This window comes from Pantherophis guttatus, chromosome 5 (genome assembly GCF_059756535.1).
Source record: "Pantherophis guttatus breed Tessera chromosome 5, ASM5975653v1, whole genome shotgun sequence".
Taxonomy (NCBI): Eukaryota; Metazoa; Chordata; class Lepidosauria; order Squamata; family Colubridae; genus Pantherophis; species Pantherophis guttatus.
In genome coordinates this window covers 6,972,991-7,045,079 of record NC_142067.1, presented here as the reverse complement: position 1 = coordinate 7,045,079, position 72,089 = coordinate 6,972,991, and the positions used below count along the sequence as shown (strand labels likewise).

General features: G+C 43.9%; 1 protein-coding gene across 1 annotated transcript; it reads left to right on the top strand.

Annotated features, from left to right (window-relative positions):
• The first annotated feature begins 56,001 nt into the window (after window positions 1–56,001).
• On the top strand, window positions 56,002–63,199 carry LOC117679841 (taste receptor type 2 member 40-like). Its single transcript, XM_034442099.3, has 2 exons — window positions 56,002–56,421; window positions 62,264–63,199. The coding sequence occupies exons 1-2, from the start codon at window positions 56,002–56,004 to the stop codon at window positions 63,197–63,199; spliced, it is 1,356 nt and encodes a 451-aa protein (XP_034297990.3).
• The last annotated feature ends 8,890 nt before the right edge of the window (window positions 63,200–72,089 follow it).

The window sequence follows — 72,089 nt, the reverse complement described above, 5'->3', positions numbered from 1 at the left end:
GGAACAACTTCGTTCACATACCTTCGTGTCTTATCTTGCTTATCTTATCAGCTTCCTGCAAATTGCTTCTGGGCATTCTGCCAACCACAGTAAGTTTTCAGTTATTATTCTTTGAATTCTTGGTGGCTGTTAATGCAGTTAATTAACAGCCGTTGTTGTAAAAGACTTATTTATTTATTAAACCAAGGTTTGAACGGACTTTGTGTGTGCTGCGTTCTTTGGGGTCCATAGCTGGGGCAGAACATTGGGTCTCTAGTGGCTGCACAATGATTCCAAATTGATGACATGTTTAACTCCACCTTCCAATTCAGCCTGCTCACCTCCTACAGATAGGAACTCATATGTTATATTAACTTGGACCTTTAAGTTTCTTCAACCTGGTGCCGTCTTCTACAGTTGCAGGTAGATGTCTTCTCCAGCCCTAGTTCTTAAATCTTAAAAATTGAACCTTAGAGGTGATCCTTGAGATATGACAATAATGGATCCTGCCCATTTGGCTGGTAAATTGTAACCGTTGTAAAGTGGGCTGATCGAGCGACGGATTCAATTTTACAAGGTTTTTTTCCCCCTAAATGCAAACCCCTTGTGTGCTATTGGCATGTTTTTTGCCAAAAAAGTAGAAGTTAATCCCTGTTTTTTGGCAAAACCATCGTAAAACACGGTCACGTAACTATGGGATGCTGCAAATGGCCATAAATATGGCAATATAATTACAATAAGTGGTAACTTTGAATGGTTGCTAAGTCCAGAACTACCTGAACTATGAAAACATACATTGTTTGCCTTACTATCTACACTCACAGGTAGGAGATATATTATATTTGAATTCCCCGGTTCAAAATCTCTTCTGTTCTGGTCCCATCAGGGCTCTTGAGTCCATTATACATATCTTATTTCAGTGCCCATTTGAGCTGCCAAGGGACAGCAAAACCTAGGATCAGAGTCGAAGGGAAATTACAATCAAGACACCCTGTTGGTATATTTCTCCCTTTAATCAAGGAAGGGTGGAGAGAATGACGAGCAATTGTGAGGGATTTCCTATTTGTTCTTCTCCTTCCCGAGAATCAGGAAAGTGACACCATTAGAGTCAAAATGCAATTCCACCAGGTATTAAATCATTGAATCAAAGTCCTTTGGAATTGGTGGTGGTGGGGGGGGTTTCCCCATAAATTTAAATAAATAAATGTTGTTAGGCTGAGTCACATTTAGTCCTCCTCCTCTTCTTCTTCTTCCTCTTTCTCCTCTCCTTCTCCTTCTCCTTCTTCCTCATCTTCCTCTTCCTCTTCCTCCTCCTCCCCTCCTCCTCCTCTTCTCCTTCTCCTTCTCCTCCATCTCCTCCTTTTTCTTTTTCTCCTCCTCCTCCTCTTTCTCGTCCCCCTACTTCTTCTTCCTCATCTTCCTCTTCTTCCACCTTCTCTTCCTCCTCCTCCTCCTCCTCCTCTCTTTCACTGCAAAGCTATGCAAAACTGACCTTGCTGATCTTAATGAGAAAAATCCATCTTTGCGTAAAGATTAAAATGCACGAAAACGAATTTCACTTGGTTGTGAACTTTTTTTTTCCTTTTTTTTTTTTTTTTAGTCATTCTTTAGTCATTCTCCTAATCCATTCTTAGGGAGAGTTGAGAGTTGAAATTAGCAATGGCTAATGGGTGAATCTGGTGAAGAAACAATTTCGTCTGACTCTAAAAACTGGAGAACTGTATCAAAAAACCCCAAAAACCCATCATTGAAAGCACTTTGGAGGTCTCGCTTGGCTGGGACTTTTAACTGTTCTATCTTTGCGCACTGAATCTTAAGCTAATCGCTGCTTGAATTTTATGGAGTTGATCTGTCTAAATCTTCCATTTAGAGAAGCAGGACTTTAAAGATAGAAGATAAATCACTGAAGAGATTGATCCTCTGGCAAACTATCAGATACTCCAAGGGAGACTGGTGATTGTACCTAGGACTTCAGAGGATGGTTCATTTCTCTTTAATTCTCCCACGCACAGTTTCATTACTGGAATTCATATTAGAGGCAGATAACACTTTTGATGTGCTGCACCGTTCTTTTGAAGCTATTCTGGATTCAGTATGTTGCCTAAAAGGGGATCACTGGCTGATAGGGGGAAAAAAAGATGATCCACAGTGATCGTAACAGAATAACAGAGTTGGAAGGGACCTTGGAGGTCTTCTAGTCCAACCCCCTTCTCAAGCAGGAGATTCTATGCCATTCCAGACAAGTGGCTGTATGGTTTCTTCTTAAAAGCCTCCGGCGATGAAGCACCCACAACTTTCTGGAGGCAACTTCTGTTCCACTGGTTTATTATTCTCCCTGTTAGGAAATTGCATCTTAGTTCTAGGTTGCTTCTCTCCTTGATTACAGGTAGTCCTCGATTTAACAACCATTCATTTAGTGACCATTTGAAGTTATAACGGCACTGGAAAAAAAAGGACTCGGGACCGTTTTTATGATGAGCAGCATCTCCAGGATCACATGCTCAGAATTCAACTGACTCATATTTACGACATTTGCAGTATCCCGGGGTCTATGATTATTCATACTCTGATACGATCACCGTTTGTGACCTTTGAACTCACTTCTGACAAGCAAAGTCAAACGGAGGAAGACAGATTCACTAAACCACCACAAAGCTCACTTTAAAAAAATGCAGTGATTCACTTAACAACGGTGGCAAGAACAGTCGTAAAATTGGGACTAAACTCACTTCACAATGGAAATTTTAGGCTTAATCATCCCAAAGGTGCGTTTTTTCAAGAGGCAACTGGATTTTCTGGATTTTCTTTGAAGGCGTTTCGCTTCTCCTCCAAGAATCTTCTTCAGCTCTCCTGAATCTGCATCAGAGGTCTTATTCAGCTGGTTCAGACTGGTTCATCCGAACCGGTAACGGAAGTCATGGGTGGGCCTGCCCACCTGCCCTGGCTCCATGTCATGCTATTTAGGCATGTTTTTGAGGCTGGGCGCATGCACGGAAGGTGTACATGACAGAAAAGTGCGTGCACGGAAGGCACACACAAAGCGAGCACGTGCACACATGGTGAACCGGTAGCAACAAAATGTGAAACCCACTGCTGATCTGCATAGGCTTAATTGAGGACTAGCCGTATGTTTTTCAGCCTGTGAGAATAATAGTAGATTGCTCTTCTGGAAAAAGAAAAGAAAAGAAATCCCTAGAAATAGCTTGTCGGTATGAAAATGGTCTGCTTCTACACCGATCCTATAGGTCGAATTTCAGACAACTTGAATTCCATTTCAATTCACTTAAAATTGTCCAAGGGAACATTTCCCACCCCGCCTTGGACAATTTGAAGTGAGCCTTGATAGTACAGTGGTTTAATGCACCCTGTTATTAACACAGCTGCCTGCAATTTCTGCTGGTTCGAATCTCTCCAAGGCTCAAGGTTGACTCAGCCTTCCATCCTTTCTAAGGTAGGTGAAATGAGGACCCAGTTTGTGGGGGCAATAAACTGACTTTGTATAAAATATACAAAAGAATGAAGGCTATTGCTTAACGTATTGTAAGCCGCCCTGAGTCTCCGGAGAAGGGCGGCATATAAATCAAATTAAAAAAAAAAAAATTCAAATGGAATTCTTTGTCAGAGTTTCATGCACTGGTGGGATGCTGCCAGTTTAACAACCGAATAACAACAGAATTTTTACTACTGGTTCTCCGAACTACTCAAAATTTCCACTACTGGTTCTCCAGAACTGGTCAGAACCTGCTGAAACCCACCTCTGCCACACACACTTTGAAAATGGAGCATTTAGAAGCTCAGCTGCTTACCTTCCAAATCAGTAACGGTAAGTAGAACAGAAAGGGGGAGGGGAAAATCAGCTGTGCCGCACGATTGAGATGAGCTACAAAGCAGGAAATAAAGGACAGGATAGAGCAGTGGCGGGTGGGCGGGGCCAACTGATCATTGGTGCTACCGGTTCACCCCGAACCGGTCTGAACCAGTTGAATACCATCTCTAGTTTCATGGGTCAAAATCCTGAGTTTTAAAGAAATTCTACAAACAGTGACATTTTGAGAAGAAGAAGAAAAAAACCCCATTTCTTGAGAGTCTTTTGGAAAATTTAGTTCCCTGTTTTTAGCAGCTGATTCTTTAACATTTCGTTCTGCAGGTACTTTTCTCATTGCCATTTGCCTCTATTGAACCAGTCCTCCAAAGTTTGTCCAGGCTCATTTTATGCTAATTAGGATAATGATTTCAGCAAGAGGAATCCCTAATCCTTTAAAACTTGATCCATATTAACTGAGCTTAGAGACAGCTGGTTATTATTTGTCATTTTGATGCAAAGAACCCTTTTCCATTTTGGTTCTTTACTTACTGCCCTCTGGATAATTCAGATGCTTTTGGGGTGAAAAACCCTCATTCTTATAGGTCAGAAGAGAAGTAAACAGATGATGCTACTCTTATTTTTCTCTTTTTCCTACTCCTTGGTAATTGATTTTTTTTTTTAAATATTCAAGCTTCTTTTTCTAAGTTAAGAGGCACATTTCAATGACAAAGGATGCAAAAGCATTAGATTGAAAACATTGATAGGGAATTCAGAAGAGAGATTGGAACTAATAGGAAGGATGCAATAGCAGGATTTTTCAATGATTGTTATTAGAAAAGTGGATTATAGCCATACCATCTAGAAACCATCCAACTATATTAAAATGTAAATTTAGCTTAGCAAAAATAAAAAAAAAATAAAAAAAAAATTGAACAGACGTGCTGTAGGATCGTCCCTCCTTATATTTATTTACAAATTGTCAATCCTGCTTTGGCTTCATTAAAAGCCTTCCCAAAGTAGGATTACAAAGAAACAGCGAATTGAATTTGGCTCAGTTGAAGCATCTTGATATTAAAAGTCACTGTTGGTGGACCTTTGCAATACCCACGTGATCAAAATTCAGATGCTTGGCAACTGGCATGTACTTATGACAGTTGCAGTGTCCCGGGATCATGTGATCTCATTTTGCAACCTTCTGACAAGCAAAGTCAATGGGGAAGCCAGATTTCACTTAACAACCAGATTACTAATTTATCAACTGCAGTGACTCACTGAACAACTGTGGCAAGAAATTGTTCTGTCCCCCATCTCACACACGCACACAAACAGACAGCTGGGGGTTAAATAAACTGGCAGACAACCAATTCTTCCTATAAGAAGCTTGGCAGCAACCCAGTAGCTGCTTGCCAAGAACTTTTACTCAATAAACAAAATACACACAGTCAAGAATTGTCCAGTTCGTAAAATAAATCCAAGGCCGATAATGTTGTTTCCAAAGATGCAATGTGACTCGATAGTAGTTAGTTTTGTCCGTCACAGAGTCTGAATGGCCACCTTACCCCCTTTTATACCCTGTGGGGTGTGGTCCAGTGACTCAGCCTAATCTCTGGCATGCCTTTTCTTCTGTTGTGCGCGCTTATCTCTGCGATGCTGCCGGGGATCCAGCCAAGACTCATTACCCTCATCACTGTCCACCTGTGGCTGCGTGGACGTGCTTGGCCCCGGCCCTATCTCTTGCCCTTCAGTGGGCACCGAAGGCATTGCCAGAGAGGAGGGTCCTGGAGAGGGAGGCCTTGCCAACTCCTCTCCTTCACTCTCGGAGTCCTCTCCTGCCGATGACACAGGCTCAGGTAACGGAGCCACAACAGAAATGTTGCAAAATAGGGCAAAACTCACTTAAGAAATTTTCATTCAACAACATACATTTTGGGCTCAATTTTGGTCGTAGGTCGAGGACTACCTGTATAACGTACAGAAGACAGGTCAACAATCTGCAAATAGGTTTAGTAGTTTACAAATTTTGGGAGGGCCTGTTTTGCAAGGGATGGGAACTAATGTTGTAGTAATATATTCATCAGTATTCAACTCGAGGGGATAATATGGTTTTTTTTCCCCGATGCACCTTTTTAAATGTTTTGATTTGTTTTTTGAGGTTTTTTTTAAATATTGGAGGGATTTTTTGTTGAGTTTTGTATTTTGTATTTTAACCTTGTCTTGAAACACAATAAAAATGTATAGGAAAAAAAAAGAAGAAGGTGTCTAATATGCTAATATGGGAAAGAATCAGTGGTGGGATTCAAATAATTTAACAACCGGTTCTCTGCCCTAATGATTTCTTCCAACAATCAGTTTTCCAGACTGCTCAAAAAGTTAACAACTGGTTCTCCCGAAGTGGTGCGAACTGGCTGAATCCCAGCACTGGAAAGAGTGGAAGGCAATTACAAGTAGCTCCAGAAAGCGTGACGTGGCTACAGTAGGTCAAAGCCGAAAGGCCACTCAGCTGCGGATATACCGTATTTTTCAGTCTATAATATGCCCCCATGTATAGGATGCCCCCCACTTTTCTTACCCAAAATTCAGAAATCTGGAATGCTGCTGCGTTTAAGTGCCATAGAGGCCAGCCTTTCCTCCAGTGGGCCTGGGCAAGTGCTGGAGAGTGATGGGCCCATTTCAGAGCCTGGCGCCCAGATGCCCTCGCTTCAGTGATGGGTTACTCCCGGTTCCGTCCGGTTCTTGAGAACTGGTAGTAAAAGCAGTGGGAGGCTCTGCTCACCCACCCGGACATCATAAGGTATGATCTGCACACATACGCTCCCATTGCAAACTGGTAATAAAGGTAAGTAGAACCCACCCCTGCCTCGCTTCCCCCTACTCAAGCAGAAGACTCTATACCAGTGATGGCTAACCTTTTTGCCATCGCGTGCCAAGAGAGGGGGGGGCGGGGGAGGGGCGCATGTGCACGTGCCCATGCGCATGTGTGCGCAACCCCCTCCCCCCCCCAGCTCCTGGCACATGATGGCCTGGTAGGCCCGTTTTTCTTTCTTACTTGGTTCCAGATCCTCTCTGTGTATCTGGGAACGGCGAAAACAGCCTTTCCCACTCCCTTGGAGGCCCTACGGAGGCTGAAAAGCCCCATTTCCCAACTCCCGGTGGGACAGGAAGTGACATTTTTTGCTGTCCCCAGCCTCCAGAACCTCTCTAGGAGTCTCTAGGAGCCTCTCTAGGAGTCTCTGGAGGCTAGGGACAGGAAAAAATGTCACTTCCTGTCCCACCAGGAGTGGGGAAATGGGCCCTTTGAGCCTCCGTAGGGCCTCCAAGGGAGTGGGAAAGGCTATTTTCGCTGTTCCCAGATACACAGAGAGGATCTGGAGCCAGGTAAGAAAGAAAAACGGGCTTCCCCACCCCCCCAGGCCCTCCAGAGGCAGGAAACAGCCTGTTTCCCTACTTCTGGTGGGCCCAGAAGGCCCGAAAATCAGCTGGCCGGTGCGCGCATGCGCCCCAGAGCTGAGCTGGCGTGCCCACTAATATGGCTCCGCGTGCCACCTGTGACACGCGTGCCATAGGTTCGCCATCACGGCTCTATACCATTCCAGACAGATGGCTGTCCAGTCTCGTCTTAAAATCCTCCGGTGATGAAGCACCCACAACGTCTGAAGGGATGTTGTTCCACTGGTTAATTGTCCGTATTGTTAGGAAGTTTCACATTAGTTCCAGGTTGCTTCTCTCCTTGATTAGTTCCCATCAGTTGTTTCTTGTCCTGCCTTCTGGTGCTTTGGAAAATAAGTTGACCCCCTCCTCTTTGTGGCAACCTTCAAATACTGGAAGACTGCTATCATGTCCCTTCTAGTCCTTCTTTTCTCTAGACTAGCCATACCCAAATCCTGCAACCGTTCTTTGTATGTTTTAGTCTCTGGGCTTTTAATCACCTTACTTGCTCTTCTTTGCATTTGTTCCAAAGTCTCAACATCTTTTTTTCTAATGTGGTGACCAAAACTAGATGCATTATTCCAGGTGATTTTGATTTTATGCTTCTGTTTATACAACCAAGGATTATATTAGCTTTTTTTGCTGCCGCTGCACACTACTGGGTTATATTTAAGTGACCATCCACTGGGACTCCAAGGTCCCTCTGACAGTTATGTCTTTTTGAGCTAGGTTAGTTATTGTTGTGACCTAGGTTTCCCAAGAGCATGAAGCAGACTCCTGGTTCTGACGAAAAACCCTTTTTATTAAGTTACTGTGTATTCTTCTCATTCACATCCAGCAAAGTCTTTCAGGGGAGAATTTACAGTCACAGACCTTATCTGTCTTGGAGAGCTGCCAGGCTGATATCTTCAAAACTTGGCAAGGAGTCTCTGAGACTCCTTATTAAGCGAACTAATTAAGCGAACTAATTGTCTCCTGCAAACTCCACTCCACTTTCACTCCTCTTTTATTCCCTTTGGGAGGGGCCATTCATCCTCCTTCTGTGGCCTTACTCCCAAGTCGACCCTTGTTCTTTAGCTGTTCCCTTCACCCGGCAACTCTGCGCATGCCCACTCTGGGAACAGGCTCCAGCTGTTTGTCTGCCTCACTGATGTCTAACTCTGAAGGCAGCTGATAACTGGCATCCGGCCCTGGCCCCCTCTCTGTCTCCGATGCTGAGCCCTCATCTGAGCCTTCCCCAGACTCAAGGACTGGGCCATGCTCCTCCCCAACTTCCTCACTACTGCCAGCTCCGCTAGCTGCTGGCGGGCCACAACAGTTACTTAGTGACTGAACAATAAGAAGTTCAAAGGATTAGCGATCACTATTTCATAAAAGGCAGCCAAATTTCTCATGATGCACTCAGCATTCAGAACTTGGGCTCCGCATTTCAGAAGCTTGTCATTCTTATCTCGTTCTCGACATATAAATCTACAGACGGTATATTTCCATGATCATAAAAGCATCCTACAGCGTATGTCCAGCGTGTATCCCATTGTCTCCTGAAAAACAGATGCAAATATATAATAAATGGATGGGATTTTGCTTCTTCCTGTGCTCTCCTACCAGGGAGATAGTGGTCTCATAAACTTCAAGTTTCTCAATTTATAGCCAGCCATCTTCCCTTGGATATTTTTTTACTATCGCCACTAAAAATTGCTACACAGCTTTCCACCACTGGAGCTAGGATGTAAATCATCTGATTTTCCCCTCCACGTTTTGCTTCGGCTGAAAACTTCTAGAGTTTCACAGGCACCGGGTTGAAGATTCATCCTTTTGGAATTTGAAAAGAAGAGGTGGAATGGTGGAATTCCCAGGGATTTAATTAAATTCTTATGGTTTTTTTTTTTCCCAACTGGATATTTGATACCTCTAAGCTAAGGTTTTTTTCTCAGGCTATAAGTTTATTGTCCCTAGAAGAAGTCCAATATTTCCTCAATGTATTGTAGATAGCTGAGAGGCAGTCAGGCCTAGTGGTTAATACAGATAACCCGGGTAAAAAGCAGGAGACTGTGAGTTCTAGTCCTGCCTTAGGCATGAAAGTCAGCTGAGTGACTTTCAGCCAATCACCAAGAGACTATGAGTTTTAGTCCCACCTTAGGCACAAAAGTCAGCTGTTGACTTTCGGCGAACCACCAAGAGATTGTGAGTTTTAGTTCCGCCTTAGGCATGAAAGGCAACTGTTGACTTTTGGCCAATCACCAAGAGACTGTGAGTTCTAGTCCTGCCTTAGGCATGAAAGTCAGCGGAGTGACTTTCGGCCAATCACCAAGAGACTGTGAGTTTTAGAGCCACTTATGCATGAAAGGCAGCTGTTGACTTTCGGCCAATCACCAAGAGACTGAGTTTTAGTCCCGCTTTAGGCATGAAAGTCAGCTGAGTGACTTTTGGCCAATCACCAAGAGACTGTGAATTTTAGTCCCACCTTAGGCACAAAAGTCAGCTGAATGACTTTCAGCCAATCACCAAGAGATTGTGAGTTTTAGTCTTGCCTTAGGCATGAAAGGCAGCTGTTGACTTTCGGCCAATCACCAAGAGACTGAGTTTTAGTCCCGCCTTAGGCATGAAAGTCAGCTGAGTGACTTTTGGCCAATCACCAAGAGACGGTGAGTTTTAGTCCCACCTTAGGCACAAAAGTCAGCTGTTGACTTTCGGCGAACCACCAAGAGATTGTGAGTTTTAGTTCCACCTTAGGCATGAAAGGCAGCTGTTGACTTTCGGCCAATCACCAAGAGACTGAGTTTTAGTCCCGCCTTAGGCATGAAAGTCAGCTGAGTGACTTTCAGCCAATCACCAAGAGTCTGTGAGTTTTAGTCCTGCCTTAGGCATGAAAGCTGGCTGGGTGACCAATCACAGGAGATATTATTGGCATGAAAGCTGACTGGGTGACTTTAGGCCAGTCGCTCTTTCTCAGTTCAGCCCACTCACAGGGTTGTTGTTGTGCGGAAACTAAGAGGAGGAAAGTGTGTTGGAAATGTTTGCCACCTGGAGTTATTTCTAAAAATAATAAACCTGGCATACAAATAAATTAATAAAAATGGTCCTTTCCATACAATTTTGTATTTAAATGCAACCAAGCTAGAAATAATGCCTCCTACATTATTGAGGGCACTTGGAATTTTGTCTGTGTGAAGTGGCCTCAACGACTCTCTAAAAAGGATGCAAATGACCAGCTGTCTGCAAGGAATATCAGTCTTTCCATTCCCCACCATCCAAGTCAGAGCTGAAGAAGCTTCTTGGATGAGAAGCAAAACATCTTCAAAACAACAACAACAACAAGCAAAAAGTCCAGTTGCCTCCTGAAAAAAAGCACTTTTGGGGACAACCACAACCTGGATGACTGAGAATCTCCACAAACTTTGCTGTCCTAGGGAAAACTCAGGAGCCTTCTTTAGCATCACAGCTGAAACGAGTATCATTTTCTTCCTGTTTTGCTTTTTTAAAGATCCCAGTTTCACAACGATAGGTACGCTAGCCAGTGAAATTATAACAGGATGATTCTCTTGGGACTATTTTTTTTTTTTGGTAAAACAATACAATTCTTGATTTTATGCCCGTTGGTCAATATTACAAGCTCAGCTCCAAAGGGTCTTTTAAAGCATGCATTATCGCATCTTAAAAGGGATATTTCAGGCAGACCAATGGACCATCCACAACTTATATAAATGAATGTCAGGCTGGCTGGCTGGTCCCTAAGGGAAAGCTATAATTATTCGAAGTGAAGGAAGGCAAATAGGAAGATATTGATGGAGCAAGACTTATTGAGTTTCGCGCCGCAAACCCGACTTGGCGAATGGAATTGATTCTCAATGAAGGTTTTATTCAAGACACAATTTAATCGGGGACTTGAACAGTGGAGGAAAGTGCTAAGGGTGAAGTACATGATTCAACTGTTGGACAAGGAGGGCAGAATGACTGAATGACAGAATTGGAAGGGACCTTGGAGGTCTTCTAGTCTAACCCCCTGCTCAGGCAGGAAACTCTATAGCATTTCAGACAAATGGATGTCCAATCCCTTCTTAAAATCCTCCAATGTTGGAGCATCCACAACTTCTGGAGGCCAGTTGTTCCACTGATTAATTGTTCTAACTGTTAGGAAATTTCTCCTTAGTTCTGAGTTGCTTCTCTCCTTGATTAGTTTCCATCCATTGCTTCTTGTCCTGCCTTTACCTCAAAGTGCAACTCTGAGGTAAAAAAAGAGAGGGAAAAATTACCTCAGTCTGGGGTCCCAGGCATGGAATAAACCCCATTTCTTGACTATGTGAATGTTTGGCTAGAATAGTGCCCTCCTGCTATATTTTATTATTATTTGTGTACAGTAGTCCTTGACTTACAACTGTTAATTTAGTGTCCATTCGAAGTTACAGTGGCATAGAAAACACTGACTTGTGGTTGTTTTTCACACTTACAACCGTTACAGCATCCCCATGGGATGCTCTACCACCACAAGATCATGGCCACATGGTCAAAATTCAGACCCTTGGCAATTGACTCCTATTTATGATGGTCGCAGTGTCCCAGGGTCACGTGATCCCCTTTTTGCGACCTTCTGACAAGCAAAGTCAATGGGAAAGCCAGATTCACTTAACAACCGTGTGACTAACTTTAACAACTGCAGTGATTCATTTCACAACGGTGGCAAGGAAGGTCGTAAAAGGAGGTGATATTCACTTAACAACTGTCTTACTTAGCAAGAGAAATTTTGGGCTCAGTTGTGGTCATAACTCAAGGGCTACTTGTATTTTATGTCTTTTATTTTATTGTAAGCTATTCGAGTTGTGGGTTCCATCACAGGAGGCTTTCAAGAAGTGATTGGACAACCATTTGACTGAGATGTTATAAGATCTCCTGTCTTGAGCAAGGGGTTGGACTAGATGATCTCCAGGGTCCCTTCGAGCCTGGTGATTCTATGTTTTATGCACCTAGAATTGTGTAAAAGTGAGATGGGTGGCTATATAAATGGAATGAATAAATAAAAAAACTACTTATTCAGTATGTGTTGCAACCATATATATATCAAAGCAGATGATAAATCATTGGTAAATTGTATTCAAATCACAGACTTTCAAAGTCTTTAAAACAGCCATTACAAATTACTTAACTTAACAACTGCAGTGATTCACTTAACAATTGTGGCAAGAAAGGTCATAAAATGGGGCAAAACTCACTTGACAATTGTCTCACTTAGCAACAGAAACGTTGGGCTGTGGAAAGCAGAGAATATACCTTTGGAGGGAGAAGTAATTAAAAAAATCTTAGATTGTGCAGAAATGAATAGATTAACTATGATGATAAAGGAAAGAGAAGATACAGAATACTTTAAGATATGGAATAATTTTTACTGTTGGTTAGAAAAGAGATACAAATAAGTTTTAAAAAGAGATTTTAAAAAATTGGTTGTAATTAGAATAATATATTAGTGGAAAATCTTTGTAATGGATTTGGTGAGAATCAAGACAGAAGAGGAGAGAAGAAACTTTTGAAGATAACACCGAAATGTCACATGGAAGAAATGAATGATGTACTAAATGTTTGTTTGTCTTAAAAAAAAAAAAAAAAAAAAGAAAGAAACTTTGGGCTCAATTGTGATAATAAATTGAGAACTACCATGAAAAACTTTAATTTTATCAACTTTAATTTTAATCCTCAGACAGATCATATACCTGTTTTTCTTCCAAGGTTCAGGTATTTTGTCTGGTAACTGATCTCATTTATTATCACCAAGGATAAGTTTTGAATTGTGGGGGTTTTTTTAACCTTGAAATCTTACTAGCTTTTCTCTCTCTTAACCTAGCCTGTATTATTGTGAAGAGTTTTGTATGAACACAAAAAATGAATAATCCGTGTGCCAGTATGTCAAACTGAGCTAATTAGAAGAAAGGTAGGCGATAAATATGATTAATGATGATCTATTCCCATTGTCTGCTTTTTGAAAATGATGTTCTTAATTAAACAGAAAAAAAGAAGCATCTAAAGAGTAAGCTAGAATCCATTCCTGAATAAGTCTGAAACTTGGCAGTTTACAAACATTTTTTTCTTGTTTTATACCGTCTATGTGATGTGCAAATTAAAAGCTTGTTATATGGATCTGTAGGAAGAAAAATTCAGGTCCAGTTCCAAACCGGGAATAAAATGGAGGCTGTTTAAGAAAGGAAGTTTATGGATGAAGCAGAACCAACAACAGCATGCGGTTCTGGGGCAGCTGAGAAAATGGTTGAAAGAGTGGATGGATCTTTATAGTTTCTGTGACTTTGAAGTTTGAACTGTTCTGGGGATTGTGCAATGAAGGGGCTTTTGTGTCTTTTGCTAAATGATGGTGGGTTAATCCTGTTAGTTCCTAAAAGGTCATGTCCTGTTTTTAGAATTTGGGTGGAGGAGAACGTAAATTTTAATCCCATCGCTGGAAGTGAAGTTTTTTTGTTTGTGAATAGGCTGGCCTGGATTTCTTAATGGGCACAAAATATCCATCTCTAAAGACTTCAGGCATCTGCTGGAGGCTATTAAGAAAGACTGGGGGCTGCTTTCTGCCTCTAAGAACATGTTTCTCCATTTCTCCTTTGGGGAAATATAATATTCTACCTCTTTTAATATTCAATATTCCACAAAATATTTCATTCTTCTGGGGAGTGGGGTTTTCCACAGGTCAAAATATTGACGGAAGAGAAAATTTGTAGCTCAGGGTTAGACAGTGAAGTCCTTGCTGCTCTCTGGCCTTGGTTGTTTTCTTGCAGATGTTTCATTACCAAACTAGGTAACATCATCGGTGCTAGAAGGAGTGGGGTTTGCGCTCTGTTAATATACTTGTGGATTGCCCTGTCAGTGTTGGTAAGAGTTGTCTTGGTGGTTTCTTGATTAGGCCGTTGTTTACTGTTAGCTTTTTTGTCTGATTGGGGTTCCTTGATTGGGGTATTGGTTACCACTTGATTGTTGGTCTAATGTTAAATTCTGCTCCCTTGAATGTTGATTTCTGATGAGGAGGTATTTTGAGCTTTTTGTTTTCTCGTTTGGCCTTTTCATTGTCTCTCTCTCTTTTTTTTTTTTAATTTGATTTATATGCCGCCCTTCTCCGGAGACTCAGGGCGGCTTACAATGCGTTAAGCAATAGCCTTCATACTTTTGTATATTTATACAAAGTCAGCTTATTGCCCCCACAAACTGGGTCCTCAATTTACCCACCTTAGAAAGGATGGAAGGCTGAGTCGACCTTGAGCCTGGGGAGAATTGAACTCGCAGTAATTGCAGGCAGATGGATGTTAAATGCTGCCTTAGGAGGCATTAGCCTCCTACGCCACTCAGGCTCCTTTTGAATGGTGTGTAGATGCTGTTTATCTCTATGTGCCTATGGATGGCAGATTTGTCTGGGTGCCAGGTTTCCAGGATTTCACTACTGGTTTTGGTTTGGTTTCAACAATTTCCCAGTTGAAACGAGGGTTAAATCTGTCCACCTGTTGTGAAATTAAGGTGTTTTCATCATGTTTTCTCACAGCTAGTTGGTGTTTATGAATCCAATCTGCTAGTCTTATACCTGTTTGTCCTATATAGAGCAGTGGTGAAATGTAAAATTTGTTATTACCGGTTCTATGGGCGTGGCTTGGTGAGGTTAATGTGACTAGGTAGGCGTGGCCAACTTTTTTTTTTATTTACTTTTAAAAGCATTTTTTCTACAACCTCTTCGGCGGAAGAGGTTGTAAAAAAATGATTTTAAAAGCCTCTGATGATTAGGCAACTCAGCTGGGATTGTCAGAGGCTTTTAAAAGCATTTTTTTTTCTACAACCTCCTCGGCTGAAAAAGTTGCAGAAAAAAATGCTTTTAAAAGCCTCTGATGATCAGGCAACTCAGTTGGGAAAAACAGCCTCTGATGATCGCATGGCTCAGCTGGGTATGTGGGGGGGGCAGGGATTTTTGCTACCGGTTCTCCGAACCACCGGCTGCCATCATTACCAGATCGGGCAATCCGGTCCGAACCGGGAGCATTTCACCCCTGGTAGTGGTACTCATCTATGATGAATATATATTTTTGAACTTGCTGTGGTTTCAACCTTTTTCTCCCTCTCTTCGGTCCCAGAGCAGTGCTTGCTTAAAATGTAATCATTACTATTGAGCGGGAGGTCAATAAATCTTTCTTTCCCTCTTGGACCACAATTTGGTTCGGCCCTTAAGGGGGTCAGTTCTTCATTCAGAATAAACTATTTTGCAAGGTGCCTTACAAGTTGCAATGGAGATGCAATAGGAAATTATTTATTTAAAAAAAAAAAAAAACAGACCGCGCGCTATCAAATAATGATGAAAATGAACAATAGGACAATGAATAAAAAATAAAGACCCCAGTGGATGATCGATGGCAGCCTACTCACAGGTGTTTTTTTTTCATGCTTTACAACAAGTACCGCAAGAACATTTTTAAACAATTCCTTCCCCTTCTTCAAACGGTTTCAAACACATGCCATGAGTAAAAATGGGAAAGGAAAACAGAGGTATGAAAGGTTCATGATGCTGAGTTAAAAAATAAAAAGGGCATTTTAAAAACACCCCATTTCTCGAGGCAATCCTTGTTGTCCAAGCCTTATAAATATACTTTTTGTTGATGTTCTACTAAATCTCCCACGTCCATTCTCCTTTATTATGTACAATATTTTTCAGAGTATAAGACACACCTTTTTACCCCCCAAAAGAGGGTGAAAATCAGGGTGCATCTTATAGTCCGAATATAGCCTCGCCCACCTGCCGGCCCCCGCCCTTCCGACATTTTCGGGCAGTTCCAGGCGGCGGGAATCATGGGGCCTGCCTTGTTCACCAAAGTCACCAGGCAGATTTCCCCCCCCCCCAAGACCATCCCAAAGAGTTTGTTCCTCAGGCTGTGCTCTGACCCTCCCCCCCGAGGGTCTCTTTGCGGGAAAGTGAGTAGTCCCTGCAAATCGCAGGAGCACCATGATAAGTTTCTGGAAAAGAACTTCTCAGTAATCGACACCCTCTTTCCCAGCTGAGTCTCTGAGGCACCTCTCGCTTACAGGAGGAGGAGGAGGGCAGCGTAAAGCAGCGCCCCCTTAAATGCTGGTAGGCAGAGGTACAACTCTTTTTTTCTTGTTTTCCTCCCCCAAAATTAAGGTGCGTCTTATACTTTGGTGCATCTTATACTCCGGTGCGTCTTATAGTCTGAAAAATACAGTAGGCTGTTTGAAGAACAATGCCACTAAATCAAGCTACAGTGGTCTATCCAATGTTACTCAATATATTTTCATTTGAGTTTAATTGGTAAAAACACACCATTGATTGCTTTATTTATTTTTTTAAAACCAAATTTGTACACCAACCAACCGTCTCTCTATCCAAATGAAACAAACAAAACGTTAAAAAGTTATGCTGTTATTGTAGTTACTTAGCAAGCGCATCTAAATTATATGAAAGCTACCAAAATATCTTTACAATCCCTAAGGCATGTCACAACTTTGGAGTGCCCCTAATGCTTGGAAATTGAAAGTTGAAAAATATGACACACCCTAAAAACTGACTCTCGTACATTCATTCATTCATTCATTCATTCATTCATTCATTCATTTATTTATTTATTTATTTATTTATTTATTTATTCATTCATTTGTTTATTTATTTATTTATTAATTAATTAATTAATTAAATTTTTATACCACCCTTCTCCCGAAGGACTCAGGGCGGTGAACAGCCAGGGTTAAAATACATGCAGTATAAAAATTAAAATAATTTAAAAATAATTAAATCCAATTTGGCTTTCCAATTTTAAAACCCCTTACCCATAAAATTAATCAATTAAAATTTTAAGCCAGCCCGGCTCGCTGAAACAAGAAAGTCTTCAGAGCCCGGCGGAAAGTACGGAGGTCCGGGATCATTCGTATCCCTGGGGGTAGCTCATTCAAGAGGGCGGGTGCCCCCACAGAGAAGACTCTCCCCCTGGGGGTCACCAGTTGACATTGCTTGACCGACAGCACCCTGAGGAGACCCTCTCTGTGGGAGTGTATTGGCCGGTGGGAGGTTATCGGTGGCAGAAGGTGGTCTCGTAGATATCCAGGCCCTAAGCCATGGAGCGCTTTAAAAGTGAGAACCAAAACCTTGAAGTGCACCCGGAAGACCACCGGAAGCCAGTGCAGCTCGCGCAGGAGAGGTGGTACATGGGAGCGCCGTGTCGCCCCCATAATCACCCGCGCGGCTGCATTCTGGACCAGTTGGAGCCCATGTAGAGAGTACATGTTTTCCCAGTGGTGAAATCCAAATGTTTTTTACTACCAGTTCTGTGGGTGTGGTGTGGCTTGGTGCGCATGGCTTGATGGGCATGGCAGGGGAAGGATACTGCAAAATCTCCATTCCCACCTACTCCAGGGGAAGGATACTGCAAAATCCCCATTCCCACCTCACTCCAGGGAAAGGATACTGCAAAATCCCCATTCCCTCCCCACTTCAGGGGAAGATTACTGCAAAATCCGCATTTCCTCCTGATCAGCTGGGACAACAAAATAAAGTTTTTGGCCTCCACGCACCCCATTTTTAGACTTTTCCAGCCTTTTTTTGGCCTGTTTTCTGTCCATTTTCGAGACTTTTTTGGCCAATTTTTGAGGCTTTTTTTGGTTTTTCTGAAAAAAGCCTCAAAAACAGGCTGAGTAAAGCCTCAAAAATGGGCCAAAAAGAGCCTTGAAAATGGGCTGAAAAAAAGGTCTGAAAAAGGCCCCAAAAAAGGCCCAAAAATGGGGCATGCAAAGCCCAAAAAATGGCCAGTGGGTGGGGGGGGGGCCTTTGGCAATATTCGGTCTATAAAACGTACAGACATTTTCACCCCCATTTGGGAGACAAAAAAAAAAAGTCTTTTAATCCAAAAAATACAGTAAAGAACAATGTTTATATCATTTTAATATGGCATTATGGTGGTGCTAAAAGGAGCCTGGTGTTTTATCATCAAGAAACAAAGCTCATTGTATTCTTGACTTGAGACGCTACCCTGATTTCAACTGAGCATGCTGGCTATAATAATTAAAAGCTTACCAGAAGAGATTTTTTGGGGGGGAACTTTTCAAGATTTCCTACCAGGAAATCCTGGTGCTGAAAAAACCGGTGGGAACATTGCCATCAAGTGAAAGCGAAAGACAAGATTCCAGATTCCACATATTTTTTCTTTTCTTTTTCTTTTTTGGCTTCTGTCTCTATATCTCATTTCCTCGGGCTCCCGTCCATCATCCGAGTTGAGTTCAAGTGCAGTTACCATGGTTGCCAGGAAGCGACAAACCAGAATCCAGCTAGAGTAAGCCAAATCTTAGAAGGACCAACGACACGTGGCTTACACCTGGTGATACGGCGCCGTCATGGTTCTTCGTTAATTACCCCTATCTTCCCAAAGGTTTCAACGGGCTTGTCAATCTCACGATAATTATAGCCTTCTGCTGTTATGAACCCATTGCTCAGTGCAGGGATCACGCCGTGTGGATAGGGCCTGAAGAGTTATTCGCTGTGGTCTGGTTGCAAATTTTTTTTTTTTTTTTTTGCATTTGAATTGCAAATGGCTTGACAAATATATCTATTTAAATGAGGCATGGTTTTGCAGGTAGCACATGGTAGCCTTGGAAACCAATTTCTGTGAAGAGAGCCAGGGATTGAAATAAGGCCGGAAGAATTAATTAGGGCTGCGGTAAAATGAAGTAGGCATAAAAACATGCATGGTCCAAGAGAGAACAACATTGGTCTGAGATGTCCTAATGAGTCGCTGTAGCTCCAGGTAAGACAGACAGATGGACGGATAGCTATAGCAATAGCACTTAGACTTATATACCGCTTCACAGTGCTTTACAGCCCTCTCTAAGCGGTTTACAGAGTCAGCATATTGCCCCTAACAATCTGGGTCCTCATTTAACCGACCTCTGAGGGATGGAAGGATGAGTCAACCTTGAGCCGATCAGGATCGAACTGCTGGAAGTGGGCAGAGTCAGCCTGCAGTACTGCATTCTAACCACAGCGCCACCATGGCGCCTTCTATTCTGACCTAGGCTTCCTGATATAGTAAAAAGTACACAATTAGTCCCAAAAACTCTTTTTTTAAAAATTTTAACAGCTGTGAATTCCTTTCATTCACAGCACGTGCTGAATCAGTAAGAGTTTATAAATTGTCCAACAGAGGTCTGCCACAGTCCTTCGGATAAGGCTGGTAAACACCCACCTTCATCTTCTTTGACACGCTGCCAAAGATCTAATTGGCAATTATCTTGGCAAGGCCACATGGAAACACAGTGTCAAAAACGGAGCTTCAAAGTACAAAGCGACACCATCCACAATGTTGCTTCCTGCAAAGGCCACGTGCGTTTGCTCTTTCTTTATGTCTTATGGGAAGGGCCAATCATCTCCAAGCCTTACTCCTGAGTCGTCCCTTTTGTTTTAACTGTTCTTGCCTTCTGACAGCTCTGTGCATGCGCGCACTCTGCCTCTCTGATGTCTGATGCTGGAGGCTCCGGAATCCGCACATAATTCCCAGATGGCCCTGGCCCCATCTCTGCCTCTGACGCAGAGTCTTCGTCCAAGCCTTCTCCAGACTCCAAGACTGGCCCATGTTCCTCCCCAGCCTCCTCACTGTCTGATGCTGCTGCCAGCTCTGCAGGTTGCTGGCGGACCACAACACCCTCCTTCCTTCCTTCCTTCCTTCCTTCCTTCCTTCCTTCCTTCCTTCCTTCCTTCCTTCCTTCCTTCCTTCCTTCCTTCCTTCCTTCCCAATAACACCTAGATTTATATACCGCTTCACAGTGTTTTACAACCCTCTCTAAGCAGCTTACAGAGTCAGCATTTTGCCCAACAATCTGGGTCCTCTTTTTACAGACCTCGGAAGGATGGAAGGCTGATTCAACCTTGAGCCTGGTGAGATTTGAACTGCCAAATTGCAGGCAGCCGGCACTCAGAAGAAGTAGCCTGCAGTACTGCACTCTAACAATTGTGCCACCGTGGCTCTTATAATAACAGATTAAGAAAGCATACTTAGTTAGGTGCTAGTACCTGGCCAGCCTGGATCCATCTTGGGAGTTAAATAAGGTTGAGCCTGCCTAATATGTGAATAGGAGACTGCCTGGGAATTCTAAGGTTGTACAGGCAGTCCTTGATTTACGACCATAATTGAGCCCAACAGTTCTGTCGCAAAGTGAGTCATTTGTTAAGTGAGTTTTACCCCCCCTTTTACGACCTTCCTTGCCACAGTTGTGAAGGGAATCACTACAGCTGTTAAGTGAGTCGCACGGTGGTTGAGTGAATCTGGCTTCTGCAAACATCCAATTTTGTTCTCAATCATCTACGGTATTTTTTTCCCCCATCATGTTCTTGTGTCTTCTCTTCTCATTCAGGACCTTGTTTCCTCCTGATCGGCAGTCTTTTTTTTTTTTTTTTTTTTTTTTTAAAGCAAAAAACGAAACAAAACCAAGAGTAATTTATCTGTCAGTATGGCCCATCTTTTCCCTTCAATTGGGATTGATTTTTCCCCCCTTCTAATTAGTTTCCAGACTGAACATCGTTCCCAAAAGTGCTGTGAGATTTGTCTCCCAGTTCCCAATTAACTTTAATGGAATGGGGGTATCCTTCTAATTCCCACAACACCCTTTTCTTAATCTTGAGGATGAAAAGCAGTAAATTACTTTTCAAGGATCCATCTGGATTCCCATATAAGGATTCATCCAGGAAGCTGGATATCACTTTCATCTAGGATCTGCCAGTCAGATTCCCTGTCATGAAACTTGGACAGGATTAGTCCCATAACCTTGGAGTAGATGGAATCTCAAAGTTGTTTTTAGGATTGAGATCCTAAGGATGTCAATCTTTAGGATTTTAGGATTGACTGGGGGTGGGGTGCTTCATCCCAGAGAGAAGGCATTTCTGGGGTACCTTCAAGTTGGTCTTGACTTCTGCTGATCACATAAAGCAGGAGTGCCAAACTCAATGTCATCTCGTGAAGCTTCCCCGACCTGCTTCCAAGTTGCCATAGGCAGGGGGACGGGAAATTGCACCTTACAGCTGCACCAAGGAATTTACTCCTCAGTCGTAACAAGATGTATTCGGGCTGACCACGTCAAGGCCATCTCCGTGGATACCAGCAATGCCTGGAAGGGAGTGACTTCTGCAACCCACGAAATTACCTCGTTCGGGAATGTGACCGGGTGGCACACTTTGGGAGGGGGGAGATGGAAACAGGGTCAGAGGCAAGGCGCGAAGGGGTTGTAGACAGAGTTGGCTTCACCTAGGTAATGCTGACATGGTGCGCCTAATAAAAGACAGGATTTTTATTGCCGGATGGCCTGAAACTCTTAATTGAGTTAGGGCACTGGTCAGAACCCTGACACTCAATTTCATTGAGGGTTGGATTAGGGTTGTGTTTGACCTTGGGGACCAGGGTGAAATGGCCAGCTTGGATTGCTGCCAATTCTGTTATCAAAGGAAATTCTTGTCTGCTGGCTTATTTTAACTCTTGGTTGACTGCTGGTGTGCGTGTGTGAGACGGGGACAGAACATTTCCCCAGACTCCAGGACTGGCCCATGTTCCTCCCCAACCTCCTCACTGTCCGAATCTGCTGCCAGCTCCATTGGCCGCTGGCGGGCCATAACACTAGCATGATTTATGGCCATAATTCCAGGCTCATTTATGGTTTTAAGTCAAGGATTATCTGTGTGAGCTACTATATAAACTACACGTGAACTTCCATGTTTGAAATGCTGAATATATAAACTATATAGATTTGATTTTAAGAGGGGGATACTTTTACTGAGAATTTGAATATGTTTTCAGATTCGGAATTTTAAGCTGTGTTTTATAGCTAGTGTAGCAAAAATAGCTGAAATCAAATGGATTAGTTTTTTTTTTTTTAACCAAATGAATTCATACAAGCCATCAACAGCCAATGTTTTACCATAATGTTTTGTTTTTTGCCTTGATAATATGTCTCAAGAGGGAATCACACTGCCAAAAAAAGCAACAACTCATTGCCTTTTCAAACGAAAATAAGGCTGATTACCCTGGAATGTATACCAGGAAAATGTCAAGCGCTGTTGAGAATTGCACATCATTTCCATAAAATTCCTGCTAACTCGTGTGGAAATGCTTCTCTTCAATGGAGCTGGATCTACGTCTGAGCTAAAAGCGTAGAAGCACATATGGCTTTAAGAATAGCTTTGGAATGACTTTTGGAGTTCTTTCTGAGCTGGGTTCAAAGGTGGTATTCAGCTGGTTCTGACAGGTTCTGGCAAACCGATAGCGGAAATTTTGAGTAGTTCGGAGAATCAGCAAATGCCACCTCTGGCTGGCCCAGCCCCCGATCTATTCACTGCCTCCTGAGTCCCAGCTGATCGAGTCCTAGTACACCCAGCTGATTGTCTGGGTCTTCTTTTGTTGCCCTGCACAGGATAACGGAGCTGGAAAGCAGATTAGTGGGCTGGGGAGAGAATGGATATTTTACTATATCCTTCCCCGTCACGTCATGTCCACCAAGCCACACCATGCCCACCAAGCCACGCCCACAGAGCCCGTAGTAAAAATTTTTGAATCTCACCACTGGCTGGGTTGTTTTCTTGCAGACATTTCATTACTCAACTAGGTAGCATCAGTGGTGCTAGAAGGGAAAATGGGGTTTGCTCAGTGATCAATGGGCACATAGAGATAAACGATATCTACATAACATTCAAAAGACACACACCAACAGCCGGAAAAGAAAACAAAAGACCAAAACATTTCCTCTCCAACAATCAGTGCCCTGGTTAACACCAGATTAATGCTAAACCAACAATCATACTGTAAACAACTTCCCGATCAAGGAACTATCAAGTCAAACAAACAAACAATCAAACAGTAAACAACAGCTTAAATAAGGAACCACCAAGAACACTTCCCACCAATGCTGACAGGCAAGCCACTTGGTTATATACAGAGAAGAAACCCCACTCCCTTCTAGCACTGATGTTACTTAGCTGGGTCATGAAACATCTGCAAGAAAACAAGTCAGCTCAGAGACCACCAAGGACCATATAGTTTAATCCTGAGCAACAAATATATTCTTTTTTTTTTTTTTGTATTACTTCTGAAAGGGACGGGAATTTGCACAATTAAGGTGTTTCCTCTTATGTATTTATTCAATTTCTATAGCTGCTCATCTTAGTCAATGACTCTGGGGTAGGTTACATTTAAAAAAAAAAGTTTCTGTGTCCGTGGAGTTTAAATTAGTTTAACTCCCCGGACACAGAAACTACGTGATGGCTCAGTGGCTAAGACACTGAGCTTGTCGATCAGAGGGTCGGCAGTTCAGCGGTTCGAATCCCTAGTGCTGCATAACGGGATGAGCTCCCATGACTTGTCCCAGCTTCTGCCAACCTAGCAGTTCGAAAGCACGTAAAAAATACAAGTAGAAAAATAGGGCCCACCTTTGGTGGGAAGGTAACAGCGTTCCGTGCGTCTTTGGCATTGAGTCATGCCGGCCACATGACCACGGAGACGTCTTCAGACAGCGCTGTCTCTTTGGCTCTGAAACGGAGATGAGCACTGCCCCCTAGAGTCGGGAACGACTAGCACATATGTGCACATATGGACCCTTGACCTTTTTAACTAGAGAAGAGGTGAAGATTTTTCTTCTCTTGTATCATTTTTGTCTTTGGAAAATAAAGGAGTCAGTTCAGGGTCTTTTTTATTTTTTTTGCAATGATCCTGGAAAGTTACATTACCTATTCCCACCTCCCCCTCCCCTCCAGCTTCAGGATCTTTAATTAGATCAAGATGTGTGCTAAGAGTAATACAAGGTGACTTTAACTGGTGCAGGAGATCAACACTAGATTATTAACTCAGTTGATCTCACTTTAATTACATTTTAGATATGTTGCACGCACGATTCAAAAATGTTGGATTCAACTGTTGACTATTTAAGAGCTCTTAAGCTTGAGGCGTAAGCGCTTAAAGCATGACCTTCCTCATACTACTTCATCACTTGAACTTTCTGAATACAGTAGTGGCCAAAATTATATTTATGTTTTATGTTTTATTTGATTTGTATACCGCCCTACTCCCAAAGGACTCAGGGCGGTGAACAGCCACAAGATAAAAACATATAAATACAAAATTTAAAAACAGAATAAAACCAAATTAAATAATTTGGCTGAAGACAGATTTAAAACACCCCAATGAATTAAAATCAATTTAAAATTTATATTTTAAAAGGGGAAAAAGGGAAAAATTAGGCCAGGCTAGCCTGATGAAATAAAAAGGTCTTGAGAGCACGACGGAAGGTGCACAGATCCGGGATCCTCCGTATCTCCGGGAGGAGCTCATTCCAGATAGTAGGTGCTCCCACAGAGAAGGCTCTCCCCCTGGGGGCCGCCAGTCGACATTGTTTGGCCAACGGCACCCTGAGAAGCCCCTCTCTATGGGAGCGTACTGGCCGGTGGGAGGCTACTGGTGGCAGCAGGCGGTCTCATAGATAATTATGGAAACCTTCTGGGAAAAGTGTATTTTCTAAAACTGCTAATAGCACCACTTTTTTGGGAGTAATACCAGTGGTGAAATCCAAATGTTTTTACTACCGGTTCTGTGGGTGTGGCTTGGTGGGCATAGTGTGGCTTGGTGGGCGTGGCAGGGGAAGAATACTGCAAAATCTCCATTCCCACCCCACTCCAGGGGAAGGATACTGCAAAATCCCCATTCCCACCCCACTCCAGAGGAAGGATATTGCAAAATCTCCATTCCCACCCCACTCTGGGGCCAGCCAGAGGTGGTATTTTCTGGTTCTCCGAACTGCTCAAAATTTCCGCTACCGGTTCTCAGAACTACTCAAAATTTCTGCTACCGGTTCTCCAGAACCTGTCAGAACCTGCTGGATTTCACCCCTGAGTAGTACCATAAGATTATATATCAATGGAAAGATAATTTAATCAAGAATGTAATGCGATAACTTTTATGAAGGATTTGTTATTAGAAAAGCAGTTACAGTATAAAGAAAAAAAAAGTGAAACACGTAGAAAAAACGAGATATACAAAAATAATCACCATGTCAGTTTATACTTAGTTGGGTAACCTTTAGCATGAATTAGGGCCTTACAACGTCTTCCCTTGGAGTGAACCACGTCTTTTAGTTCTGCCGCTGTTCTAATGTGAAACCAATTGAATGATTGCTTCGATTAACTGGGTTTTATTGCTGGGTCGCTTCTGACTAACAAGTTTCTTTAATCGGCTCCATAGATTTTCCATTGGGTGAAGATCTGGGCTATTCCCAGCAGTGGAATAGGATTATCTTGAAACTCCAAAAAAAAAAAAAGTGTTGTTATTAGCCATCAAACCTCAAAAATACACTTTTCCCAAAAGGTTTCCACAATTTTGGCCACTACTGTATTTTCTGAGTATCTTATTCTCCTAAAGCTGAAAGGGCCCATTTGGGCAAGAGAACCCAGCTCCATGCAGGAATCTAAATTTAAGGATTCCCGGCGGCTAATTTTCTATTGTTTTAATAGATTTGTAAAGAGCGTCTAATCTCTCTCGAGTGATTGATCTCACTGTAGAATTGCTCTTATTATACGTTTTTCCTAAGCATTCATCTGGTCCATATAGAAGTGGTGCGGTGGCCTAGAGGTGGAGCGCTCGTCTCACAATCAGGAGGCTGTGGGTTCGATCCTAGGTAGAGGCAGATATTTCTCTCTCTCTGGACACAATGAGAATATATCTGCTGAACAAAACTCCGCATTGGCGACAGGAAGGGCATCCAGTCAGTAAACACTCTGCTAGCTCCATTCAGTTGCCCAGACTCCACCCCGCAGGGGATTATGGGGTTGTTAAATGAAGATGATTCATCTGGTCCATAGCCAATATTCTGTAATGTTCTTTAGATACCCAAAACTTCTTGCATATTGTTAGGTTCAGCTTGTAGCTTACTGTAGCTTACTGTAGCTTTTTGTTCCTGTACCTATTGTGTATATTGTCCTGCCCAATGGGGAGAATGTTAGGTTCAGCTTGTAGCTTACTCCTAACCTGTTGGTCAGGCAATATATCTGTTTCTTTAAGAAACAACTGAGCCACGTAATTAGGGTTTGCTGAACCCTGTAATTAGGCTACAGTGAATAAATAAGCAGCGCAGAGAAGCGTTCTTTGTTCCTGATTGTTCCTGTTCCTGTTGCTTCCTGCGTCTTTCTGCTGATTGGTGTTAGACTGGATTGTTATATGGTACTGTATACCGAGAGTGACTAAAGTCTGTTTGCTTTAGTAAGGGAAGATACTTACTGGACTGATATTACTGTTTATGACCTTGGACTGTTTTACCTACACCGAGACTGCTTATTATCTTGTATATAAAGTCTTTTTCTCACACGAGCTGCACGTTTATCTCCTTCCCTGTGTGTTTCTGCTCTGCTCGTTGCACAAGCAACAAATACTTTTTACACACACCCTAACACATATCATTCTTCGTTCTCTGTTCTCATCAAGTTATTTTGTTTTCAGTATATTTATCCCATCAGCCAGACCTTATAAAAAAGTAATTTCCAGTCTCCTGTTCAACCCTGTTACCCTTCTTCATATCTGTAGCAATTTCTCTGATTTATATTTATTTTTTGCACTGTTAACCTGCACGGGATTTTGTAAGCTGTATTGCATGTTGTATTTTAATGAGGAAGATACGATAACTTCATTCTTTATCAGGAGAATACGCTTCAGCTCTAGAAGGAAAACCAGAGGCCTCCAACCTGCAACCTAGCAGGAAATCTAATTGGATGATAGATTTTGATGGGGAGGGAGGGAGGGAGGGAGGAGGGGTAGGATGGAAGGGAGGAAGGAAGGAAGGAGGGAGGGAGGGAGGGAGGGAGGGAGGAGGGACAGGGCAGAAGAAAAGAAGGAGGGTGGGAGGGAGGAGTGACAGGGAGGAAGAAAGGAAAGAAGGAAAGAAGGAAGGAAGGAGGAGGGGCAGGGTGGAAGAAAGGAAAGAAGGAAAGAAGGAAGGAAGGAAGGAAGGAAGGAAGGAAGGAAGGAAGGAAGGAGGAGGGGTAGGGTAGAAGGAAGAAGGAAGGGAGAGAGGGAGGAAGGAAGGGGGGAGGGAAGGAGGGAGGAGGGGCAGGGTGGAAGAAAGGAAAGAAGGAAAGAAGGAAGGAAGGAAGAAAGGAAGGAAGGAGGAGGGGTAGGGTAGAAGGAAGAAGGAAGGGAGAGAGGGAGGAAGGAAGGAAGGAGGGAGGGAAGTATGTAGAAGGGGAAGGGCAACGCAGAAGGGAGGGAGGGAGGACTGACAGGGCGGAAGGAAGGAAGGAAGGAAGGAAGGAAGGAAGGAAGGAAAGAAGGAAGAAGGAGGGGCAGGGTGGAAGGAAGGGAGGGTGGGAGGAAAACATTGAGGAAGGGAGGGAGGGAGGACTGACAGGGCGGAAGGAAGGAAGGAAGGAAGGAAGGAAGGAAGGAAGGAAAGAAAGAAAGAAAGAAGGAAGAAGGAGGGGCAGGGTGGAAGGAAGGGAGGGAGGGAGGGAGGAAGTAAGGAAGACATTGAAGAAGGGAGGGAGGAGGGCAGGACAGAAGGAAGGAAGGGGGAGGGAGGAGTGTCAGAGCAGAAGGAAGGAAAGAAGGAAAGAAGGAAGGAAGATCTAGGCTGTTTAGGGTATGTGTCTTAAAACAGCTGCTTTAGTACAAATCTGTTGAAGGTGGTATAATTCTAACAAGGGTAATATTAACACCTTGGGTACAAAGGCTAAGATGCTGTTAAACTGAGCTGTGAAATGTGTCAGTGTGTCTATTAAACACAGACGCTAAAATATAAACACAACTTCAGGAATGTATATGTTGAGTTCTGTAGTGTTCCTATTGCTTCCTCGTTAAAAAAAAAGATTATAAAATGTGGCATTACTTCTATTCTAAGGATTTCATGGAAGACACATCTTTGCAGGCAATTAAAATAAAAATAAAATGACAGGTCAGCTAGGAAGATAGACAAAGTGTTTTCGAGGGTGTTCAGTTATGTCGGGAAGGAATTATTTGCACTAATTCTATTTCAGTGAGCCAGGTAAGAGCGGAATAATAGAATAACAGAGTTGGAAGGGACCTTGGAGGTCTTCTAGTCCAATCTCCTGCTCAAGCAGGAGACCCTCTACCGTTCCAGACAAACAATTATCCAGTTTCTTCTTAAAAGCCTCCAATGATGGAGCACCCACAACATCTGAAGTCAAGTTGTTCCACTGGTTAATTGTTCTCACTGTCAGGAAATTCCTCCTTAAGTTCTAGGTTGCTTCTCTCCTTGGTTAGTTTCCATCCGTTGCTTCTCGTCCTGCCTTCAGGTGCTTTGGAGAGTAGCTTGACTCCTTCTTCTTTGGGGCAGCTCCTCAAATATTGGAACACTGTTCTCATGTCCCGGACTCTCCCCCCACCCCCACCCCAAATCCTTCTTTTCATTAGACTAGACATACCCAATTCAGGATTAAATGAAGTTGAATCTCACCGCCTGAATGAGTGTTCTCTTGACAGTTTCAGCGTTAGAGTTTGTCAGCCCTTTGAGCAGTGGTGGGATTCAGCCGGTTCGGGCTGGTTTGGGCGAACCGGTAGTTAAATTGCTGGCTAGCTCTTCCCCTCCCCTTCCAGGAATCCCCATGCATCCCATTTTGGCTCCCAGGTAAGTGCAGGGAGGCCTAATAGGCCCAAAACGGGGCACGACTGTGTGTGTGTGTGTCCCCGTGGCCCGTTTTTGCTCCCAGGGGTGTGCAGGAGGCCGAGTGCTGCCTGTCACAATCCCTGGCCACACCCACCATGACCATGGCCACGCCCACACCCACCCAGCTGGTCATTAGGGCAGAGAACCGGTTGTTAAATTATTTGAATCGCACCACTGCCTTTGAGGTAGCACACATAGGGAATACAAGCCTTGGTAGTATAGTGGTTTAAAGCACCCTGTTATTAACACAGCTGCCTGCAATTACTGCAGGTTCGAATCTTACCAGGCTCAAGGTTGACTCAGCCTTCCATCCTTTCTAAGGTAGGTTAAATGAGGACCCAGTTTGTGGGGGCAATAAGCTGACTTTGTATAAATATACAAAAGTATGAAGGCTATTGCTTAACGCATTGTAAGCCGCCCTGAGTCTCCGGAGAAGGGCGGCATATAAATTAAAATTTTTTTTTAAAAAAATCATGAGTATAAACATTATCTTCATTGTAAGTTTAGAGAAACAGAATTTTGCGAGTTTCTCCACTCCTTTCCTCTACTTTCCAGAAAACTAGGGATGGTCTTTTCTGAGATGCTTTCGCCCCCCCACCACTTTTTAGACTAGAAGACCTCCAAAGTCCCTTCCAACCCTGTGTTCAACATTATATACACTACCTGTTGACCTCTAACTTCCCAGCTTTTTTTTAATGTTTTATTTGTTTTATTTATCTAACACTCAATTTTCATCAAATAGCGTATATTCTGGGTACAATTATGTTTAAATAGTCATATTTATACATATTTATACATCTTCATTATATTTAGTCATCACCATCATATTGATAATATAATAACCTTAAAACTTAACATTTAACATAATCTTCTTTAACGGCTCTCTTCTGTGCCATTTCCTCCCTTTATATCTCTTCCTTTCTAACTTCTGTTTCTATTATCTAGCCATTGATAAAATGTGTCCCATATCAAGAAACATTCAGTTTCTTCTTTATCTTTAATAGCAAGTGTTAATCTATCCATTTCTGCAACTTTCCAGTTTTTGATTCTCAGCTCATAACCAAGTTTAGATTTCACCAAGATTTCACCAATTTACCAAGTTTAGATTTAACAATGGCTCCTTACAATTGAAGCCTGGTTTACAAACATTTTGGATTCTTTTCAAGAGAAAGCTCACAAAATGTTTTTTTTTTCTACCTTTCTTCTGTTGAAACAAGGAAGGACAATTAAAAAATATCTCTGTCTCTCTGTCTGTCTGTCTATTTAACATCATCATATCTCTCTCCCTCCCTCCCTCTCCCCTCCCTCCCTCACTGGCTCAGGGTTGACTCAGCCTTCCATCCTTCCGAGGTTGGTAAAATGAGGACACAGATTGTTGGGAGAAAGAGACTGACCGCTTAGAGAGGGCTGTAAAAGCGCTGTGAAGCAGTATATAAATCTAAGTGCTATTGCTATTGCTATCCGTCGATCTGTCTATCATCTATCTATCCATCCATCCATCCATCCATCCATCCATCCATCCATCTATCTATCTATCTATCTATCTATCTATCTATCTATCTATCTCTCTATCTATCTATCTATATCTATATCTATATCTATATCTATCTATCTATCTATCTATCTATCTATCTATCTATCTATCTATCTATCTATCAATCTATCTATCTATCTATCTATCTATCCATCCACTCTGTCTGTCCATCATCTATCTATCTATCTATCTATCTATCTATCTATCTATCTATCTGTCCATCATCTATCTATCTATCTATCTATCTATCTATCTATCTATCTATATCTATATCTATATCTATATCTATCTATCTATCTATCTATCTATCTATCTATCTATCTATCTATCATCTATCTATCCATTTACTCCATCTGTCCATCATCTATCTATCTATCTATCTATCTATCTATCTATCCATCCACTCTGTCTGTCCATCATCTATCTATCTATCTATCTATCTATCTATCTATCTATCTATCTATCTATCTATCCATCCATCTACTCCATCTGTCCATCATCTATCTATCTATCTATCTATCTATCTATCTATCTATCTATCCATCCATCTACTCCGTCTGTCCATCATCTATCTATCTATCTATCTATCTATCTATCTATCTATCTATCATCTATCTATCCATCTACTCCATCTGTCCATCATCTATCTATCTATCTATCTATCTATCTATCTATCTATCTATCTATCTATCTATCTATCCATCCATCCATCCATCCATCCATCCAACCACTCTGTCTGTCCATCATCTATCTATCTATCTATCTATCTATCTATCTATCTATCTATCATCTATCTATCCATCTACTCCATCTGTCCATCATCTATCTGTCTATCTATCTATCTATCTATCTATCTATCTATCTATCTATCTATCTATCTATCTTCTCTGTCTGTCCATCATCTATCATCTATCTATCTATCTATCTATCTATCTATCTATCTATCTATCTATCATCTCGGGTTTCCATTTCCAGGGGTTACCCAAAAAAGTACCCCAGTCCATTAGTAATAAACTTAAAGAATGAATTATTCTCCTGGCTTGTATTACTCCTACTTTTCGGTACCTACATGGTTCGTCAGCTTAACAAGCAACAGGAAATCAGTAAACAAAATCTTTACGGCAGAGTGAGAAATGTCCCCAAAGGACAAGCTATGTTAGAAAGAGATTGCTTTCTATTGACATCTGGGGTGTCGTGTTTCTCTCATTAGCCCTCCTAGTCAATTTCATGTTTGCATAATGAAAGTTTTGGACTAACATTATGATTTAATGAGTGGTTCTTACACCTCTTGTCAAATCAGGGCAGTCACAAGGGCTTCTGCAGCATAACAAACCAGTACTAATATGCCTGGAATTTTTGTGTACCGACTATTTTGTACATGTACTGAACAAATTTTGTCCCTGCGAAACCCAGCTCTGCATATTAAAAGACTCGCTGAGCTGAATAAATAACTTCCACTGAAATCTGGGTGGGTAAAGAACCAGGAAGGAATCTGGAAAACATATTTGGGGAAATCAGCCTGGTTTTGAGTTGCCTAATATTTATATAAAAAATATTTCTCTGAGCTTGGTTGTTTTCTTGTTGCAGACATTTCATTACCAAACTAGGTAACATTATCAGCGTGAATAGAATAGGATGGGATGGGATGGGATGGGATGGGATGGGATGGGATGGGATAGGATAGAATAGAATAGAATAGAATAGAATAGAATAGAATAGAATAGAATAGAATAGAATAGAATAGAATAGAATAGAATAGAATAGAATAGAATAGAATAACAGAGTTGGAAGGGACCTTGGAGGTCTTCTAGTCCAACCTCCTGCTTAGGCAGGAAACCCTACACCACTTCAGACAAATGGTTTTCCAACATCTTCTCAAAAATTTCCAGTGTTGGAGCATTCACAACTTCTGGAGGCAAGTTGTTCCACTGATTAATGGTTCTAACTATCAGGAAATTACTCCTTAGTTCTAAGTTACTTCTCTCCTTGATGAGTTTCCATTCATTGCTTCTTGTCCTACCTTCAGGTGCTTTGGAGAATAGCTTGACTCCCTCTTCTTTGTAGAGAGTGTGGTTTGCTCACATTTTGTACATTAGTGGCTTTTCCTGTCAGTTAGACCAACAATCAAGAAGCAAACAATAACCCAATCAAGAAACCACCAACTCAGAAAAACAAGCTAACAATAAACAACTTTAAACATACTTTAAAGTTCACTTTCAGACCAATAAAATTCCAACTAACTCCAATTTTTTTAATTTTTATTTTTTTTTAATTTGATTTATATGCCGCCCTTCTCCAGAGACTCAGGGCGGCTTACAATGCGTTAAGCAATAGCCTTCATACTTTTGTATATTTATACAAAGTCAGCTTATTGCCCCCACAAACTGGGTCCTCAATTTACCTACCTTAGAAAGGATGGAAGGCTGAGTCAACCTTGATTAGCTCATTACATTCAGATCACTCCCTCCAAGCTCCCCTCAAATATTCTCTTCTAACCATAAAAATATTTACCAAGTTTCATCTGATGCCCATTTACCAATATGACCCACTGAGATATATTCTGTGAGATTACACCTCTTACATAGGCATACAAGCGATTGCTCCAGCAATCAATTATGCATAAAATAATTTTTAAAAGGCCCACTTTAAAATCAAATGTTCTTTGATTTTCCACTCATCTCTTCCAACTCTGAGCATTTGAAATGAGAGAACTGTGGAAGAATCATGAATTTCCCACCATGGAGGAATAAATGGAGGAATAAATGGTAAAGATGCCAGAATTTTCAATATTTTCAAGCAACAAATATATATATATATTTGTGTGTGTGTGTATGTATGTGTATATATGTGTGTGCACGCGTGTTTAATGCTATTGGCTATTGCTTAATGCATTGTAAGCCGCCCTCCGGAGAAGGGTGGCATATAAATTGAACTAATAAATAAATAAATAAATAAACACACATACAAGCAAATATAAGATGCACTTTTTCCCCCTAAAAGAGGCTGAAAATTTGGATGCATCTTATACTCCAAATGTAGCCCCGCCCACCTGCCAGCCTCCACCCTTCGGCCTCCGCACGTCCTCTTCTTAGCTGCAGGGATTGCCACAGACAATGGCTTGCATTTTTGGGCTCCGCGCCAGAGGTGGATTTCAGCAGGTTCTGACCAGTTCTGGAGAACTGATAGCGGAAATTTTGAGTAGTTCAGAGAACCGGTAGTAAAAATTCTGACTGGCCCCGCCCCCATCTATTCTCTGCCTCCCGAGTCCCAGCTGATCGGGAGGAAATGGGGATTTTGCAGTAACCTTCCCCTACCACGCCCACCAAGCCACGCCCACCAAGCCACACACACAGAAGTAAAAATTTTTGAAACCCAGCACTGCACCACGTCTCACATTTTCAGTCTCCAAACCCTCCGTTTTAGAGCCATTCAAGGCTGCGGGGATCGCCAAAGCACATCGCCACCGATCGCCACCTCTGCACATTGTGTTTTTGCCCTCCGCGCATCATGTTTTAGGCCTCCGCACGCCCCGATTTTGGCCTCTGCGCGTCTCGTTTTTGGGCAGCGATCAGCAGCAATGATCCTCGCAGCCTTGAAGGACTCTCAAACGGAGCATTTGGAGGCTGAAACTGCGAGGTGCGGAGCCCAAAATGGCAACCTGGAGGAGCTGCTGTCTTGTTTTACTGCTTCCGTGCTTCGCCTGCTTTACTCACTGGAGCTCCCTCTGGTGATCAGCTGTGCTTATCAGCCCCAATGAGCGAACTAACCTGTGCCAACTCAGAAAGCTCAAACTGCCCAAGGAGCTGCTGATCCAGTTCTACAGAGGAATTATTGAGTCTGTCATCTGCACCTCCATAACTGTCTGCAACCCAACAAGACAGACACAGACTTCAGAGGATCATTAGAACTGCAGAAAAAACAATGGCTACCAACCTGCCTTCCATTGAGGACCTGTATACTGCACGAGGCAAAAAGAGGGCTGTGAAAATATTTACAGACCCCTCGCATCCTGGACATAAACTGTTTCAACTCCTGCCCTCACAACGAAGCTATAGAGCACTGCACACCAGAACAACTAGACACAAGGACAGTTTTTTCCTGAACACCATCATTCTGGTAAACAAATAATTCCCACAACACTGTCAAACTATTCACTAAGTCTGCACTACTATTAATCTTCTCATCGTTCCTATCACCCACCTCCTCCCACTTATGACTGTATGACTGTAACCTTGTAGCTGGTATCCTTATGATTTATATTGACTGTTTCCTAATATGATTTGATTACTTATTTGTTCCCTATGACTATCATTAAGTGTTGTACCTTATGATTCTTGACGAATGTATCTTGTCTTTTTATGTACACTGAGAGCATATACACCAAAGACAAATTCCTTGTGTGTCCAATCACACTTGGCCAATAAAAAATTCTTATTCTATTCTATTCTATTCTATTCTATTCTATTCTATTCTATTCTATTCTATTCTATTCTATTCTATTCTATTCTATTCTATTCTATTCTAATGTGCTGAAGCTGACCAGGGTAAGGACACTATCCAGATGAATACCTGGTAGGCAGAGGCAGAATTTTTCCCTCCTATTTTCCCTATTTTCCCTTAGTTTTGGGAAACTAAGGTGTGTCTTATACTCCAAAAAACATGGTATATACCCTGTTATCTTTCTTGTTTCTTGCACTTTTTTCTTCTGTCTTTTCATTCTTTCCTCTTTTTTCCCCCTTTTGATTCATCTTTTATGATATGAAAATTCTTAATAAGCATAATTAAAAAGAAAGGAGAAGATTGGTTTTCATGCAAATTAGCGTACAAGTCCAGAACTAATAGACTCCGAATGTGGAGCTTCATAACTCTCATTATTGGATTGTATGCTGAATCAACCTTCCTTGAGCTGATATTTTTCCCCCTGTGCTCCTAATGAGTATAGAGGTGATTCAATATGCCAATTTGAGGCTTGTTTCATTATCATTCATCTGCCTAGGTGACCAAAACAAGTAGCTGTAGTGAATCCAGCCTTAAGCAGAGCCTAGTGCAGTGATGGCTAACCTTTTTGCCATCGCGTGCCAGGAGAGGGGGGGTGGGGGAGGGTCGCACGTGCATGTGCCCACGCGCATGTGTGTGCAACCCCCTCCTCCCCCGCTCCTGGCACATGATGGCCTGGTAGGCCCATTTTTCTTTCTTACCTGGTTCCAAATCCTCTCTGTGTATCTGGGAATGGCGAAAACAGCCCTTCCCACCCCCTTGGAGGCCCTACGGAGGCTGAAAGGGCCCATTTCCCAAATCCCGGTGGGACAGGAAGTGACATTTTTTGCTGTCCCCAGCCTCCAGAACCTCTCTAGGAGTCTCTAGGAGCTTCTCTAGGAGTCTCTGGAGGCTGGGGACAGGAAAAAACGTCACTTCCTGTCCCACCAGGAGTGGGGAAATGGGCCCTTTCAGCCTCCATAGGGCCTCCAAGGGAGTGGGAAAGGCTGTTTTCACCCTTCCCAGATACACAGAGAGGATCTGGAGCCAGGTAAGAAAGAAAATCGGGCCTTCCCCACCACCCCCAGGCCCTCCAGAGGCAGGAAACAGCCTGTTTCCCTACTTCTGGTGGGCCCAGAAGGCCCGAAAATCAGCTGGCCGGCACGCGCATGCACCCCAGAGCTGAGCTGGCGTGCCCACTAATATGGCTCCGCGTGCCACCTGTGGCACGCGTGCCATAGGTTCGCCATCACGGGCCTAGTGTTTGTCTAGTGTTTAAGACACCAGGCTAGAAAGAAGGAGACCCCGAGTTCAAATCCTCAGTTGGCTAGCTATGTGACTTTGGGCCAATCAATAGGAGGCTGTGAGTTCTAATCCTGCCTTAGGCATGAAAGCCAGCTGTGTGACTTTGGGCCAATCACTAGGAGACTGTAAGTTCTAGTCCCGCCTTAGACATGAAAGCCAGCTGGGTGACTTTGGGCCAATCACTAGCAGACCGTGAGTTCTAGTCCTGCCTTAGGCGTGAAAGCCAGCTGGGTGACTTTGGGCCAATCACCAGTCCCACCTTAGGCACAAAAGCTTGGTTGGGTGATTTTGGACCAGTCACCAGGTGTCATATCCCCGTCGGAGCCTGAATCTGCGGAGAAGGACGAGCCGGAGCTGGAGCTAACGGAAATTGAGTGGGCGGCTTCATTGGCTTCAGAGGAATGTGAGGAGAAGCAGGCTGAGGCAGTCCAGGTCCTTTCAGGATTGGGACAGCTTGTTAGCAGGGAGGAACAAGGACAGGATGTCCAAGAGAGGGCAAGCAGTCAACATGAGGAGCGACAGAGCTCATGTGATGAGCAAGGACTGCCCCCTCCTGATCCCTGAGCATGGAGACTGAAGAGAAGGCGAGAACAACACAGGCTGACCCGCAACTTGGGACTGGGATTTAAGGAGATGCCATGGCATTTGTCAGGAACAAATGCTGAATTGGTAAGAATAAGAATAAGAATAATTTTATTTCTATACCGCCCTTCTCCCGAAGGACTCAGGGCGGTGTACAGCCTATTAAAAACGCAAGACAACATCAGTTAAAATAGTTTAAAATTATTAAATGAATTCGGCTCAATTTAAAACCCCAGAAATTTAAAACCCAATTTAAAATTGTTATGTTGATAGCCCAGCCTGGTGGAACAACAGGGTCTTGAGTGCACAACAAAACACCCGGAGGTCGAAGATCTTACGTATTTCCAGGGGCAGTTCGTTCCACAGGGCTGGGGCTCCCACAGAGAAGGCCCTCCCCCTGGGTGTCGCCAGCCGACATAACTTGGCTGATGGCACCCTAAGGAGACCCTCTCTGTGGGAGCGAACTGGCCGGTGGGAGGCTATTGGTGGCAGAAGTCGGTCTCGAAGGTACCCGGGTAGAGTTTCGTGTGCCAGTACAGACATTTGGAGTTTGCAGGACTACTTGCTTCTTCATTACTTGTGGAAACCTGCACATGCAGGAGGTTACTTTTATTCTGTCCAATCAACTTTCCTCTTGCATTTTCTTTGTTCTGTTAATTATAAAAAGAAGGGAAACATGGGGCCCAAGGTTCTCTCTCTCTTTCTTTTTTTTTCATAGAGAGACCCCACTTTATCAGGGTACCCTAAAAAAAGGTAAAGGTTTCCCTCGCACATATGCTAGTCATTCCTGACTCTAGGGGGTGGTGCTCATCTCCGTTTCAAAGCCGAAGAGCCAGTGCTGTCCGAAGATGTCTCCATGGTCATGTGGCCCCTCTCAGGAATGCCATGCGAGGCGCAAGCAAAACACAGCAACAGACGTATTCAGCTCTTTTTGACACACTGGTTTATTCGCATCCTACACACTGTGATTCGTAAATACGAATGAAATCGGCGCTATGTTACACCAGGGACGGGGCATTTATATAGCCCATCCTCCCATTAACCCGTTTAAACCACGCCCTTGTTTATTACCACACCCCTCGTTAGCGTTAGCGGCTTCAGCACGTTCTAGAAGGTGCTGTTTGCTGCGTCATCCGGTGAGGTCCTAATCCCGTCACACCTGATACCACCACCCCACACCCCACATACGACCGCCTTCACCCAGTGCCGCCACCACCAAGTACGTATATGTCCCTCAATGCTTTCAGCGCGCATTAGCAATGTCAAGCAGGTTGCTAGGCTCGACAGCCGCATGACTAAACACCAAAGGCGCACGGAACGCTGTTACCTTCCCACCAAAGGTGGTCCCTATTTTTCTACTTGCATTTTTGACGTGCTTTCGAACTGCTAGGTTGGCAGAAGCTGGGACAAGTAACGGGAGCTCACCCCATTACGCGGCACGAGGGATTCGAACCGCTGAACTGCCGACCTTTCAATTGGCAAGCTCAGCGTCTCAGCCACTGAGCCACTGCATCCCTTCCAGGGTACCCTAATAAATGATTGCTTTTAAATGATCTTCTGACTCAGTTGCTCATTGGGAAGATAAACCGAGGCAGAACCTAGACACAAAAGACGTTAACCTTCATTCACAATTAAAACACCCACAAAATAAATAGAAATGGATTAAAGGGGGGGGGGGAAATGCAAAGAAAGTTCAGCATCCAAATTCCTTTTGGAATCCCAGCCAAAATTTCTAAATTACTGCTCAGGTTTCTTGGCTTTGCTAGGCTTGTCCTCTTTAATCCCCAGCCGTTTCCTATCCTTCCAGACCGTAACTTCTGCCTCTGTTCTCAGACTCTGCATTTCATCCATCCTAGTGTCTCCAAGTTCGAGACATGGATATTTAATCTGCCTAGTGCACCTGAAGCCTAAGGCAAATTGTGTTAGTTTATGAAGATGTTGAGTTTGCTGAAGCCTTCATTTTTTTTTTTCTTTTAAAGGAAAAAATGTCCCTAGGGAATTCACAGATGAGACTACGAAACTGGTCTTGACAAATAATGCAGAAAATTCAACAGGCTTCTTTTTAAGATACCCAGGAAAAGCCCTTTTGCACTGGGAAGCACAATTCACGAGAATTAAAAAGTAAAGTTCTCCCTGTCCGGTCGTATCTGACTCTAGGGAGCGGTGTTCATCTCCGTTTCCTAGCTGAGGGAGCCAGCGTTGACTGAAGATATTTTCATGGTCATGGGGCTGGCATGACCCAGAGGCTCAAGGAATGCTGCAACCTTCCCACTGAAGTGGTACCTATTTGTCTACTCACATTTGCGTGCTTTCGAACTGCTAGGTGGGCAAGAGCTGGAGCAAGGAACGGGGGCTCACTGCATCACAGGGTGCTCGGGTCTCGAACCCCAATTGTCAGCTTTCCAGCTGATAAGCTCAGGATTTTTAACCACTGAGCCACACTCTACCTTTATTGTAAGGTTACAGAAACAGGATCTTGCAAGCCTGAAAACATTTTCAATTCCATTCCATTTCAGTCCATTCAGTTCTTTCCCATTGTTCTGTTCTGTTCTATTCTATTCTATTCTATTCTATTCTATTCTATTCTATTCTATTCTATTCTATTCTATTCTATTCTATTCTATTCTATTCTTTCCTGATAGAGAGATAGATAAATAGCTGATAGAGATAGATAGATTGAGATAAAAGATAGATAGATAGATAGATAGATAGATAGATAGATAGATAGATAGATAGATAGATAGATAGATAGAGGCAGGCAGTTAGAGAGATAGAGAGACAGAGACAGAGACAGAGAGAGACAGAGATAGATAGATATTGATAAGTGTGTGGTACAGGGGTGGGTTCTACTTACCTTTACTACTGGTTCACAATGCGGCTGCGTGCACACGCGAGTGAAGCATTCTGATGACGTCAAGGTCGGTGGGCAGAGCCTTTCACTGGTTTTACTACCGGTTCTATAGAATCGGTGCGAACCGGGGGCAACCCACCTAAAGGTGGCGACAGGAAGGGCATCCGGCCAGTAAACACTCAGCTCCTTTCAGTTGCCCAGACTCCACCCCACAAGGGATTATGGGGGTCATTAAAAGATGGTGATGATAAATAGATATTGATAGATAAATATCAGATTGATAGATAAATAGATATTTATAGATGATAGATGGAGATAGATAGATAGATATTTTTTTTATTAAAATAGTTTTTATTGAATATAAATATTAAAAAAGACATACGTAACATATTCACAACTAACATTTATACAACATATACACAAAAAGAATATAATTTCTTCTTAAGCATTTTTTCAGAGTGACGTTCTACAATTCTACTTATAATATATTCCTTCACCTTTCTGTAATCTAATAATATTTTTATTACATATATATGTATCAATCAGTAATATATCCCCTATATTTTTTGTATATTTCTAATTTTTAACCAATTATACCAATTATTCCATATTTTATAATAGTCTGATTCTTCTTTTTCTTGTAATTCTTTGGTTAACCTATCCATTTCAGCGCATTCTAAAATTTTCCCTATTACTTCTGTTTCACTTGGTATTTTTTCTTGTTTCCAATTTCTTGCGTAGGTTATTCTTGCAGCAGTTAATATATGAATTGTAAGATATTTGATATCCTTAGGGTATGATTTGTTAAATATTCCTAATAAAAATGTTTCTGGTTCTTTTTCAATCTGTGTTTTTGTTATTTGTTCCAACCATTTTTTGATGTTAGACCAAAATTTCTTTGCTGCCGGGCACGTCCACCATAAATGATAGAAAGTCCCTTGTGCCTTTTTGCACTTCTGACAAATTGGGCTATTTTTAGGTTGTATTTTTGCCAATCTGGTTGGAGACATGTGCCACCAATAAAACATTTTCAGTTGATTTTCCTTGTACGCCGTTGCTTTCGTTAACTTTAGGTTTACCTGCCAGAACTTTTCCCATTTTTCCAAAGGTATTGTGTGTTTGATATTTTGAGCTCACTTAATCATCGTTTCTTTGACTGTCTCTTCTTCCAATTTATAGCGTAGGAGAAATTTATAAATTCTACTAATTAATTTATTTTCTGAATCTAATATAATTTTATCTATTTCTTGTTTTTGATTATAAATTTCATATGTTTTTATATGCTCTCTATATTTGGATTGTATTTGAGTGTAAGTCCACCAGTCTATTCCTCTGTGTAAATCTAGGAGATAGATAGATAGATAGATAGATAGATAGATAGATAGATAGATAATAGATAGATAGATAGATAGATAGATAGATAGATAGATAGATAGATAGATAGATGATGGACAGACGGAGTAGATGGATGGATAGATAGATAGATAGATAGATAGATAGATAGATAGATAGATGATAGATAGATAGATAGATAGATAGATAGATAGATAGATAGATGATGGACAGACGGAGTAGATGGATGGATAGATAGATACAGAATAGATAGATAGATGATAGATAGATAGATAGATAGATAGATAGATAGATAGATAGATAGATGATGGACAGACGGAGTAGATGGATGGATAGATAGATAGATAGATAGATAGATAGATAGATAGATAGATACGTAGGTAGATAGATGATAGATAGATAGATAGATAGATAGATAGATAGATAGATAGATAGATAGATAATGGACAGACGGAGTAGATGGATGGATAGATAGATAGATAGATACAGAATAGATAGATAGATGATAGATGATAGATAGATAGATAGATAGATAGATAGATAGATAGATAGATAGATAGATAGATGGATGATGGATAGATGATGGATAGATGGATAAGGGCAGGTGGTGCCAGGCCTTTTGTTGTTGTTTTATGACTCAAACACCCCAAATGTCCTGCACTATGCCTGGCTGAATTTTGAAGGAGGAAAGCCAATTTTCAAAAGAAACATTTTGCTCAAAAGCCAGACGCTTTCTATCCGCATAGTAAGCTGTGTAATTATCCAGTGAAATTTGCTAAGAAAACATAACTCCGTGGTAGAATCCAGCTTTGCATCCAGACGGTTCCTCTGGGCCGTTGAAAGTCATGTTTTTTGGGGCTTGACAACTTTAAGAGATGTCGACTTCAACCCCCATGCTGGGGTACACGCTGGCTGGGGAATTCTGGGAGTTGAAGTCCACCCGTCTTAAAATGACCGAGCTTGGAAAATACTGCTTTAAAGGACATTCTAAAAGCTGATGGAAAGACTTTTTTTTTATTGTCGGTGACTCCAGAAAGCTGTTCCCTGACAGAATACTTATTATTGGACTAGGCCGACAAATAAATCAACTTCACATCATCCAGTTATTCTTATTTCCCAAGAAATATCAGCTTCTTAAAATGTTCACCAGGTGATTGAGGAAGACAAGCATTTATAACAGGGGTGAAATCCAGCAGGTTCTGACAGCTTCTGGAGAACTGGTAGCGGAAATTTTGAGCAGTTCGGAGAACCAGCAAATACCACCTCTGGCTGGCCCCAGAGTGGGGTGGGAATGGAGATTTTGCAATATCCTTCCCCTGGATTGGGGTGGGAATGGAGATTTTGCAGTATCCTTCCCCTGTCATGCCCACCAAGCCACACCCACCAAGCCACACCACGCCCACAGAAACGATAGCAAAAAAAAATTGTATTTCACCACTGATTTATAGGTACTCCTCAACTTACGACCACAACTAAGGCCAACATTTCCGTGGCTAAGTGAGTTCTGCCCCATTTTACAACCTTTCTTGCCACGGTTGTTAAGTGAATCATTGTAGTTGTTAGGTTAGCACCACAGTTGCGAAGTTGAATCTGGCTTCCCCGTTGACTTTGCTCGCCAGAGGGGATCACATGACCCTGGAAAACTGCAACCGACATAAGTACATTTATTTATTTATTTATTTATTTTTAAATTTGTATACCGCCCTTCTCCCTGAGGACTCAGGGCGGTGAACAGCCAAGTAAAAGCATAAACTACAAACATTAAAATACAATTAAAAAGATATATATAAATTTGGCCCCATGATTAAAAACAATAACAAACAATTAAAAACATTTAAAATGGAAGGGACCTTGGAGGTCATCTAGTCCAACCTCCTGCTGACTCAGGAGACCTGTACTAGGGATTCGAACCGCCGGCCTTTCTGATCGACAAGCTCAGTGTCTTGGCTACTGAGTCACCTGAATTTCGATCCCGTGACCACGGGGATGTTGCAAACGGTCGTAAGTGTGAAAAACAGTCATAAGTCACTTTTTCCAGTGCTGTAGTAACTTCAACAAGTAACCACACGAATGGTTATAAGTTGATTTCTATTGGTAGTAGCCCAGAATTAGTAAGCCATAGGAGAAAGCACTGTGGTTTAGCTAGGCCATCCACCTGTCTTATTCTGAATTACACAGATTAATGAATCACTTAATATAACAAAAGGAGACGAATCTTATTTGCAAACAGATATAAAACCTACATTTCCAACCATCAAAGCAAATGTCTTGGAAGTAATTTATGTTTCCACCCGAAGTCAGTGAGTGTCAACACAGCGTTAAGAGTAAATTCCTTTATGCCGAGTTACTAAATCCTCTAATATACATGTCATTAAAATAAAGTATGGAAGGAAATGTGTGACTCTGCCCAAAATTGGGGTCAATTAGGGACTCATTATGGAGGAGCAGTGAAATTGATTTGTAAGTGTAACTCTTAAGGCCGTCTGGTCTTCCCCGTACGGCTAATAATAAAATCTGAATTCTGACAAGAAAAGTCATTAACGGCGCTTCCCAGGCAGGAGTTATTCATTACTTGGAAACTTATTATCTGGAATTTATTCCCTTCTGCTAGTGAGATTCGTCATGTCCAAGAGATTAATGATTTCGAATACAAAGGAGCTGAGCTTGTTGTCGGTGCTGAGTTTCCCCTCGTTCCTGGTGGATTAGCGTACATGGTCTGCAAGCTTGCCAACCTGCAGAAAACCTGATTGTAGAAGGGTAACCTGGAGGAAAGCTTCACTCATGTGTCCTTGAAAAACGTGGCAGAAGTCATCGTCGGCCGTGGGCGCAGTGCTGTGGCCCATATTGTTGGGAGCAAGGGTGGGATTCAGCCGGTTCGGACTACTTCGGGCGAACCGGATGCTAATTTTACATCTAGTTCGCCAAACCGGTAGTTGCAAGGACTGGCTGGCTCTGCCCACCCCTCCCCTCCCAGGAGTCTCCACACGGCCTGTTTTGGATGTGAGGTAAGTTCAGGGCCTGTGTGGAGGCTCTGGGAGGATGAAAAACGGGCCTACCGGAAGTACCAGAAGTCTGAAAACGGGCCCATCCGGCCTCCAGAGGGCCTCCGGAGCTTGGGGGGGGCTGTTTTTGCCCTCCCTGAGGCTTGAGGATGTCAGCGTTCCAGAAAACCCCAACTCCAAGTAAAGATGCGGAAGCAAGCATTTTCCAAAGTTCTCTTTACTAGAATAGGTAAACTGGCACATCTGGGAAAACCCGAATCTGGTGTGGCCAGCACGTGACTCATCCGGCTTGCGGACTGGGACATTCTACTCCCCCTCTCCCTCTGTTCCAACTGCCAGTTGCCCTATAGTAACACACTCTGACACTACGGAGTTAAACATTCTATATTAAGTTTCAGGCTTTAAGTGTCAATTTATCACATAGTTTCTGTCCAGCTAGTATAAGATATAAACGATATATTAGTAAGCCAATCACCACAAGGAGGAATCGAATCGAACCGAACTCGAAGGATGAGGTAGCTGTTGGGGTGGGTTTATTTTGTACAAAGGGAAAAAGAAAGCAAACTTTCTCCCTTTCCTCCTCCTGTTATTTATTTTTTTAAAAAATAATGTTGGCTTCCTGACAAGAATATCTTCTACCTTTATTTATTTATGCGTTGGTTGAATGGATGTGTTGGCCCATGACCCAGCATTCTGACAGCTCACACAACGGGGCGGCTATCCAACTGCCAAACTACCTGAGCCTGTGAATCTGACACAAAAGAGCCTAATTTAGCAGGTTTGAGTTATTGTCAGGCCAAATAAGACAAGTAGACCTTTCCTAGGACAGCTTTTCATCTTTACCTCACGCTTCCCAAAGCTCTGGTTGTCACCGAAACGATCTAATGTGGCTCATCATCATGTGTTGTGGCATGTGAAATTATTGATTTCATGGTTACCGCCAGATGGAGGTTCTGTGATTTGGGCAGCGTTCCAAATAACGTTGAATATTTGATCACGTTCTCCCAGTTTAATTATTTGACAATAAGCTTTTTTTTATTCAGGTACTAATACCCCACTATAAAGCCTTAGTAAGACCACATCTAGAGTACTGCATCCAGTTTTGGTCGACACACTATAAAAAAAGATGTTGAGACTCTAGAAAGAGTGCAGGGAAGAGCAACCAAGATGATTAGGGGACTGGAGGCTAAAACATATGACAGGGATGGCGAACCTTTTTGCCGTCGCCTGCCAAAAGCGGGGGTCGTGGGGGGGTTGTGCACACGCGTGCCCACACCCATAATTCAGTGTGCCTCCAGGCATGCGCTCGCGACCCTCCCATGCTCCCCTTGCTTTTGGCACGAGATGGCACCATGGGCCCAGTAGGCCTGTTTTTCGCCCTCCCCAGGCTCCAGAACCTTTCCCACCCCCACCCCTGGAGGCCTTCCAGAGGCCGGAAACGGCCCATTTGCTGACTTCCGGTGGGACAAGAAGGCCCGTTTTTTGCTCTCCCCAGGCTCCAAAGCCTTTCTAAGAGCCCTGGGAGGGCGAAAATGGCCTTCCCCCCTCCCCCTGAGGCCCTCCGGAGACCGGAAATGGCCTGTTTCCCAACTTCCGGTCCCATTCAGCCAGAGATAAACTAGGGCAATGCACGCGTGCCCACCGATATGGCTCTGTGTGCCACCTGTGGCACATGTGCCATAGATTCGCCATCTCGGACATATGATGAACGGTTGCAGGAACTGGGCATGGCTAGTCTAGTGAAGAGAAGGACCAGGGGAGACATGATAGCAGTGTCCCAATATCTGAGGGGCTGCCACAGAGAGGAGAGGGTCAAGCTATTTTCCAAAGCACCTGAAGGCCAGACAAGGAAGAATGGATGGAAACTGACCAAGGAGAGATTCAACCTAGAAATAAGGAGAAATTTTCTGACAGTGAGAACAATCAACCCATGGAACAGAAGTTGCCTTCGGAAGTTGTGGGAGTTTCATCACTGGAAGCTTTCAAGAAGAGACTGGACAGCCACTTGTCAGAAAGGGTATAGAGTCTCTTGCTTGAGCGGGGGGGGGGGGTAGACTAGATGACCTACAAGGTCCCTTCCAACTCTTGTTATTCTGGACAGTTTAAATAATAGGTTGTGATTCAAAGGAAGGAAGTGTTGGAAGAAATGTCCATCTGGGTTCAGCTCCAAGTGGGGAAAAGGACACTGGAAACATGGAGACTGCTTGGAAAGATGGTTTAATGGTGGGCAGGAATCACATGGTTAGAGTTCCTGAGCAGAATCACATGGCTTGAGTTCCTGAGTAGAAAACAAAGAAAACCCCAGATGCTGGGAGTGCCTTGGTTTTATGCCGTCTGTTGGGTCCCACCTCTGAGTTTCTTGTTCCTGTATAAGAAATGTATCCTGATTGGTTGTCAAACTCCCAGGTGGTCTAGGGGTCTCAGCTAACTTTGTAGGTTGTCTCTCAAGCTTGCTTGAGTCTTGCCATGTGGTGAGTTTCTGTTGCTAGATGGGTCCTATTGTGTTGCAGATGATGGTCCATTGACAAAAGTGGGGGAAAATAAGTGAGCTTGGCTGAGGCTGAGGGGAATCTTTACCTTTAGAGCTATCTTGATACTTATCTTCTTCCAATAAGCTCTTTATCTCTTAAGTGCTGACATCTGCTGTAGGTTATTAAGGAAAGAGGAGTTGCTTTCTGCCTCTAAAAAAACATATTTCTCCATTTCTCATTTAGGGAAATATAATATTCTGCCTTTTTAATATTCCTCAAAAACACTTCATTCTTTTAGGAGGGTAGGCTTCCCACACTGCTCAGTGTAAGAATCCAATTTAAAACACCCCTGGCAGATAACTGCCTAGCCTTTTGCTTCACTTCTACCATCCCTCTTGGTAATTGTCTCCCTTGTCAAACTACTCCTATTGTGTAGAACTTTCTCCTAACATTCAATCAAAACTTACCTTCCTGTAACTTAGATCCATTATTCTGTGTCCTGCACTCAGGGATGAGAATGAGCAGGCCTCGACCTTTGTCTAGGGACATGATCTGTCTCTGCCATGACCACATCTTCTTCACGCTACTATTACACGGTAGAATTTGTACAATCAATCTCTCAACATCCTTCCCCTTTATCTTCCCCCAAGTTTAATCGTCAAAGCTCATCACCGTCTCTTGATGTACACGAAACTATTTAGCTCATACGGTACTGGTTTGGAGAATCGGTAGCGACAGCTGCGTGTGGCTCCTTCCACTCACCCGGTCATCATTAAAACCAGGAAGTAACCTGTATTTTACCCTCTGTGCATGCACAGAGTGTCCGTGCACACATGTGCATCCACTTCCGAACCGGTAGGGAAGGTAAGTAGATTTCACCCCTGTGGAGCACCCTAAACTTATGGAGGCAAGCTGCTCCACTGGTTAATTCTCCTCCCTGTTAGGAAGTTTCTCCTTAGTTTCAGGCTCCTTTATTAGTTTCCATCCATTGTTTCTTCTCTTGCCTTTTGGTCCTTTTGTAAATAAGTTGGCCCCCTCTTCTTTGTGGCAGCCCCTCACATACTAGAATGCTGCCATCATGTCCCCTCTAGTCTTTCTTTTCTCTAGACTGGCCAAACCCAAATCCTGCAACCGTTCTTCATATGTTTTAGTCTCCAGGCCTTCGATCGTCTTAGTTGCTCTTCTTCACACTTTTTCCAAAGTTAACCAATAGCATTAACAAGACAGGAGTCTGTGGTGTTTATTTTATTTATTGGGGAAAGCATTTCTATATCACCTCGCCAAAAGATTCTAAGCTGTTTTACTGTTGATAAAAACTTCCAGAAAACAATAATCTGCAAATAAGACCGTTGTCAGCGTCCCAGCACTGACATATAAAGAGAGGAGAAGCTTGAACTTTTGCCTACTAAATCCCTTTGAAGATTCTGTCTCCTCGGAGATGGGAGAGGGGGGAGACATTCCTGTGATCTGATGAAGAAGAGATCAGGAAAGTGACTTGGAAGATAGCCAATGAGAAGCAGAGAATTGGGGATCGGATAGGGAGGGATTGGGGGGCAAATGTCAGTACTGACCGCGAAAGAGCCAGGGTCAGATCGCTGTGCTCAAATAAAGAGAAAATTTCCTTAAAGATCGGCAGTTTGGAAATTCATTTATTTTGAGATAGCATCGAAACCTGACAACCGTGTCATTTATTATTTTATTTATTTTTTTATTAGTCATATTTCTATGCCGCCCACTCTCCGAGGACTCTGGGTGGCTTACACCAAAGACAGTATACTAAATAGCATATTGCCCCCTAACAATCTGGGTCCTCATTTTACCCACCTCGGAAGGATGGAAGGCTGAGTCAACCTTGAGCCGGTGAGATTTGATCCGCTGATCTGCTGAACTAGCAGTCAGCTGAAGTAGCTGCAGTACTGCACTCTAATCACTGCGCCACCTCGGCTCTTCATCCATATGGCAACCAGTCACCACTTAACCAACACTTCAGTCAGATGCCTTGTTTTAGGGGGTTGTTGCATTGTTCAGTCACTAAGTCATGTCAGGCTCTTTGTGACCTCATGGACCATAGCACGCCAGGTCCGCATCCTCCACTCTCTTCCAGAATTTGCCCCAATTCATGTTCATTCCATCCATGACACCATCTAACCATCTCATCCTCTGCTGTCTCCTTCTTCTTCGGCCTTCCATCTTTCCCAACGTCAGGGTCTTCTCCAAGGAGTCCACTCTTCTCATTAGGTGGCTGAAGGATTTGAGCTTCAGCTTCAGGATCTGTCCTACCCAGGGTTGGGCCGCTGGGGGTTCACAGGGGTTCGGGAGAACCTCTAGCTAAGATTCTGTGCAGTTTGGAGAACCCCCAAATCCCACTCCTGGCTGGCCCCGCCCACCCCGCCCCTCCCAGTAGTCACCACATAGCCAATTTTGGATACAGGTAAGTGCAGGGTGCGTGCGGAGGCTCAGGGAGGGCGAAAAATGGGCCTACTGGAAATTTGGGAAGAGGGCCTCCAGAGGCTCGAGGTAAAGCCTTCAGAGCCCAGAGAGAACAAAAATGGCCCCTCACAATGGTGCAGGCGGCCAACTAGGCCACACCCACCATGGCCACGCCCACCCAGCAACCGGGCAGAGAACCTTTTGCTAAAAATTTTGAAGCCCATCCCTGGTCCTACCAAAGGACAGTCAGGGTTGATTTCCTTGAGGATCAGCTGATTTGATCCCCTCGCAATCCAAGGGACCCTCAAGAGTATTCTCCAGCACCACAATCCGAATGCATCAATTCTTTGGCCTTCAGCTTTCCTTAAGGTCCAATTCTCCCAGCCGTTTTATGTGGTACCTTCCTGCTTGAATGGCTGTGTAAAAGGGGATTATTTTTCACAGCTTTCCCAAATGTTATCAGGGGAAGAGATTATCCTAAATTTGGAGGGCATTCTCTTCTAGAACAAGGGGACTGTGACAAAGAAGACCCAGGCCCCTGAGCCTTAACATCTTGGTGGAAGAATTACAAAATGGCCTCTCAACCAATGCATACCAGATAGCAGGTCCTATTCGGAGTAGAAGAGCTCTTAGGCTGGGCTACAGAAGATCCACAAAAATAACCAGTCCATACTCACTGAGGGGCTGTCACAGAGAGCAGGGGGGGGGCAGTCATCCTATTTTCCAAAACACCTGAAGGCCAGACAAGGAATAATGGATGGAAACTGATCAAGGAGCAATTCAACCTGGAAATAAGGAGAAATTTTCTGACCGTGCGAACAATCAACCAATTGAACAGTTTGCTTTTGAAAGTTGTGGGAGCTTCATCACTGGAAGCTTTCAAGAAGAGACTGGACTGCCATCTGTCAGAAATGGTGCAGGGTCTCCTGCTTGGGTGGGGGGGTTGGACTAGGTGACCTACAAGTCCTTTCCAACTCTGTGTCAACACGGAAAGCATCCCTGGCCTGCTCTCGAGTTGCCATAGGCAAGGGGGAATGAGAAAATGAACTTTGCAGCTGCAGCGAGAGAGCACTTCCGTCAAAACAAAAGCACATTCCAGCCACCTCTCTGTCAAGGCCATTTCCACGGTTACTCACAGTGGCCGGAGGGGAGTGATCTCTACAACCCATTGGCGAATGTGACCGATGACACACCCTGGGGGGGGGGAGGGGGGAAACAGGGTCAGAGCCAGGACGTAAATTAAGTGGGGTCAGAGTTGGCGTCACTTGGAACCTGCCGACATGAAGCTCCTAATAAATAACTGGATTTCTTTTGAAGCTTGGCTCGAGGCTCATGATTTAATTAGGGCATCTGTTGGAACCCTGACACTCTGTTATCCTTTTTATGGACCTCTGTGTCTATCCACAGATACAGCTGGGGAATACCTGCAGCTTGAAACTTTTACAGGGGTGGGTTTTTATATTTCAAGATTTCTCTAAGCTTTAAAATGAGCAGAGTCAAATTTGGAAGCTATTTTACTGGCGCATTCCTGTTTGTTCTAGAAAGACTAGCTTAACCAGCCCTGAGGAACAGGGATCGTCGTGTTGACAGCATATTGTAGTCACGATGCCTGGTTTTATGTTTAAATCCCAGGAGATTTATTTAATCAAAACATGCCGCAGCTTCTATGAAAATGCATTTCCTGCCACTCAGAAATACGGCTTGCTATCTTGTTAAATCTCTTCCCTATTCTAAATTTCTCTCTTCCTGCCATTCTCCGTTTACAACGCCAGGTGAAGGAGCCTCTTTCCTTTGGCCAGATTGATTGTAGAAACAAACTCCTCGCTGTATCAAGGTTTGCTAGCCGCTTTATAAAAATCAGAACTCGCCTGGCGATTATAGTCCTTTGCTCTCACCAAGTGGAGCCTAAAAAAAAACATACTTTTCCTTGTCATGTTTCAAAAGAGGCTGCCAAGACAGATAAAAGTGTCACCTCTCCCTGGAGGTCAGGAAGATCTGATGCTCTTAATTACACACTTAGTGAGGTTTTTTTTACTTCCAGATGTTACCTACAGTTGCTGCCATTTGGGCCCCCCACCCAAAAGGGATCTAAGGGAGACCTTTCGTCTCCATAACAACTTGGAGAGCATGAATAATTCAGCTGGCTTTACAAGGACTTGTTTATTTATGGGCTGTCTTAATTACAGCAAAAGAGAAATTCCAAATGACAGTGACAGTTGCTTCTCTTATTGCCTATCAGGGATGGAAGCCTGGCTGTTCCGTTGTTGCTTTCGCAGAAAATATCGGCTTAAACAAGAAGCTGTGGAGTTTTTTTAAAAAAAATCAGGGATAGGCAAGACCTTCAGCCCTGCTTGTTCTGTGGTGATTTCAAGGAACAGCCTTATAATTCCAATTTTCAAGTTTACTCTGTATCGTTTCTACATAGGTCTGAGGGTGATGATGGTTGATAGCCACCCAGAGTTTCCCTGGGGTAAGATGAGTGGCCAATAAGTTCAATAAATGATTGATGGAGAGAGAGAGAGAGGATGGATAGATGGATAGGTAAAAAGATAGGTGGATGGATGGATGGGTGAGAGATGGGTGGATGGATAAAAAGGTACGTGGACGAATGGATGGGAGAGATAGATGATAGATAGATAGATAGATAGATAGATAGATAGATAGATAGATAGATAGATAGATAGATAGATGATGGATGGATGGGAGAGATGGATGGATGGATAGATGGATGGATAGATAAAAAAGTAGATGTATGGATGAATGGGTGAGGGATAGATGGATGGATAGATAGATGGATGGATGGATGGATGGATGGATAGGTGAATAGATGGATAGATAGTTGATAATGTCTCACTTCACAACAGAAATCTTGGACTCAATTGTGGACATAAGATAGATGGATGGATGGATGGATGGATGGATGGATGGATGGATGGATGGATAGATGGATAAAAAGGTAGGTGGATGAATGGATGGGAGAGATAGATAGATAGATAGATAGATAGATAGATAGATAGATAGATAGATAGATAGATAGATAGATAGATAGATAGATAGATGGATGGATGGACAGATGGATAGGTAAAAAGGTAGGTGTATGGATAGATGGGTGAGGGATAGATAGATGGATGGATGGATGGGAGAGATAGATAGATAGATGGATGGATGGATGGGAGAGATAGATAGATAGATGGATGGATGGATGGACAGATGGATAGGTAAAAAGGTAGGTGTATGGATGGATGGGTGAGGGATAGATGGATGGATAGATGGATGGATGGATGGATGGATGGATGGATGGATGGATGGATAGATAGGTGAATAGATGGATAGATAGTTGATAATGTCTCACTTCACAACAGAAATGTTGGACTCAATTGTGGTCATAAGTCAAGGACTACCTGTACACCTAGTTTTTGTTGCTCAGGAAGACATTTTTTTTAGAAAAAGAAAAAGAAAAGGAAAAAAAAAGGAAAGTCGGATATCCAGAGGCTTCATTTCTTCTCCTGAAGGGAGGATGCAAATCCAGGCCGGATTTCATTAGCGCGTGTTCCTATTATTTGTACACAGGGATATTTACATAAATCTCATCTGCCGTGCGGTGTGTATGGATTGCCAGCTGGAGTTTGCATAGCACCGTCCTGTGTTTCCCTGAAATTGCTTTCCTGTGTTTTGTTAAGAGGGTTGGTGAAAGAACCTTTCCTCCAGGGGGAAAGCTGTTATCTAAGCTTTTCATTTCTGAGCAATCTTGGTCGGGAAGTGGAATCTCATAACTCAACAAGCAAGCACCTAGCCAGGGTGAAAGCAGTCATTTATCAGAGGCACTCGAAGCCTCATTTCAGACTAAGCAAACAAATAAAACAGAGCCAGACAATCAAGACTAAGTTTGCTGGGAGCTCTTTGGTTTTCCCAGAGTTGTTTGTCAACTCAGGTGAATGGGGGAAAAGTGGGGGGAACGTCAGAAAGCCTATTGCCAGAAGGAGGTCACTCTGCACGGAGGAAAGGACAGCTTTGATCTGGTGTTCTTTGAGTGGAGATGGAGAGAGAGGGAGGGAAGGAGGGAGGGAGGGAGGAACTACGAAAATCAATGACATATTAATTTGCTTTGACAGGAAGGAAGGAAGGGAGGAGGGAGGGAGGGAGGGAGAGAGGAGGGAAAGGGAGAAATAGAGAGAGGAAGGAAGGGGAGAAATGTAAGGAGGGAGAGGAGATATAGAGAAAGAGAAGGAAGGGAGGAAGGAAAGAAGGACAGAGGAGGGAGGAGGGAAAGAAGGAAAGAAGGAAGGAGAGAGGAGGGAGGAGGGAAAGGGAGAAATAGAGAGAGGGAGGAAGGAAGGAAGGAAGGAAGGAAGGGAGGAGGGAGGGAGACAGGGAGGGAGGAGGGAAGGGGAGAAATAGAGGAAGGAAGGGGGGAAATGTAAGGAGGGAGAGGAGATATAGAGAAAGAGAAGGATGGGAGGAAGGAAGGAAGGAAGGAGGGAGGGAGGGAGGGAGGGAGAGAGGAAGGGAGGAAAGAAGGAAGGAGGGAGAGCGGAGGGAAGGGGAGAAATAGAGAGAGGAAGGAAGGGTAGAAATGTAATGAGGGAGAGGAGATATTGAGAAAGAGAAGGGAGGGAGGAAGGAAAGAAGGAGAGAGGAGGGAAAGAAGGAAAGAAGGAAGGAGAGAGGAGGGAGGAGGGAAAGGGAGAAATAGAGAGAGGGAGGAAGGAAGGAAGGAGGGAGGGAGGGAGACAGGGAGGGAGGAGGGAAGGGGAGAAATAGAGAGAGGAAGGAAGGGTAGAAATGTAAGGCGGGAGAGGAGATATAGAGAAAGAGAAGGGAGGGAGGGAAGAAGGAAGGAAGGAGGGAGAGAGGAAGGAAAGAAAGAAAGAAGGGAGGAGGGAGGGAGGAGAGAAAGGGAGAAATAGAGAAAGGGAGGAAGGAAGGAAGGGAAGGAGGAGAAGAGATATAGAGAAAGACAGAAGGAAGGGAAGAAGGGAGGGAGGGAGGGAGGGAAGGAAGAACAGAAGAAAAAAGAGGGAGGGAGGAAGGGAGGGAGGAATAGAAGAAGGAGGGAGGGAGTTACCCTAGTTGGGTAATGCTGAGTAATGAAACATCTGCAAAAAAAGAACCAAACTCAGAGAGCACCAAGGACTCCACAGTTCAACTCTGAGCTACACTCTCTTCTAATCTGTGATCTGCTTGGTGCGTAAAGAGCAGATACTATCTAAGTCAGGTGGGTAGAAGCCTTGACAATGATGAACTGCTGAGCCCCTCCAGACATACTGGCCTCAAGGTGGATTTGAAGTTCCCAAGTGTTTTGGGCATCACCTCTGAGACCAGTTCTGCTGCAAAGGCAGGGTTGATGTTAGGCAGAAGGATACTCCAGAACATTAACAGTGTCTGGGTTCCAAGTAATACACCCATAGCAAGCAAAACTCCGAGGCAGGTAGATTCCTCAAAGAATAGCTTTATTGGACATATCATACTGGCACAGATCTGGTGAAAACCGACTCTGAAGGTTCCTGCAGTTTTCACCTAATTAAAAGTAAAAGTTTTCCCTCAACACCAAACAATCAATCACATGGTCCAGTCATGGCTCCATCTGGTTGCCTGGTGACATTGCTCCTCCTTCCTCTGATTAGGTGTGAGAATGTCCTTGGTTCCCAAGAGAAAGTATTTTGTTTTGGCTACAAAGTCCCAACTATCTCAAATCCCCCCTCCATATCTCTCAGCTCCAGTGTGGCAGCACTGAAGCTCCAAGATGGCTTCGGTCAGGTCAGCTTCAGGGTTGACAAACAGGGTTGTCTACCTGTCTTGGTCCCCCAACTCCAGACTCTTAGTCTGTCTCTCATTTTAGTTTGGCCATGAGAATGGAATCTTCCGCAGCTTCCATGCATGACTTCCTTTTATGACTATGCTCCTGAACAAGAAACCTAGTGAAACAATGACATCACCCAACATGCCTACCCAGATCTCCTTCACACCATCCAAGTTGTCATGTTAATCATGATTCCAGTCTCCAGAAATGGGCTGTTATTCATCATCCACCTGAAATATTAGAAGAGAAAAGAGGTAGGTCAGAAGATTGCTTAAAATAAAAGGTAAAGGTTCCCCTTGAACATATGTGCTAGTCGTTCCCAACTCTAGGGGGTGGTGCTCATCTCCGTTTCAAAGCCGAAGAGTCAGCACTGTCCGAAGATATCTCCATGGTCATGTGGCCGGCATGACTAAACGCCAAAGGCGCACGGAACGCTGTTACCTTCCTAACAAAGGTGGTCCCTATTTTTCTACTTGCATTTTTTATGTGCTTTCGAACTGCTAGGTTGGCAGAAGCTGGGACAAGTCACGGGAGCTCACCCCGTTACGCGGCACTAGGGATTCGAACCGCTGAACTGCCAACCTTTTAATCGACAAACTCAACATCTTAGCCACTGAGCCACCCCGTCCCTTTGCTTAAAATGCCCGCCATTAAATGCTTCCTTTTCCTTGGTGATTCGGCCTAAGGGCGAGATGTTTGGAAACTGCTCTTCACGACGCGCTAATGGCCGACCCTCAGTACATACAGCTGTAGAGCATGCAAATGCGGCAAACATCCTCGGCTGTGTAATATTTACGTTACCAACAACAGCCCAAAATAAAATCTCGGCAACTTTGCAAACTCTTCTGAACAAAAAGACTTCAGCGATGGATCTTGCGCTACGGAAATACCGTCTGTTCACTGAAGCTCTGGTGGCTTCTCACCAGCTTCTCTTTCACACACCGGTGGAGGAGCCATGTTGGTGTCAGGAGTTCACAACTGGCTTTGCCTCCTTATCATCACAGCTGTGACTCTCGTGGGGATGACTGGAAATGGGTTCATTTTTATTTCAGACTGCTGTGATCGGATCCGAAGCAAAACACAGACGGGTTCAGATCTTCTGTTGATGTCCCTCAGCCTAACCCGGTTTATTTTCCTTGGAATCACACTCGGCTTCCATTGTATTAGCTTCCTGGATATTAATCAACCCCAATACGCTGGAAGCATCACCATTTTCTTCTGGACTTTTTTCAATGCCATCACCTTGTGGATTACCACCTGCCTTGGAGTCTTTTACTGTGTGAAAATTGTCAACTTCACTCAGCACTTCCTCGTGAAAATGAAGCTGAGGATTTCCAACGTGGTTCCCCATTTGCTCATCGCGGTGATGCTGGTTTCCTTGATCTCGGCTCTTCCTTTCTTCTGGATTGAGGATCACACCCGATCTTATAACAACACAGAGCGTATACACGAGATGGTGGCCCAGATGTTCCTCTTCGGCATGCTGTATATTCTAGGGACTTTTCCGTCGTTTCTCATATTTTTAATTTCCTCTGGTTTTTTAATTTACTCCCTTGTGCACCACACAAAGAGGATGCAGAACAATTCACTTGGTTTTAGAGATCAAAGGATGGACGTTCATCTGAAGACCACTAAAATCCTGACCTCTTTCCTTATCCTCTATGCCGCAACCTTTGTAGCCGAAATCTCGATGACCTTTTCCCCCAGTCCCTGGGCGTCAGTTATGTCCAACATGGTGGTTAGTTCATATAATTCAGGACATACCATTGCTTTGATTGTTATGAATTCCAAACTAAGAGAACGACTGAGCAAGATTTTTCAGTGTCTGAGAAAACAGACATGAAGGATTGATATGTATAACAATTGTAATAATTTGAACATTTTTTTACTTAAGTAAAAAAAGAAAAGAAAATTGAAACAATATATGATTATGATTTATAAACAAAAATTACTTAATTGGTGTTATATAAATGGTATGGTTTAATAGATAGAATTTGGGATAATTGGGAAATTGCATTAAATAGCATTATTTGAACTAAGAACTATGTTTAAATGTTAAATTGTTATATTTTTAAGATTAAAGATAAGATTTAAATTTGATAAAGTAATAATGGAATAAGGATTTAATGAGTTATCATGAAATATAAATACGTTTGAACTGTACTGAAATGTATTATGAGTTATTAATTGAATTAAGATTTAAGGTGGGTTAATAGAAGGGTAATTGTTTTGATTAAGTAAATATGTGTTAATTTTTTTAAAGATGGTATTAGTTGAATATGTGATTTAAGATTAAGAAATAAGTGTTATGGCAAAATAGAACAGATAAAATTTTGTTTTAAAAAATTGAACAAATTGATGACCAGATCAAAGCTCTGTTCTGAAATTTGTATGTTTGGAAAAAAAAATAAAAAAAACTTTTTGCAGAAAAAAAGACATGAAGGATTGAGCTCAGACTGAAATCACACTTAACTCTTGCTCATACATGCACAGAGTTGAAGAAGCATCTTGGATGAGAAGCGAAACGTCTTCAAAGAAAAACCAGAAAGTCCAGTTGCCTCTTGAAAAAGCACCTTTGGGACAACCACAAGCAGAGCCTTGGTAGTACAGTGGTTTAATGCACCCTGTTATTAACACAGCTGCCTGCAATTTCTGCAGGTTCGAATCTTACCAGGCTCAAGGTTGACTCAGCCTTCCATCCTTTCTAAGGTAGGTTAAATGAGGATCCAGTTTGTGGGGGCAATAAGCTGACTTTATATGAATATACAAAAGTATGAAGGCTATTGCTTAATTCATTGTAAGCCGCCCTGAGTCTCTGGAGAAGGGCGGCATATAAATCAAATTAAAAAAACAAAACAAAAAACCATGACCTGGATGACTGAGAATCTCCAGAGACATTCTTGCTCAAATGATTGCACTGATGATGTTATCTAGTAGGGTAATGAAATGCCTGCAAGGAAACAACCAAGTTCAGAGAGCACCAAAGACCCCACAGCTTATGGATGGAATTAACATTGATGACAACTCAAGAACCGCTAATTCTGTTGCAGCTACTCTATGATGGCTCACTATGAATTCAACTTGATGCCATTTTCCTTGCCCAAGATTTCAAATGGGACTTGTGGCTGTAAGATAGTCTTCGTCCATGCCAGCCCTTGTTCTGATTCACACAAAATCCATTGAGTGTGTTTTGCCTTGAAGTTAAAATTTTCCCAATAGATTTTAGGCGCAGCGATTGTTTTTCAGTATTGTTTTTAGTCTGCTGCGCCACCAAGGCTCTCACCAAGAATCTTCCCCATGTCTTTGAAATACACCGATTCCTCTTTATCTTTTATTCTTAGAGTTAATCTATTCATTTCCGCACAGTCTAAAATCTTTTTGATTACTTCACCTTCTGACGGGATTTTCTCTGTCTTCCAATTTTGCGCAAATACAATTCTTGCTGCTGTTATTATGTGTATGATTAGATACATAACTTCTTTGCTATATCTCTCTGGCAAAATACCCAGTAAAAAAAGGCAGGGTATACTTCAGAGCAGGGGTGGGTTCTACTTACCTTTACTACTGGTTCGCAACGGGATCGTGCGCGCACGCTCGCTTTGCTCACGCATGCACCTTGCTTCTGCACATGCGCAGATCGCGTCTGATGATGTCAGGGTCAGTGGGAGGAGCCTCCTGCCAGTTTTACCACTGGTTCTATAGAACCGGTCCAAACCGGGAGCAACCCACCACTGCTTCAGAGGTGGTATTCAGCCGGTTCGGACCAGTTCAGGCGAACCGGTAGCAAAAATCGGTCCTATTTATGCATGTTTTTGAGGCTAGGCACATGCGCGGAAGGCTGTGCACATGTGTGGAAGTGGCGCGTGCATTCACATTTGCGAACCAGTAGGGAAAGTAAGTGAATATCAACCCTGGTATACTTCTAAATACAGCTCTCAGAAAATTCTTGCCATTAAAATGGACGTTTCTCTGGATTGAAATAGGTCAGTTCACTGTGTCTTTACTCCAGTTTGTTCTAATGGTTAAGACACCAGACTAGAAACTGGGAGACTGTGAGTTCTAGTCTCACTTTAGGCATGAAAGCCCAGTTGAGCTTTTCATGATTTTTATATTTTATTTGGGCCAATCACCAGGAGACGTTGAGTTCTAGTTCCGCCTCAGGCATGAAAACCAGTTCTCAGCCACTCTCTCTCAGCCCATCCCACCTCACAGAGTTGTTGCTGTGGGGAAAATAGGAGGAGGAAGGATTATTAGATATTTTCACCACCTTGATTTGTTTATAAAAAATAATAAAGGCAGGAAAAAATAGCAAGGTAAAATAAAACATATAAAAATAATAAAATCAAATAAAAATCAAATACTTCTCTTCTTATTCAGCACCTATTTCATTTCATTTATTAAATTTTTATACCGCCCTTCTCCCGAAGGACTCAGGGAGGTGAACAGCCAGGATTAAAATACATACAATATGAAAATTAAAATAATTTAAAAATAATTAAATCAATTCAGCTTCCCCAATTTAAAACCCCTTACCCATAAAATTAACCAATTAAAAATTTTAAGCCAGCCCGGCTTGCTGAAATAGAAAAGTCTTCAGAGCTTGATGGAAAGTACGGAGGTCCGGGATCAGTCGTATCCCTGGGGGTAGCTCGTTCCAGAGGGCAGGTGCCCCCACAGAGAAGGCTCTCCCCCTGGGGTCCGCCAGTCGACATTGTTTGACCGACGGCACCCTGAGGAGACCCTCTCTGTGGGAGCGTATTGGCCGGTGGGAGGTTATCAGCGGCAGAAGGTGGTCTCGTAGATACCCAGGCCCTAAGTCATGGAGCGCTTTAAAGATGAGAACCAATACCTTGAAGCGCACCCGGAAGACCACCGGAAGCCAGTGCAGCTCGTGCAGGAGAGGTGTTACATGGGAGCGCTGTGTCGCCCCCATAATCACCCGCGTTGCTGCATTCTGGACCAGTTGGAGCCTCTGGGTGCTCCTCAAGGGGAGCCCCATGTAGAGAGCATTATAGTAGTAGTAAACCTATCTCTGCTATCCGTATGCCTTAGGCTTTTCACTTGGAGGAAATATTAAGGCCTGCCTGCACCTTAATTTCAACACTGTTGTTTTTTGGTTTTACAATCTCTTTAGTGTTTTAACTGTAATATTTATTTATTTATTTATTTTGAATGGTAAGACACACAGAGCCTTAGATTGAGGTGGGCGGCTATAGAAATCGAATAAATACATAAATAAATTGCAGTTGAAATGGAATTCCGAAGTCCCCGTCTATCTTGTTCCATCAAATTCCGCAAACCCGAAAGACAAGCACAACATGGTTTACGAGGGATGTAATCAAACATGAGCATCAACGATGTGTCATCTACTGTGCCCACCACCCTTTCATGGCTAAGACAGGACAAGAACTGTGCCCTCCACTCTGCCACTGCCCTCCTCCCAGTTGTGTCCCAGGTCTTTAAAAAATTTTTATTAATGACTTGCATGCCGAGATGGGAGGGACGGTTATCAAATCTTCAAATTTGATAGCCAGAGCCTTGGAGGATAGAAATACAATTGAAAGTGATGTTGATAGATTAGAGCGATGGACTAAAAGCAGCAGAATGAAATTTAACAGAGGAAAATGTAAAGCTATAAACGGAGGCTGTATAAATCAAACGCATAAATATAGGACGGGGAAAACATTTGGCTCTTTAATAGCAGGTGTGAAAAATGCCCTGGGACGGTGGCTGATCATGGATTGAATTTGAATCAGTGGAGTGATGTGATTTGTAGAAAGAAAGAAGAAAGGAAGAAAAGGAAAGAAAGGAAGGAGGGGGGGAGGAAGGAAGGAAGGAAGGAGGAAAAGGATAGGGGAAGGGGAAGAAAGGAAGGGAAGGGGAAGGGAAGGAAGGGGAGGGGAAGGGGAAGGGGAAGGAGAAGGAGAAGGAGAAGGAGAAGGAGAAGGAAGGAAGGGGAAGGAGAGGAGAGGAAAGGAAAGGAAAGGAAGGGAAGAAGAAGGAGAAGGGGAAGGGGAAGGATAGGAAGGCAAGGGAAGGAGAAGGGGAAGGGGAAGTAGAAGGAAGGAAGGGGAAGGATAGGAAGGCAAGGGAAGGAGAAGGGAAGGGGAAGGAAGGAAGGGGAAGGATAGGAAAGGAAGGGGAAGTAGAAGGAAGGAAGGGGAAGGATAGGAAGGGGAAGATAGGAAAGGAAGGGGAAGGAGAAGGAGAAGGAGAAGGGGAAGGGGAAGGGGAAGGGGGATCATGTGATCACCTTTTGCAACCTTCTGACAAGCAAAGTCAATGAGACTTCCCTTAACAGAGTCACCTTGTAGGGGAGATGTTGGCATAACAAACCAACAAACAAACCATACCATGTTTACCCAAAAATAAGACCCTGTCTTATATTTTTTTGAACCCCGAAATAAGCGCTTGGCCTTATTTTCGGGAAGGTCTTATTATTTTGGGGCACATGGAGGAAACCAGAGGAAATGAAGGGGACCGGCTGCACATGTGTTTAAATATTTTCAGGGAGGGCTTATTTTCGGGGGGAATTATCTTAGTGCATGCACTCAAAAGTCCAATTGGGCTTATTATCAGGGGATGTCTTTTTTTGGGGGGGGGACAGGGTATTACTAACTTAACAACTGAAGTGATTGACTTAACAATTGCATCACTAAATGGGGGCAAAACTCACTGAGCAACTGCTTAGCAATGGAAATTTTGGGCTCCATCATGGCCGTAAGTCGAGGACTACCTGTACTATGTCTCTCGGTGCCTCTCACCTTAGCTAAAATGCCCTGTTCCAAAGAGGTATTTGGACAGTCAGTTGTCTGAAATGGTATAGAGGACTTTCTGCTTGAGCAAGGGGTTGGACTAGAAGACCTCCAAGGTCCCGTCCCGCTCTGTTCTGATTATAAATAAGAGGGAACGACATGAAACATGATGAACCAACCCACTGGAACTGAGCAGAGGCCTACATGCCCAGAAACCGTGGCTCAATCTGTCCTCCCCGCCTTTATAAAAATCAATTACTGGCCTTCATACATCCCTAACTACCAAAGCATGAACTGCCCATTGAACCCAATCAGAGAAAGCAATTTTATTTTATTCAGCGCCTGTTTGAAAGCATACGAGAAGGGAAGATGTGCCAAGGAATGGAGAAACTGAAATCTGATACTCAGGAGGAGAATGTAAACTAGGAAGGGCAAATGTGAGAAGGGCAGATGTGTTCATTGGCATCAAAACCGCAACGAAATGATATCCGGTATTTGCATTTTCTCTAAAACAAAAACTGGAATAACACACATACAGAGTATCAATTTCCACTAACTTTCTGGTTGAGAGGAAAGGCAAAGTCGGAGAACGAGGCCTATCATCCATCATAAAAAGGAATATTTGTATCTGGTCAAATGGATGGGTTTTATATATATAGGCATCCCATTCACAAAACAGCCAGTTCTCCATGCGATCTCTGAAGGAAGTCAACGGAAGAACGTTTGAGGGACCACCAAGAAGATCTGATCCTTGGAGGAGAGAGAGAGAGAAGAAAGGGGGGTTTCAACCTCACCATGTCCCCACTTCTTCAAACCATCTTCCAGGTTGCGATCACAGCCCACAGCTCCATGGGTATAATTGCAAGTGGCTTTATTGTGGTTGCCGGCTACTCAACGTGGCTGAAAGGAGAAAAAATACCTACTTGTGAAGTCATCCTGATGTGCCTCAGTTCGTCTCGGATTCTCCTACAGGGAACCATCCTGCACTGCACATTTTCTTCAACGTTATATCTGCGGAATGTCCTCAAGATACAGTCAGTTCTCCTGGTGTTGTCCAGCACAGCTTGTCTGTGGTTCGCCGCCTGCCTCAGTGTCTTCTACTGTGCCAAAATTGCCACTTTCACTCACCGGTACTTTATCCTGGTGAAGCTGAGGATCGCAGAGATGGTTCCGATGTTTCTGGTGGGGTCAGCGGCGGTTTCTTTGATTTCGTGCCTCCCTTTCATCTGGATGGATGACAACATCTTGCTCTGCAACTCCACCGGGAGCCATCTGAAAAATCTCACCGTGGAGAATCATATGAGAAACATCTCCTACCTCAAAGCCTTCTCCATATATCTCACTTGGGCCGTACTTCCGCTTCTGCTTTTCGTGGCCTCATCCACGTTGTTAATTGCATCTCTGTGGAGACACACTGAGCAGATGAGGCAGAGCACCATGGGTTTGAAGGACCCGAGGACCAAGGCGCACGTCGAGGCCATCAAATCCCTAATCTCGTTCCTAATACTCTACGTCTGCAGCTTTGTAGCTGACGTACTGCTTGGGATTCCTTCCTGCAGAGCTAGACATGAATGGAAAAGGAACATCTGTTTGCTGGTGATTGCCGTGTGCCCTTCCGTGCACTCCGTTCTGTTAATTTTCTTTAATTTCAGACTGAAGGTGGTGCTCAAAAACATCCTGCTTTACCTAGCGTGCCTTCAGAAAAAAAGACTACCAGTAAGCCCTCGACTTACAACCATTCATTTAGTGACTTTCATTTAGCGTTGAAAAAAGAACCAGTTTTTCACACTTAGGATGGATGCTTTGGCTTGGAAACCGTTTCTGGACTTTATGCTTGAGGTGGGGGGAAAAAAATGAACCTTTGATTTTGGGTTTTACTGATTAGATCGGTTTGTTTTGATAGAAATGGCCAGTTTATACTATTAGATAAAAGTAAAAAGTTGAGGTTTGATGTTTATTATCACTGGAAGAAGAGACTGGACTGCCATCTGTCAGAAATGGTGTAGGGTTGCTGGGGGGGGGTTGGACTAGATGACCTAAAAGGTCCCTTCCCAATGCTGTTAATCTGTATCTATTATTTATTTTATTTTATTTATTTATTTATTTATTTATGAGATTTATATGCCGCCGGCATATCTTCAGCCGGACTCAGGGCGGCTCCCAACAGTAAAAAAAAATCTAATGAAAAAATTAAAAAGAAATTAAATCCAAATCTCATAATTTAACCGTTAAAAGTGCAATTAAGACTAACAAGTTAAAAATTAAAACCCCATCAGTCCAGGCCAGCCAAACGAAACAGCCACGTTTTCAGGTCGCGACGGAAAGAGCGGAGGTCGGGGGTCACCCGGAGTTCCAGGGGCAGTTGGTTCCAAAGGATAGGTGCACCCACAGAGAAAGCTCTCCCCATGGGGGTCGCCAGCTGACACTGTCTGGCTGACGGCACCCTGAGGAGACCCTCTCTGTGGGAACGCATCTATTATCTTAGTTTACTGCAACAAACAAAGAGATTTGGAAGTCAGTGCCTTTTCTTTCCTTTTCCCTCTTTCCCTACACTTTCCCCCTTCCCTTCTCCCTTCGCTATTTTCCGACTATTTTCTTTTTTGTATTTTATATTACAAACTAATTTTAAAAAATCCAGATGCTTGGCAACTGGCCTGTATTGCAGTGTCCCAGGGTCATGTGATCCGCTTTTGTGACATTCTGACAAAGTCAATGGGGAAGCCTGACTCGCTTAACAACGGTGGAAAGAAAAGTCGTAAAATGGGGCAAAATTCACTTAACAACTGTCTTGCTTATCTTGGAACTCACTTGTGGTCATAAGTTGTGGACTATCTAATATTCCTAAGACTTTTCTGAAGAAAGATGAAACAGAAGGGATTGCTTTTACCTTGAATCTATATATATAGAAGCGAAATACCACTCACGCATTAATCACGAAATCTCCAGAACTCTAAAGCCTACAAACTTAAAATTTGCCACGTATGTTCTTCTTGGTGCTCACTAAGAAAGGATTTTTCGAAATGACCATCAGAGCATTAGCATTTCCTATATTATTATAACACGCTCTGATGCTAATTAGTTAGACGTTCTACCCCCCACTTCCATCTTGAAAATAACTCTGGAGAGAATGGGTTAGCATAGGAGAAGCTTCTGTGGGGCAAGCCTCATGGAGAGCAGGGGATAGAAAGCCTGAGGGAGAGAAGGGGATAGAATACGAGACGTTTCTATGGGGCAAGGCTGAGGGAGAGAAGGGGAAAGGCTTCTGTGGGACAAGCGTCAAGGAGAGAAGGGGCTAGAAAGCCTGAGGGAGAGAAGGGGATAGGAGAGGCTTCTGTGGGGCAAGCCTCATGGACAGAAGGGGCTAGAAAGCCCGAAGGAGAGAAGGGGATAGGATAGGAGACATTTCTGTGGGGCAAGGCTGAGGGAGAGAAGAGGAGAGGAGAGGCTTCTGTGGGGCAAGTGTCATGGAGAGAAGGGGCTAGAAAGCCTGAGGGAGAGAAGGGAATAGGATAGGAGACGTTTCTGTGGAGCAAGGCTGAGAGAGAGAAGGGGAGAGGAGAGGCTTCTGTGGGGCAAGCCTCATGGAGAGAAGGGGCTAGAAAGCCTGAGGGAGGGAAGGAGGTAGGATAGGAGACGTTTCTGTGGGGCAAGGCTGAGAGAGAGAAGGGGAGAGGAGAGGCTTCTGTGGGGCAAGCCTCATGGAGAGAAGGGGCTAGAAAGCCTGAGGGAGGGAAGGAGGTAGGATAGGAGACGTTTCTGTGGGGCAAGGCTGAGGGAGAGAAGGAGAGAGGAGAGGCTTCTGTGGGGCAAGCCTCATGGAGAGAAGGGGCTAGAAAGCCTGAGGGAGAGAAGGGAATAGGATAGGAGACATTTCTGTGGGGCAAGGCTGAGAGAGAGAAGGAGAGAGGAGAGGCTTCTGTGGGGCAAGCCTCATGGACAGAAGGGGCTAGAAAGCCCGAAGGAGAGAAGGGAATAGGATAGGAGACGTTTCTGTGGAGCAAGGCTGAGAGAGAGAAGGGGAGAGGAGAGGCTTCTGTGGGGCAAGCCTCATGGAGAGAAGGGGCTAGAAAGCCTGAGGGAGAGAAGGGGATAGGATAGGAGACATTTCTGTGGGGCAAGGCTGAGGGAGAGAAGGAGAGAGGAGAGGCTTCTGTAGGGCAAGCCTCACGGAGAGAAGGGGCTAGAAAGCCTGAGGGAGAGAAGGGGATAGGATAGGAGACGTTTCTGTGGGGCAAGGCTGAGGGAGAGAAGGAGAGAGGAGAGGCTTCTGTAGGGCAAGCCTCACGGAGAGAAGGGGCTAGAAAGCCTGAGGGAGAGAAGGGGATAGGATAGGAGACGTTTCTGTGGGGCAAGGCTGAGGGAGAGAAGGAGAGAGGAGAGGCTTCTGTAGGGCAAGCCTCACGGAGAGAAGGGGCTAGAAAGCCTGAGGGAGAGAAGGGGATAGGATAGGAGACGTTTCTGTGGGGCAAGGCTGAGGGAGAGAAGGAGAGAGGAGAGGCTTCTGTAGGGCAAGCCTCACGGAGAGAAGGGGCTAGAAAGCCTGAGGGAGAGAAGGGGATAGGATAGGAGACGTTTCTGTGGGGCAAGGCTGAGGGAGAGAAGGAGAGAGGAGAGGCTTCTGTAGGGCAAGCCTCACGGAGAGAAGGGGCTAGAAAGCCTGAGGGAGAGAAGGGGATAGGATAGGAGACGTTTCTGTGGGGCAAGGCTGAGGGAGAGAAGGAGAGAGGAGAGGCTTCTGTAGGGCAAGCCTCACGGAGAGAAGGGGCTAGAAAGCCTGAGGGAGGGAAGGAGGTAGGATAGGAGACGTTTCTCTGGGGCAAGGCTGAGGGAGAGAAAGAGAGAGGAGAGGCTTCTGTGGGGCAAGCCTCATGGACAGAAGGGGCTAGAAAGCCCGAAGGAGAGAAGGGGATAGGATAGGAGACATTTCTGTGGGGCAAGGCTGAGGGAGAGAAGAGGAGAGGAGAGGCTTCTGTGGGGCAAGTGTCATGGAGAGAAGGGGCTAGAAAGCCTGAGGGAGAGAAGGGAATAGGATAGGAGACATTTCTGTGGAGCAAGGCTGAGAGAGAGAAGGAGAGAGGAGAGGCTTCTGTAGGGCAAGCCTCACGGAGAGAAGGGGCTAGAAAGCCTGAGGGAGGGAAGGAGGTAGGATAGGAGACGTTTCTCTGGGGCAAGGCTGAGGGAGAGAAGGAGAGAGGAGAGGCTTCTGTAGGGCAAGCCTCATGGAGAGAAGGGGCTAGAAAGCCTGAGGGAGAGAAGGGGATAGGATAGGAGACGTTTCTGTGGGGCAAGGCTGAGGGAGAGAAGGAGAGAGGAGAGGCTTCTGTAGGGCAAGCCTCACGGAGAGAAGGGGCTAGAAAGCCTGAGGGAGAGAAGGGGATAGGATAGGAGACGTTTCTGTGGGGCAAGGCTGAGGGAGAGAAGGAGAGAGGAGAGGCTTCTGTAGGGCAAGCCTCACGGAGAGAAGGGGCTAGAAAGCCTGAGGGAGGGAAGGAGGTAGGATAGGAGACGTTTCTCTGGGGCAAGGCTGAGGGAGAGAAGGAGAGAGGAGAGGCTTCTGTGGGGCAAGCCTCACGGAGAGAAGGGGCTAGAAAGCCTGAGGGAGAGAAGGGGATAGGATAGGAGACGTTTCTGTGGGGCAAAGCTGAGAGAGAGAAGGAGAGAGGAGAGGCTTCTGTGGGGCAAGCCTCATGGACAGAAGGGGCTAGAAAGCCCGAAGGAGAGAAGGGAATAGGATAGGAGACGTTTCTGTGGAGCAAGGCTGAGAGAGAGAAGGGGAGAGGAGAGGCTTCTGTGGGGCAAGCCTCATGGAGAGAAGGGGCTAGAAAGCCTGAGGGAGAGAAGGGGATAGGATAGGAGACATTTCTGTGGGGCAAGGCTGAGGGAGAGAAGGAGAGAGGAGAGGCTTCTGTAGGGCAAGCCTCACGGAGAGAAGGGGCTAGAAAGCCTGAGGGAGAGAAGGGGATAGGATAGGAGACGTTTCTGTGGGGCAAGGCTGAGGGAGAGAAGGAGAGAGGAGAGGCTTCTGTAGGGCAAGCCTCACGGAGAGAAGGGGCTAGAAAGCCTGAGGGAGGGAAGGAGGTAGGATAGGAGACGTTTCTCTGGGGCAAGGCTGAGGGAGAGAAGGGGAGAGGAGAGGCTTCTGTGGGGCAAGCCTCACGGAGAGAAGGGGCTAGAAAGCCTGAGGGAGAGAAGGTGATAGGATAGGAGACATTTCTGTGCGGCAAGGCTGAGGGAGAGAAGGGGAGAGGAGAGGCTTCTGTGGGGCAAGCCTCACGGAGAGAAGGGGCTAGAAAGCCTGAGGGAAAGAAGGGGATAGGATAGGAGACGTTTCTGTGGGGCAAGGCTGAGGGAGAGAAGGGGAGAGGAGAGGCTTCTGTGGGGCAAGCCTCATGGAGAGAAGGGGCTAGAAAGCCTGAGGGAGAGAAGGGGATAGAATACGAGATGTTTCTATGGGGCAAGGCTGATGGAGAGAAGAGCATATGATAGGGGAGGATTCAAGCTGTAAGTGTTGATTTATCAAGCCCGATCACATAGTTTTGTAGCGCAACACGGGGATCCAGCTAGTACTTATATATCCACATTTTATTCTCCTGGTGCATGTCTCTAGGCGCTTTCTCAATTACTCCTACGAAATGCACATTTGTAAATGACTGAATTAAAAAAAAATTGAATTGACTCTCTTAATGATTGAATAAAATTAAAGCTGCTGTTAAGATATAAATAGCCATATAATTGTACATATGCGTAACTTTGAGAGGGCAGAGTCCAATCAAAGCTTCGTAATTTAAATCAGCTCACGATGGATTATTTTGCTTTTTTTTTTTTTTTTAAAGTCATGTTTGATTTTGGTTTTGATTGGGAGAATCAATGAAATGAGTTTGGAAATGATGCTTTCAAAGAGGATACATGATCCGGGCTGGGTTTTCTGGTTTGAAATTTACAAAGGGTCCAGCAGAGGCCAAAATTTACAGTCGTGATTTTATCTTTTGTGCAGCAGAGAACCACAAAAGCTTTAGAAACAATATTTGTGCCAAGCTATTTTTCTTCTCCAGAGGGAACGAGAGTCTCAGAACTCATCAGCAAAACTCTGAATGAGATGGCACCAGTTGTAAGATTTTTCTGCACGGTACATCTTTGCTTCCATTTTGGTAGTTGTCCAAATATTTATAAACCAGTTTGGGTAGATCTATCAGCGGGGCCAGAAGGCTGCTGCCCAGATCCCACCCCTGGCTGGCCCCGCCCACCCCTCCCCACCCCTCCCAGGAGTCTCCACACAGCCCATTTTGGATGCAGGTAAATGCAGGGCGTGCGTGGAGGCTCGGGGAGTGGGAAAAATGGGCCTACAGGAAGTTCGGGAAGGCTGGAAACGGGCCTGTTTCCAGCCTCCAGAGGGCCTCTCGAGCTTGGGGAGGCCGTTTTCACCATCCTGGAGGCTCAAGAAAAGCCTCCGGAGCCTGGGGAGGGCAAAAACGCCCCCTCCATCATGGTGCAGGAGGCTGACTAGGCCACACCCACCCATGGCCACGCCCACCTAGCAACCGGGCAGAGAACCCCTTGCTAAAAAATTTTGAAGCCCACCCCTGCCCAAGGGGAACATTTTTCTCTGCCGTTTGGGCTCTATTCTGGTGGGTGAGAACAGGTTGAAGGTGATTTGATCTGATTCAATCTGATGATCTCATAACATTGGCCTAGAAACCCGCCCAACCGCTACCTACTTGGTCTCCTAAAATGGTTCTTTAATTTGCCACAACCTGCAAGTGAGACTCTTGACAGATTAACCATCGTTGCATGCAAAAAACTCACCTGGTTTAGGTTTAGGTTTAGGTTTATTTGATTTGTATACCGCCCTACTCCCGAAGGACTCAGGGCGGTGAACAGCCAACAATAAAATACATAAATACAAAAAATTTAAAAACCAGATAAAATCAAATTAAATCATTTTGGCCCAGACAGATTAAAACACCCCAATAATTTAAAAACAGATTAAAATTTACATATTTAAAAAGGGAAGAAATTAGGCCAAGCCCGCCTGATGGAATAAAAAGGTCTTCACAGCACGGCGGAAGGAGCGCAGATCCGGGATCCTCCGTACCTCCGGGGGGAGCTCATTCCAGATGGTAGGTGCCCCCACAGAGAAGGCTCTCCCCCTAGGGGCCGCCAGTCGACACTGTTTGGCTGACGGCACCCGGAGGAGTCCCTCTCTATGAGAGCGTACTGGCCGGTGGGAGGCTATTGGTGGTAGTAGGCGGTCCCGTAAATAACCAGGTCCTAAGCCACCTGGTGATTTTTTTTTTCATTCCGTAGCCATATTTTGGTTTCCAGCCAATTATTCTCCAATCTTGTTACCGGCTTCCTTCCGCAAGGACTCAAGGAGATGTTAATAACATTAAGTGAGCTGCAGACAATGATAAAGTTAGCTGCCAGGCTGGCCCTCTGCACAGTTTTGACTGGCCATTAGTTAAGGGGCTGCTGGAGGGATTATTTGACAGATTTCCAAAGTGTCATGATTTTCTCATTAGAAGAAAGAGGGCACGGTTACTGCAGACTGCTGTGTGTCAAAATACATGCAATCAAATCGGGTCAGCGTAACGGAAGTTTTTTCTGTCTCTATCATAAAACCAAGGCAGATACTTTTCTTAGTAGGACATATCTAGGATAGCGGCTGCAGATATACAATGCTAACCTAAGAATAGGCATGGGATAAAATGGGTTTTAGTATTTAATACGGTATCTGAAGGCAGGACGAGAAGCAACGGATGGAAACTAATCAAGGAGAAGACCAACCTAGAACTAAGGAGAAATTTCCTGACAATGAGAACAATGAATTGGTGGAACGACTTGCCTCAAAGAGCCCTGGTGGCATAGGTAGTCTTCTGCATAGGGGTTGCTGGGTGGGTGTGGCCATGGTGGGCGTGGCCTAGTCAGCCTCCTGCAGCATGGTGGGGAGGGGGTTTGCCCTCCCCGGGCTCCGGAGGCTTTCCTCAAGCTTCCAGGAGGGTGAAAAACTGTCCAACGTACAAGAATGCATCAGAAGACATACAGCTGTAGATGTGAGTGTTTGTCATTGTATCCAGTCTGGATTCTCTCCTGTTGCTAGTAATTCTGCTTTATTAAACACACCCCCTAAAACTACCACTCATGTATTAGGCTGTGCCTCACAATATTACCAAGGAGGTTTTTTTTCCCTTCGAAATATTTTTCTGCCTCCTGGTTTAATTCTTTTCTGCTTTCTTTATAGGCCTGCCTCTCTAATTCTTTCCTCCTGATTTCCTCCCTCTCCCAGAGAAAACTTCACTTTTTCTGGTTACTTTCTTTCAAACTCAGCTCTCTCTCTCGCTCTTCCTCTCTCCCTCCCTCCCTCTCTCTCCTTCTCTCCCTACCCCTCTCCCTGTTTTTCTCCTTCTCTCCTTCTCTCTCCCTCTCTCCCTCCCCTCCCCTCATCTTCCTCCTTCTCCTCCTCTCCCTCTCTCCTCCCTCCCTCCCTCTATTTTCCCCTCCCTCTCTCCTCTTCTCCTTCTCTCCCTCACCCTCCCTCCCTCTCCCTCTTCCTCCCTCTCCTCCTTCTCTCTTTCTCTCTCTCTCCTTCTCTCCCTCCCCCTCTCCGTTTCTCTCCTTCTCTCCTTCTTTCCTTCTTTCCTTCTCTCCTCTCCCTCCCTCCCCCCTCTCTCCTTCTGTCTCCCTCTCTCCCTCCCCTCCCCTCTTCTTCCTCCTTCTCCTCCTCTCCCTCTCCTTCTCCCTCTCTCCCTCTATTCCCACTCCCTCTCTCCTCCCTCTCTCCTTCTCTCCCTCCCCCTCCCCCTCCCCCTCCTTCTCTCCTTCTCCCTCGCCCCTCTCTTCTCTCTCTCTCTCTCCCCCACCCTCTCCCTTTCCCTCCCTCCCCCCTCCTTCTCTCTCATTTGTAACTCAGGGTTGAAGTGAAAGGCCCTTGGTGTCTGCAAGAAAGGACTCCACAATGTAACCCTGAGCTACAAAATATTCTCTTCTTTGTATCCATGAAGAGAATGGGTCAAATGGTACAGTTTTCCCATCCACCCCTGCTGTCCTCCCAGAATGCCTCATAATGCTCCATTACAGTTTCTACCTCAGACTCTTTTTTTTTTTAATTTCCCAAGATTGCTGTGTGCCTCCAAGCATTTTGAAGCATTCTTTGCAAGAGGCTGATAATTCTGGAGACAACCCTCCCTACCCCAAGCAAATTGAAGCCCTAATTCAGCCAGAGGTGAGGCAGCCTCTCCCTGGCTTAAATCCTCATCTGTGCCTGAATTAGATTTTAAGAAGGTTTCCCTGCCTTCTGCTATTTTTCTTCTCCAGTTAGCTGTTTATCTAATGGCTTTCTTTTTCTCAGCCAGCGTTCATCACTCCAACCCACCGACTGAGCCACTGTACAATAAAATTACTAGCTATTAAAGAACAGAAATAAAATAACCACGTTAAATCACAACATACAGGCGCCGATAAAAAACCCCAAAAACAACCATGTTTAAAATACTGTGCAATAAAATCATCCGAAAACAGACTGGAATAAAACGAACTGTGAATTTCTCAAAGAGATGGACTGGTTTTTTGTTTTTTGTTTTAGTTGAACAGGGCTCCCCTTAATTTTTGTGCTACTTTCATGCAATTCCATCCAATTAATTTTTTTAAAAAAAAT

What these genes read in the sequence shown, in the direction of transcription:
- LOC117679841 (XM_034442099.3), top strand. Translation starts at nt 56,002, where the DNA reads ATGAAGCTGAGGATTTCCAACGTGGTTCCCCATTTGCTCATCGCGGTG. An exon ending in CAGTTATGTCCAACATGGTG is followed by an intron (nt 56,422 to 62,263) that starts GTTAGTTCATAT and finishes ACCATCTTCCAG; the next exon opens with GTTGCGATCACAGCCCACAG.